Source organism: Carassius auratus, unplaced genomic scaffold, assembly GCF_003368295.1.
Source record: "Carassius auratus strain Wakin unplaced genomic scaffold, ASM336829v1 scaf_tig00038904, whole genome shotgun sequence".
NCBI lineage: Eukaryota > Metazoa > Chordata > Actinopteri > Cypriniformes > Cyprinidae > Carassius > Carassius auratus.
In genome coordinates, this window is record NW_020526474.1 from 1 (window position 1) to 72,089 (window position 72,089).

General features: G+C 37.2%; 3 protein-coding genes across 8 annotated transcripts; all 3 read right to left on the bottom strand.

Annotated features, from left to right (window-relative positions):
* Window positions 1-5: 5 nt before the first annotated feature.
* Window positions 6-2,760, bottom strand: LOC113083573 (transcription factor RFX3-like; the record flags this gene model as incomplete). The annotated part of the gene is made up of 6 exons (XM_026254622.1): window positions 2,586-2,760; window positions 1,834-1,931; window positions 1,577-1,726; window positions 427-749; window positions 115-268; window positions 6-17 (listed from the first exon to the last, which is right to left on the bottom strand). Coding segments are annotated over exons 1-6 (912 nt in total), but the record flags the coding sequence as incomplete, so codon positions are not given.
* Window positions 2,761-2,765: 5 nt separating this feature from the next.
* LOC113083574 (transcription factor RFX3-like) lies at window positions 2,766-13,621 on the bottom strand. Of its 4 annotated transcripts, none has more exons than XM_026254625.1 (10): window positions 13,443-13,621; window positions 9,276-9,507; window positions 7,088-7,179; window positions 6,310-6,559; window positions 4,774-4,848; window positions 3,721-3,902; window positions 3,517-3,636; window positions 3,216-3,340; window positions 3,026-3,138; window positions 2,766-2,937 (listed from the first exon to the last, which is right to left on the bottom strand). In XM_026254625.1, the coding sequence occupies exons 2-10, from the start codon at window positions 9,384-9,386 to the stop codon at window positions 2,767-2,769; spliced, it is 1,239 nt and encodes a 412-aa protein (XP_026110410.1). In that variant the 5' UTR covers window positions 9,387-9,507; window positions 13,443-13,621; the 3' UTR covers window position 2,766. The 4 variants fall into 4 exon arrangements, with proteins under 4 accessions (XP_026110410.1, XP_026110409.1, XP_026110408.1 ...); XM_026254624.1 differs by having other exon boundaries at window positions 9,276-9,391; window positions 13,443-13,620; XM_026254623.1 differs by lacking the exon at window positions 13,443-13,621 and adding an exon at window positions 12,230-13,421 and having other exon boundaries at window positions 9,276-9,391.
* Window positions 13,622-16,106: 2,485 nt separating this feature from the next.
* On the bottom strand, window positions 16,107-38,020 carry LOC113083576 (zinc finger protein GLIS3-like). 3 transcript variants are annotated; one of them, XM_026254629.1, is made up of 11 exons: window positions 37,804-38,020; window positions 36,542-36,852; window positions 34,122-34,290; window positions 32,268-33,189; window positions 25,381-25,542; window positions 25,192-25,302; window positions 23,039-23,171; window positions 22,733-22,832; window positions 18,795-18,925; window positions 16,727-16,900; window positions 16,107-16,642 (listed from the first exon to the last, which is right to left on the bottom strand). In XM_026254629.1, the coding sequence occupies exons 2-11, from the start codon at window positions 36,813-36,815 to the stop codon at window positions 16,506-16,508; spliced, it is 2,313 nt and encodes a 770-aa protein (XP_026110414.1). In that variant the 5' UTR covers window positions 36,816-36,852; window positions 37,804-38,020; the 3' UTR covers window positions 16,107-16,505. The 3 variants fall into 3 exon arrangements, with proteins under 3 accessions (XP_026110414.1, XP_026110413.1, XP_026110412.1); XM_026254628.1 differs by having other exon boundaries at window positions 16,107-16,639; window positions 36,533-36,852; window positions 37,804-38,018; XM_026254627.1 differs by having other exon boundaries at window positions 36,533-36,852; window positions 37,804-38,018.
* Between the last annotated feature and the right edge of the window lie 34,069 nt (window positions 38,021-72,089).

Below are 72,089 nucleotides of genomic sequence, written 5' to 3' on the forward strand. Positions count from 1 at the left end.
TTATTCAGGTCCTGAAACTGCGATAGACGGAGCAGCACAAAGAAATGGTGATTAGAGAGAAAGACTGACTTCATGGCTCTTTACGGCTCACGCTGAGCTACACACAGTCTTTACCTCTCCCATAACGCCGATGGGCGTCTCTCCTGTGGCCTGTGCGACGCGGTGCTCCACCAGATAGAACATGTACTCGTCGTACAGCAGCCGGATCAAGTGGAACGAGCCGAAACTCGCCGCGCTGCGGAGGGTCAGGTCTCTGATGACCATAGAGCTGTGAGAGCACAGTAAAACATGCAAAAGTACAGTTAACACTTTGATTGTAAGGGTGTATGAGACATTCTTGCTTCATTTGGTTGGTCTACAAGGATTTGGGGAGATCCCAGTATGGTTTCAATCTACACAATCTGAACCAAGTGTGAAATGTCTTGCCTGTAGAAGGACCACTTGAGCAGGAACTGGCGTGCAGCTTTGGGGAGGGATGGTTTATCCTCGTACGGCTTGAGTATTTGAGTGACCACGTTGTCCAGCCAAGCTGCCCACTGTTCCAAAGAGCTCTGCTGCTGGAGGGTGGCCTTGAAGTCCTGCTCGAGGCGTTGAACTACGCCCTCTTCACACTGGCACACCCACGAGGCCTGCTCCTGTACGCCATCAACAACCATCACAACATCACTGTGATGGACCTTCTCATGGACATTGTGAGGCTGGAATAGTCTACAAAACTTCTGCTCAGATTTTTGCCCCTGATCTGCAGTCTGGACAAGTTGCCAAAAAAAAGAGCCAGTCTGGAGATTTTTATCTCTGTTATAAACTGATCAAACGGCGCTGATGTAGAAAACCAGTAGTAGTAAAGATAACTATAACCGTGGTGTTGTGGCAGAAATAGTCAAATGTTACTACTTTATTCATCCTTTTGAGAGAGAAATTGAATGACTTTCAAGCATTTCACACAACTATTTCCAGCCCTGTAAATCTCAATTCAAATGTTATTTCTAATTGAATGACCAAATTAAGACATTATGATAAATAAACACTTCAGGTTAAAATTCAAAAAAGACCTCAAGATTAACCAAAAAAAAAATCCAGTAGATGGCATTATTTTCCAATATTTTTTTTGCTTTAAATTACAAAATCATAAATATCGACAAGAAATCAAATTTTGTCAAGAGTTTTTTGCTTTTTTTTTTTTTTTTTTTTTGTGTGGTGAAGAAAAGTTCACAGAGTTGCCTTGAAAAAACAAATACGCCATAAAAAGCAAATAAAAAGCGACTGCTTTTGTTAATCCACTAAAGTGCCGGTCAGTTCAGGGATAATTATTATTCAGGTTCAGTAGAAAATATAAATTTCCTTTAAAACAATTACTGTTAACAGTAAATTTTGGCATGCCTCCCAACTCCAAGGCTCAGTGCTTTACTGTATTACCAAGAAGATAAATGTGTAATATTATTAGTTGCTTCACTTATTAATGCAAAACAATAGTAATTAATTTTATGATTCAATTCTTTATTTTTAAAACCCGCCCCTAGATGGCAAGCCTTTTCTGTTAAGAATGGATGCACAAAGAGCACAACAAACCCTGAACATTGGCCAAAAGTCGCGACCCGGTGTTGAGATCGCTGAGCATCTGGTTGATCTGGGAGGTGTTCTGCAGCACTGCACGGGCCGCCTGCGCCAGATGATTCAGAGACGTGTATCTGCGGAGCGTCTGAGCGAAGGCACTAACAGCGGAAACCTGCCAAACAAAGGATCAACTCTTTTGGGATTTCTATGGTGGACAAAGGCTTTCATTTTGGACTGTGGGAAGGCAGTAAAACAGCTGGTAACCCTCTGCACTCTTACCTTGGTCTGGATCATCCTCTGAGGGATGCTGCTCATGGCGTTGGTGAGCCAGCCCTCAAGGCTTTTGGCAAAATTACGGATGGCTTGAGTCAAGGCACCTGTCGAACGCAAATGAAGATTCACAAAAATAAGGATTTTATATTATCGAGAAACGATTCCACACGAGGGACCAATCTCAGAGCCCAGATTATAGTCTATCAACAAAGTCTGGTGAGAACCAGCCAATTATTAAAAGGTGTTATCAGACTAGTGTTTACCATTAGTATTTGTAATTTGGTGCAAGAATAGGCCTAGTGTTTAATAAAGCAAGAAGCTTGTGGTTTAAAGTGAATTTATAACAGCTAAATTGTGTTATTCACTGTAAACCACGGCTTTCACAGTGCTTATTGCTTTTTTAAAACTGTTATTCCATATAGATAGTAAGGGTTTCACAGAGCAAATAAAGTGTAATGATATTAATAACAACCGTATTCTTCCACCAAACAATATAGCTCCTCAGAATCAGTTGTTGGTTACTACAAAGTGGTTGCCGAGCAACACACAAACGTAAACAAAGGTGTATGTTACTTTGTAGCGTAATTTACTCGGCTTTGAACGCAGCTCAACCAATCAGAATCAAGGAGTGGAACTCTGTTTTTTTTTTTAAAGAAGGTTTATAGTATCTCAACCGTACAAACAGTGAAGATAAGAGTGTTGTGATGATCCATAATGATCTGTGGCTTCTGAGGCTGTGACTATAAAGAGAGACTCACTAGGAATGGGTCTGAGAACATCAGGGATGAGGATCTCCACGAGGGCCTGGTACATCAGGTGATCACAGGTGTTCATCCACTTGAGCACTGCCTCGTTTCTGCAGAGAAGAATCAGTGTGCTCCGCGGCAGGCGGCCCTCGATCTCGCTCAAAACCACTGCATACAAAATAACCATACTTGTTCAATCTAATATAAACTTGTAGAAGCACCAAAGAGGAACGTAACGAGTGACACACCTGTTTTCAGTGATGGTGACGCCCTCCACGGAGCTGGAGGGAGAATAGCGCCAGAAAGTCTGCCACAGGTTCTCGATGAGATTGAACTGAAGGTTCACCACTACGTCCAAAATGGCCTACGTGTGAAAACCAGTGACACCACATTTAACCTTTGAACTCAAGGAGCTGAGAATTGAACTGTAACTGATGTCCTGTACGACTGACCTCGCAGTGCTCTCTGTACAGCGTCTGAAGGGCTTTGACGTCTTCGGGTCCGACGCCTTCCACAGGCTCTCCGAGGTCAAGTTCGACGAACTCTGGCAGAGCTCTGGACCCATCTAAATGGGGTATACGAGGAGAATTAGAAAAGCTCTTCTGAAACATGAATGTGAGCTAACGGTCTCTAGTGTTTTACCCAGGAACTGCTGATGGTGCTGGCTTTGAGCGATGAACGTCTGCTCCGCAGCGTTAGGTGTGTGCTGCCCCCCCGGTGGAGAAGTTCTCCCCGAAACGCCATCCAACTTCTGTACTGGCTTGAATCTAGAGATTTAATTTCCCTTTATGCATTTGGCAGATGCTTTTATCCAAAGTGACTTGCATTGCATTTACGGTATACATTTGATCAGTTCATGCATTTCTTTGGGAATTGAACCTTGACATTTGTTTTGTTGGGAACCGTACACTACAGATCTCTTTCGTGACAGAGTCTACAGTACCTCTGCTTCTGCTGGACGGGCTGCTGTCTCAATGCCATGTACTGCATGTCCTCCTGCAACCGGTTCAGAGGAGAATCCGGCTTCACACGAATCCCATAATAGTGATATTTAGAGTTCCCTCTGAGAAAACAAGTCTGCTGTGAATGAATGCAGCTTTGGAGAGTACAGAACAGAGCTGAGCATGTGTTAATGAGAGGATTTTACCGGGTGCCCAAGCGGCGTGTGCGCAGCCCCATGAAGATGGAGCGGATGAGCTTCCCGAAAGACGCAGCGTTGACCGGATCCAGCTTCTGCTCCTGACAGTGGCGCAGGTAGTGATTGTAGAGAGTGGAGCGTGGCAGACTCACGCCCTCCGCTGTCTCGTAATTATCCAGGAGCCATTGCAGCTGTGGAGAACAGCTAAACTTGTCAGCTAGATTCTCAAAGTTCACATTTCTTTAACCCTCTGGGCCTTTTTGTTTGGGAGTCACACATGGCTCCTTCGCCGTCAATAGGGACCGGAGCCTCAAAAGGTTTTTTTTCCCCCTTATGAAAATAAATGTAATACATTTTTGTTCTATAATATTTTTTTATTCTTATTTATAATTTTGAGGAAATTTTATAATAATATGCAATATTTATACAATTTTAATGAGCTATTTTTTTCATTAGAATTAGTGTTTTTTGTTGTTGTTTTTTTTACCTTTTTAACTTATCTGAATCTTGTTCATGATTTTTTGTGTGTGTGTGTGTGTTCACATATCTAATGCTACAAAAGTCACTAAGTGTCATCTCATTTCAACGAAGCGACGATTCTCAAAACATACAATATTTTTCCATTCAAAAATTACTGAAAAGGACCAGAGGGTTAAAAAAAAAAAAAATTGCATCTTGTGTTCTATGGAAGAAAGAAAGTCACAGGTTTGGAATGGCAATGGTCCTATAACCTCAGCAAATCATTAAACATCTCGTCCAATACAAAAGTTTACAAATATTACAAATGCTAAAAGTTAATTCATGGAAAAACAATAAAAACAAACTTAACAAAATAAGATGCATAACCTAAAAAAGACAGTGCCATTTAGAAAGTCCACACTGGAAATCTGAAATTAAACTCATTTTCAGAACTTTTTTCAAATGTAACAAATAAAGAAAAAGTTCCGAATTGATCATGTGACTCTATTGAATGGCACAGTACAGGAAAGAGAGAAAGCGAGTGAGAGAGAAACCGAAGCAGATCGTGCAAAGAAAGCAAAGCTGTGCATGTTCACAACTTACATGGCTGTTGAGCAGCGAACTTCTCTGACTGGACAAACCTTCAGACTTTTGGAGCGTCTCAATCGCCATTTCAATCTGATAGACCAAAGAGCAAAAGAATAAAGGAAAACAAAAACAAAAAAGGGGGGAAATAAATCAAATGAAGGCTGTAGCGACAGAGAGCTAAGCAGAAACAGACCCGACTGAAGCATCCCAGCCACCAAACACACACTTGCACCGCAGATATAATCATGATCATCCAGCTTCTGTTAACTTTCATTCAGAACAGAGCAAAGCAAACGCTGACACTGAGACCAATTAGTCAGAAATTAAAGGTAATTCACTGCTGACAAGAAAAACTTGGCTTCTACGTGAGAAAAATTTCCTTTTGCCAAAATGGTAGGAGAACCACATTACCCATAATGCACTAGACTTGATCCAACTATCTCTGAATGGAGAAAGTATGATCTGTAGTTTTCACAAAATGATACATTTTGTCTTTTTTATATATAGTTCTGAAAGTGTAACAATAAAAAGCTGGAAGAAAATCTAAAATGACCCTTTAATGATGAAACTACTCTTTATGTAACATCTCATTTTAAAGTAAATCTTTACTTTGCAACAACTTCATCTTCTGGATAGTACATTTTAATCCTCTAAAAATCCTTTTCCACTAAGACCTTTTGTGCATTGGAAAGATTCTTTGTGGAACAATCAATGCCAATAAAGAATATTACAAGAGTGTTCCATTGCATAAATTTTTTTATTTTTTAAACGTACTTCACTTTGGGGAATCAGAAATGGCATCACTGCGAAAGCCCAAAATTGAAAAACCAATTTTAGAAGCTGTATTTTTAAGAACAGACCCATTATCACAAAATATGTTGATTTATTTTAATAGGTAAGCGCTTAAATGTGACTCTGGAGCACAAAAGCAGTCTTAAGTTTCGGGGTATATGTGTAGCAATAGACAACGATACATGGTATGGGTCAAAATTACACTTTTTCTTTTATGCCAAAAATCATTAGGATATTAAGTAAAGATCATGTTCCATCAAGATAATTTGTAAGTTTACTACCGTAAATATATAAAAACTTAATGTTTGATTAGTAATATGCAATGCTAAGAATTCATTTGAACAACTTTAAAGATGATTTTCTCAATATTTAGATTTGTTTGCTCCCTCAGATTCCAGATTTACAAATAGTTGTATCTCAGACAAATATTATCCTCCTCACAAACCACACATCACTGGAGAGATGATTTATTCAGATGATGTACAAATCTTAAGACTGGAGTTGTGCTCCAGGGTCACATATAATTATACAAAATGACATTTCATTTTAATTAACAAATAAGATTGCAATATTTTATTCTGAAGTGTTTTTTTAGGCTCTCACAGAGGTCTCTCATTAAAAATGACCCAGAGGAAAATTATTAGCCTTTAATTAAAAAAATATATATATTTTTGGCTTTAACCACCCAAAGCATTTCCAGAGCAAGTTCAGCATGTTTTTGAACATTCAGTCGTGTGATTGTCTGTGATTGGAGCTCACCGTGGCGGGGGAGGCTCTAGTGGTCTGAGCCGTGCTGTGAGGGGCGGAGCCATCCATGGAGTTTCCTCCAATCAGATAGGCTCCTGAGCTGCTGATGATCTGTCCTCCTGACAGCCCCATGGCCAGAGCACCGTTCCCGTTGTTGGTCAAACTGTGAGAGCTCACCTGAGCCGAGCTGCCCTGCGTGTCGAAGTAGTTCCCGCCGCTGTTCTGGTTGTACAGCTGTGGTTCTGAGTATGAATACGTCCGTCTGCCGATGAAACAAGAGTTCTTCAGACACGACGGCCAGCTGTTTTTTTCACTCAAATGATTTCTGACATTATATTAGCGCACACGGTTTCTTTAATTGACTCGAGAAACATAAGTCATGTCTTGATGCATTCGCATCCTTTCAGCTTCAGGTGAGAGTGCTGTTTCCATGGAGGCACAAATCACCAAAGCATTACTATTTGATAGAGAACATTGCTTCTGATTGCCTTTCTGATATGTGCTCTCTCCTCGTCTGATGACATTTTATTTATAATAGCCAATTTAAAAGATCTTAGCCTCTTGCTGAGTGAATTTCTAAATATGAGCGATCCGAATGTTGCAGAGAGAGAGAGAGAGCAGACAGAAGAGTTTCAGGTGACCTGAGTGCTCTCGTCCCTGTTACGCTGGACACTCGTGGTCATTTCCAGGTGACCGCATGAGTCGATCTCGATCAGAGGCAGCATGTTTCAGTGACAGGACAGAGCTGGAGTGCACTAAATCACATTCACAATCTCATAAAAACACTCACATGGTCCCGTTGGTGTAAACGGCGTTGTTTTCCTCCTGAACGTACTGCACCTGTGTTTGATACACATGCTGGACCTGTTGAACAGTCTGCGCCTGAAATAACAACACATTACACTGGAAATATGGACATAAAACTCTATCACAAGATTTTCTGGTATTTCTTGCGCTAATATCAAAGACGATATAGATATGTTCAGAGATGAGGACTGTTTGAAACGTCGTCTCCGTTTAATACATGAACAGCAAATGATGCGATCGCAAAACAATCAGGAAAAAAGGGATTGCATGCACATTTTTAAGTTATAACATGTGAATATAGGCCTTGTCACCAGTGGCGACCTCAGCTAAAATTTCACTCGCAATTTAATATTTTTGGTCGCAGTTTGGAGCCCTGCTATAACTATAAATCATCAAGGTTTTAATATAAAACATTAAATTATGATGAAAATCTGTGACCGTAATTTCTTAATTCAGGAAATCTCATGCATCCACTGAGCCACAAAAAACAAAACATGGATTTACATTTATTTACTTAAAATTTCTTTAGAAGGAAGTATTTTTTTTCCTATTTTTAATGAAAACAGGGTGTTGTGAGCCTTATTGAGTATACACACGTCATGTAATGTGTGTTTCATTCATAGAAAAGTAACAGAACTCATGACACTCCAGGAAATCCCTTATATGGACAAAAGTGTCCAGCTATCGCTGTTACTGAATTAAAAGAAGACTCTTGAACTGATTAATTATTATTTCCTCTTTCTGGTATTGCCTCATTCTGTCATAGGAAACCACATCAGATCACAAAAAGAAGTCATTATAAACAATGTGAAGTGAATTTGGAGTAAAAACTAGCATGGGATGTAAAGACAGCAGCTGTTTACAAGAAAGGGCTTCAATGATAGTCCTTCATGCTTAAGCTTCGACAGTTTGGTGTGGATACATGTATGTTGGCTCTATTCTATCGTACATTTGTGGGGAGTATTTCAGTATTTTTAGCTCTGTTGCATGGTATTTCTCACTGTCTGTAGGAAATAAGAACAAACTAAATAAAATTGTTAATATGGATAGTAAGATTGCAGGTAAACAACAGCATAGTCTGTTATACTCCTAAAACTGTGAGTTTCGAGCTGTGAGAAAAAGCCATACAGTTCTTCAGGATGCATCACAAACTATTTGTGGTGAATACGAGATATTACCATCTGTTCAAAGGTAAAGGGTACAATTATTATTGACTACTCGTGCATAAAGATCTTTTATATCATCCAGTATAGCTCCGTTAAATAAATCGTTCCTCTCAATAACAAAACAACACATCAAACACTGACATCGGTGAGAAAGCAGCAGTTAAGAAAGCATCAGACTACAGCGATGTAGATGTTTGCGGTTTTTTCTTCTCCTTTTTAATTGCCAAATAAAATGTTATTCATCAAAAAGCATGTGTAATTACTTAAAATCATGAAACTTAAACAATTTCATAAAAAATTTATTAAAAGTTTAACAAATTACATGTTTAGGGCCCTATGAAATGTTTATTATTTACCAACCTTATGTTTTATTGCTACCAAATTCTGTTTTAGCATTTATTCTTAAAATAGCCTTAGGATTTTATCCTCAGAAACTCTACTGTTAATTAAAAGTAATTTCATATATCTTTTAAATAAAAAAATATTTTTTTAGAAAATGAAGGGGATTTAATTTTACAATTAAAACCTTGAAGAAATATTGAATGTTGATTCATTTAAAATAAGGTTTTAATAATTTTAGTAGAAGTAGTAGCTTATTACGAACATTCTACTGAACAATAGTAATATTTCTGCAGCGATATCTTCAGGTTAAAACAAACCTTTTTTTTTATTGTGTTTGTATATGATAGCAGTATAGTTTTACTCCAATGAAATGGTAAAATGCTCATGAAGTGACTCTCAGAGCAGATCTGGAGATGTTGTTCATGTATTTATGTCTTAATTAGTGAGACGGCATACAGTTATATCAATAGAAGCGTCACACGTGTTTTACAAAACTGCACGTCTGCACCATTTATTAGACATTCGACATAAGGCTATTTATCTTGTTTAATAAAAGAACAAGGTATAGACCCTATAGAGAAAATTACATTTAAGTAGCCTAAAGGGGCCACCCATGTAATGTAATGGAAGCGGTGTGATGTTTTTAGACACACATGGGCTCACCTGTTGCTGGACGGGCACCTGAGACGCCCCCTGCTGGGCACTGACCGCAGGCACGCTGGTCTGGAGCGGCACGCTGGACGTGGAGTCCGCGCCTGCCTCTGGGGTCTGCATGGCGCCTTGGAGACACAAACCACCATCAATTGGCCGCAGGGTGTGATTGTGTTGGTATAGACACACAGTGCTGATGTAGATGGGATCTTTGTGTTCTGAGCAGGCCAATGTGTGGAGATCGCTGCTTGTACCCAAAGCAATAAATGAAGTTAATATTTAATCGCCTTCTCTCAGCTCACACTTTAAACAGACAGAGATCTCAACAGCAACCGCTCGCTGCTAACGTTCCTCCGTCCTCAATCCAGTATTGCTGAAAACATGTACGTCAGAATGGTTTGCATTGGTTTTTCTTGCTCTTGCTGCATGCGAGCCGTAATGCGGCATGTAAACAAGCCGTGTTTGAGCAGCGGCGCTCGACCGTACAAGCAGCCGAAGGCTCCTTAGCTGTAAAAGTTTCCATGATCAGGTCTCTGCAGGTTAATTACCCTCGTGCTCCTGTCAGCCGAGCATCTCTCCCCAGAGACTCTCTGCCGCCTCCTCTTCCTCTGCTCCTCATTTACCTGAAGGGTACAGGTGCTGTTGTGTTCACTTCACCTCCCCCTCAGCCCTAAACGTCTGATTACCCAGCATTCCTGACTCACACATAATCACGCCATTTCCAATGCACACGCTAACGAGTCAACACCCTTCATCTAGAACACGCTTAAACTAGTCAGAGATAACATACTAGCATTTAACGCCAGACAGTGTGGATCGACATCAACTTTGTCGCTCTTAAAACATCTTATGGCTCCGAACTAGATGACTTTTAGTCTTTTACCAGAATCCTACATTAAACAGACTTTTTACAATTTAAACTCTTCTTGGTAAACGCTACAAATATGTCCTCCGAACAGATGAGTCTTTGTAATAAAAACACACATAAAACCCTCATCCTGTTTATAAAGATGCTAACAAATCAGAAACACACCGAATGCATTGTGACCAATTACACTAACGATGAGTTGCTAGTTTTTTACTTTCTGGTGTCCCTTAATCTCCATAATATCAGATTCAAGGAAAGAAAAACATGGTAAATGCAAATGATCCAATCCATTTGTGCACTTTATGCTATTTCAGCCACACATTAATCTGTTTCTCGGACATTTGACAAATTAGACCGATGCAGAAACGGACGTTTATGGCCTATGAAATGCGGATGGGTTGTGTGACACACCTTCATCCTAACAAAAATATCACAAACAAAAGCACAATGTTAATAATTTCGTTTTACCGTATACACAGCTCACTGAAAAAATACATTCCATCGTTTATTTTTGGTAAATAACCAATTGATATATAATTGTGGCACTTGCTCTATGTTGTCTTAAGTAACCCCACCTGCTCCCGGCACCTGTCTGAACACCCGCCCCCCCCCCCCCACCGCCCCCCGCTGACTTCACCTCCTCTCATTCATCCGCTCCCCCGTGGGCCACTTAAACCCAGAGCTCCACTGAGAAACTGCAGCCTCAAAAGCCGAAGGGTAACAAAGGCTCAAGAGGAGGGCAACACTTGCTGTCTCTTCCCCCACGGCCCGGAATCTGCCCCGGCACGGAGCGAGGGGTCAAATGTGCTTTTGGGACGCCATACCAATAAAATTGGCCATCAAAGTTAGAGTCTAATTTGGAATCACGTAATTGTACATGCACAAACACTCTTAAAACCAAAGGTTACTACAGGGTTTTTTGCAACAGTGCCACAGAAAGAACCATTTTTTTGCTTCCCCAAAGAACCATCCAGTGGTCAGCTCTAAACTCTAAAGAACCTTTTGTGAAAGTAGAAAGGGTCCATGCACCTTCAGTCTTTATATTCAAGAGTGCACTGCTATCTTAAGACACTGGAATCAACCATAAAAAAAAAAAAAAACTCTTACATTTATTTTTTTTGGCATTGACCGTTCAATGAAGAACCTTTATCATCCATTAATCAAATAGTTATGTGTAGCTTTGTAGATCCTTTAGATTAAGAAAGGATTATAAAAATGGTCTTTTAAGAACTGTTCACTGAAAAGGGAACCAAAAATGATTAAAAACAACCCTATTTTAGAACCTTTATTGTTAAGAGCATGGTCAAAAAAACGAATCCACCGCGCCAATTGAGCTTAAAGTGAAATGACCAGAATACAGTAAGAATCAATAAACCAGAAACATCAGAAGTGATTTCAGTAGCTGATGTATATTTAGCATTGCCAGGGGTGGTTTAGATTAAAAACACTAAAATAAAGAGACTTGATTAATGTTAATTAAAAAAAAAAAAAAAACTATTGTAGATGCTCTGAAACATTTTTTCCGAGCAGCATCCGCCACACGCTCGTGAGCGATGAAGCTCAAAGGGTTTAGCTTGAAATGAAATGGATATGAATTATTTACTCAATCAGTATCTCTTAAAGAGATTGGAAAGGGAACAGGATACTGTGGACAGGTGGCACGGCCCCGTTTTTAACTCTACACCTGGCTGTGGTAACGTGAGCGGATGCCTAGCGGTCTCTGACATCCTGTCCTCTTGGTTTGACCACTAACAGACTGAAAATAAACCTAAGACACAGGACCAGAGAGAAACTCCAGGAATCAGCTTGCTTTCCAAGAAAAAACAGCTACTCTCGAAAATTAGTCGAAGCACCAGATAGTTCACTATTAATTTCAACAATATCAAAAGTTGCATTGAAACTGACACACACTTTTAGTGTTTACAGACCTGTCTAGTTCTCCAGCGGGAGTTTAGTTAGTGTGTCTTAAGACTGTGTCAGGGGCAGTCTATACGTTTGTTTATATCGTCAAAAAAGATTTGGGAAGCTCATTCATAGATCGTCAAGCTTTGAAGAGTCACACAAAGCTCTTTGAAGCTGCATTGAAACTGATTTGTACCTTCAACCCGCTGGTTCCCATTGAAGTCCATTATATGGAGAAAAATCCTGGAATGTTTTCCTCAAACACAGACTGAAAACGAAAAAGACATGAACATCTTGGACGAGTAAATAAATCATCAGGACATTTGTATTCTGAAAAATAATTAATGATGCTAAAATAAAAAAGAGTGGAGCGACTGAACAGCATTAATCAGGAATATGATTTGGGATGCACCTTTAATCCCGTGAGCTTCCCTGCATTTCCTCATTTATCCAATGTAAGAAGCATAAAGCCAAACAACTAGATAACTACAAATCATAATATCAAAAGATGTTTTGGTCCAACCAGTGACATAGACACGAATAAGTCAATGAATGTGCAAATAACCAGATCTAGACAGAGACAGCTGCTCAAAAAATGAGGTTTAAGATAGCCAGCCCACTTGTTTTTGTCCAAGGATGCCTCTGGAGCACCATGTAGGGAGCACTATGTAGGGAGCACACTGGGTTTTGAGACGCGGCCCCAGAGGGCTGAGGGCCAATAGCTTAGCAGCTTTATAACAATAGAAGACAGACAGATAATCTACATGTGCGACATTATATTACACAGAAGCACACTTTAAATCCTCCAGCAGCATTTATCAGAAGAAAACAAATACACAAACACTTCGGTGAGGAGAAAATCCGTTCGCTTTCATTACAAACGAGCGTCAGAGGTTAAAGATAATGCAGCACCCAGCTACTGAAATTACTTGGATATGCATGTTAAACACAACTAAAGCGCGTTTAACGACTAAAAACATGAAAAAGCATCCAGAACGATGTGATTTTGAAGGCGAAGTAGTAAACAATCGCTCCATTCGTTCTCACGATGCTAACGCTAGCCGCTTAGCAACACCTGCTTCGAGAGAAAATGACGCGGCGCTTCGATTAAACACCGTTTTCATCGCGTTTCCCGCTGTTTGGTCTCACAGACGATGTTCGTGAACGCTATTCAGACCCAGACAGATGTCGTTTAGTAAGGTTTAGGGTGAATGAGTGAAAGCAGATGGGAGGAGAAACATCTGGATTGAAGCAGAATGAAGCAGCAGCAGCAGATCGACACCCAATTAAAGCTCCACAACACACACACAGCAGCTTCATATTCACTCATCCGCACACAGACACTGAAACACACGAGCATTATACAATGAGCGTGTTTATAAGCGAGCGGTTAATGTGGAGATATTCACCTGGACTGGTGTGAGGATGAGGATGAGGAGGAGGAAGGTGGCGGTTAGGATGAGAGGAGGAGGTTGTTGTTGTTATTGTTGGTGGGTTACAGTCGCCAGGACTACGGTGACTACGGCGCTGCAGCTCGGGGCAACGGTTGCTATAAAGCTCGCCGCGCAGACGAACTTGACGCTGCGGAGGGAGGCGGAGCCTACGGCGGGAGACTATAAAGCTCGGCGCAACCAAACTTGACGCTGGTTGTAAAGGGCGGGGCCGCTGACGGCTAGAACTCCGTTCGTTTTCTGAAAGAGGGCGGAGTCTGGATTACGTAATAAGATTCCAAAAATGAAGTACTTGTAAATTAAATTAAATTACATAAATCTTAGTCTGACTACGGTTTAATATTTTTTTTTATTGATTACATGATTGCGTATTATTCACACAATGGCAATAAATTACCCATAATTAACTGATTCTCCCTAATTCCTCCGCATTCATAAGGTCTTACAATTTTGTGGACCCTCACACAAAGACAAAAAAAAAAATGTAATTAAAAAAACAAACAAAAAAAGAGGGTGTCAGGTGGATATCATTACACATAACATTGAGAGAACACAGCATCCTGACCACTTGACTTACAAAACGTGTTTTCTTAGCATTTCAACATCACATCAACTACTAATGAACCGTTTTTATTTTAATTATCACTCAGAATATAATTTAACCATGTGTTAGTATGTCTTTGGAAGGCTTTTTTTTTTTTTTTTAAACCTATTACCATGCACAAGTTCACCTTATTTCTCATTTACATTTAATGCAGGGATTCCCAAACTACTTTTTTTTTTTTTTTTCAAGATTTATCCGAATCGTTCACAGAATATATTTATTTGAATCCTCCCCTGAGATTTTAAACTAATACGTTAATAATTTGCACGTTCACGGCCCTGTGGTGTTAATTAATGATCACACGACATGCAGGTAAACAAATATAATCTATTTAAATGTTGTTATATTAAAATGTATTTATTTTAATTTCACATTTTTATGATTTAATTAATTATTAGCTTTTCATAAAACACACCATGACCCCCCTGGAATTCTGTCACAAACTCCGGTTTAGGAAACCTTTATGTAATATAATGTTTAATGCACTATATTATGTTATTAACAACAAATGTAATGCATTTTCTTTTTCTCTGCATATTTATATTAATATGGCACGATTATCCTATTTAAATCAATATGAGAAACAAGTTAGGTCAAAAGTAATCTAAAAGTAATCTGATTATATTATCTAAAATGTGTATTGTAATGGATCACGTTACTAACTACAATTTTTGTCATGTAATGAGGAATCGTAATGGATTACAATTTTCAAGTAATCTACCCAGCTGTGCGTATTAATTATATGTTTTTCCTAATAAAGTACGATTATTAACATTTCTTGTGTTATCATAAAATGTAATTCTACGAATCTATCGTAAAAAGTAATATTGCGGGCTTTTCACACACCGTATGTAATGCACCAATAGGAGACGCCCGTCACTTTGTGGGCGGGGCATTCCAAAGCAGCTCTGGTTGAGATGGAAGAGAAAGGCGGGACTTATGAATTCTGACCACATCTGCTGAATAAAGAGAAACCAGATTAGTATATTAAAAAACTTCAATTGGCACTCTTAATTACTTTTTAAAATATATATATTTTTTAACATGTATATTTTCCAAAAATGTTAGATAGATTGCTCTAGATTAGATCATAACAACAGAGTATTAAAGAAAAAGCAATACATTTTATTATTAACCTGAATTTATTTATTTATTTTTTAAGTCGACTACTGGTCTGTTATAAAGGAATTTATGCAAAATTAAAATACACAACTACTGCATTCAGTGATCAGCAATTAAAAGGTGTTCACACACAAACTGGACGAGGATATGTAAACCTCAATAGGCAATTCATGCTCATAGATGATTTTAGTCAGTAAAACATAACAAACATATCCTTTATATGTATAAATATTTACATCAAAATGGCTATAATCTGTGATAAGTGCATTCTTTTGCTTATTCAATAATTATTTACATACTGTAGTGGCACCCCAAAATATTTGTATACCTAAAATATCAAAGCATGTCATTTATTGTAAAGAAAGATACACAAACACTCTTTTTAAAGGAATAGTTCATCCAAAAATCTGCCATGTCTTATAAAATCAGATCTTCATCAGGTTTGTAGAAATGTAGCATTGCATCAGTGTGTCATCAACGGATGCTCTGCAGTGAATGGGTGCCGTCAGAATGAGAGTCTGATAAAAACATCACAATAATCCACAGCACTCCAGTCCATCAGTGAACATCTGGAGAAGACAAAACCTGAAACACATCCAGGATTAAGATGATTTTAACTCAAACACATAGAGTCTATAATCTATAATAACACTTCCTCCAGTGAAAAAGTGTTCTGTCTGAATCAGGAGAGAAATCTGCACAGATCAAGCAGCGTTTAAACAGATCTAAACTAATCTGTGAGAGACAACAGCAGATGCACTTTTTCACTGGAGGAAGTGTTATTATGGATTATAGACTCTATGTGTTTGATGTTTTTATCAGCTGTTTTGAGACTCATTCTGACGGCACCCATTCACTGCAGAGCATCCATCGATGAGACACTGATGCAATGCTACTTTTCTCCAAACCTGACGAAGAAACAAACTCATCCTGATCTTGGATGGCCGGAGGTTGAGCTTTTTTTCAACACGATTCCTTTAAGACAAACATTTGGCAAAATTAAGTTTGTCTAGTTTGGAGTTAAGTTTTGTGGTGTGAAAAAAAAACAACAACAAAAAAAGATCCGTCAGCATTTGAGTTGCACAGATACAAGACACTTGCTTCAATATTTTATCCGGTGAAGGCTTAACGTGGCTTAAAAGTCCAAATACTTCAGGCATCTGTGCTTATACAGTCTATACAAAATCCATTAGGAGTCCATGAGGAAGTTCCTTCCAAAAAACTCATACATTCAACCCAGGTGAGTTGACAAAAACGTCTCAGGTGGATGAGATCCCCTGAAGGGGAGCGTGTGTTCACCCTTCAGTAAAGACGCATGAGATCCGGCTCGGGCTTCTCTCCACGCTACAGATGTGAAGGTAATTGTCCTCCTGCACCGAAGGCCCCTGCTCTCCCAAAAACTCTTCAGGTCCAGTTTGGCAGTCGAACACTGCTGTCACAAACACACAGAACCATTAGCATGCTAGTTTCTGCAACACACACCAGGCTGATTTATAGTATCTGTCAGTGTTTTTACCAGCGATGCCTGACAGAGTCGTGTGCAGCAGGTCCAGCTCTGACTGAGACGCGTCTGAGGAGCCCAGATTGTCCTCAAACATGGGCATCTGCATCATGGAACAAGGAGTAATGTGTTTGGCAGCCTGCGGTGTGTTACCGTATGAGAACACGGTTTGTGCATCAGCAGAGAAACCTGATGGATGTTCATGCACAAAAAAAAATACCATTATGCCTTTTGATTATACACAACATTACAAATCTAACCGCTGCAATCCGACTTCTGCGTTCTTCATTTAAGAATCCAGGCTTGAGAATGAGGTTATCGTATCTGTCAGGGAGAACTTTATACAATTTGTATGATGAGATTAAGACGTGGATCTATTTTTGACTTCGCCCGACAGACTGCCATCTGTTGCTGTAAGAGTGGAACGAGCAGATTGTGAATCATTCAGCGCTGACCGGTTCGTTCTCCGCTTACAGTCACGTCTTAAATATGCATTTTGCATCTGTTTACTGCATATGTGGCGTGTATGTAAATGTCCTTGTGTTTAGTGTTGCTAGGGTGGTGTTATCTGGTTGCTAGGACGGCTGCTAGGTTAACTTTTGCTGCACTAGTAATCTAAATAAAAATTAAAATAACAGCATGGCTTTGTGTGATTATCACACAACAATTTATATCGTTATTTGACATTTGTTATCTATAATTAAATCGGTCAGGAAAAGTTTACTTTCTGTCTTTTCTCTATAATATTTTATTTTATCGAAAAGAAAAGCAACGATATAAATCTAAATATATAGAATTGAGTTTTTTTCCAGGAAAATAAAATTGTATGTTGCTGGTTGTAAACCAGGTTGCTTTAAAAAGTTTGCAAAAATGCACTTAATTCAGAGATCAGTCAACAAAAGTTTGATGGTTTAACATTTGAAAATAAAGCAATTAAGGCATACATGAAAATGTGTATTGTTATTTTACAAATGTAATGTAAAATTAAGTTTAGTATTAATAATAATAATAATAATAAATTACAGTAAAAATTACAATAGTATTTTCCACTGTATTATTGTAGTTGTACATAGTAATATTTCATGTTCAGTTTCTTAAAATGTATTTTATTTTTAATAATTATAATACTACTATTACTGCTCAAAATTATTAATTATTAATATTTTTATATGACCATATTGATATACAATCACAAAATTCTGGCCTGTATATTTTCCCCCTTAAAAAATTATATGGTAATTTTACAATTGTGATGTAAAATTAATTTTAGTATTTTTAATAATAATATTTTGTTTTTTAATTTTTACAGTAAAATATAATTGCATTTTTCACTGTATTAATGTACTGGTACAATAGTTATAATGGTAACACTTTAGAATAAGGTTCCATTAGTTAATGTTAGTTAACTACTTTCGTTAACATGAACTAAGCAAGAACAATCCTTCTACAGCATTTATAAGTCTTAGTTCATGTTAATTTTAACATTTTACTAATGCATTATTTAAATCAAAAGTTGTGCTTGTTAACACTAGTTAATGCACTGTGAATTACCATGAACTAACAATGAATAACTGTATTTTCATTAACTAACATTAACGAAGATGAATAAATACAGTAATAAATGTATTATTCATTGTTTGTTCATGTTAATTAATACATTAACTAGCATTAACTAATGGAACCTTATTCTAAAGTGTTACCGTTATATTTCATATTTAGTTTCTAAATATTTGCTGTTTTTTTATTTAACAATTATAATACTACTATTACTGCAAAAAATATTATTTATTATTAACCATTTTTTATCACCATATTGATATACAATCACAAAATTCTGGTCTGTTTCTTTTTTTTATTTTTTTATCTGCGTCGTTTTAATTTAGTTTTATCAGAAAAAAATCCAAAAAATATTCTTACCAAATCATGGAGCAAAATCAATTTCTCTATAGATCATTTGTATTTTTAAAATATTTTAATATTTAAGTACAATTAAATGTGGAAACGTAATTTGAGGGATTCCATGACATCATCACACTTTTGCATGAAATAGATCAGATGAAGACATAAAAAAGCAGGTCCGTACTGTCAGGGAGGGATGTCCTGAGATGACTGGGGTATCTGGAGAGTTTGTGAGTGTTGTGGTCCAGCGTGTGATGAGATGACAGGAGCGCTGAAGGGCCCGGGGACACCTGATGTGACACAGGAACCCTAAGCCTGAGAAATAAGACGCTTTTACAATAATAAATCATTAATATTAAATCTAGACAGCGGTTCAATGCTTTTTAAAGAAGTACAGTAGTTCAGTCAACATTTACTCATCCTTAAATGTTGTTCCAGACTTTCTCCTATAATGAAAGTGTTTCATGTTACTGTGTTCAGAAGACAAAAGTGTCATTATTCAGTTCAAGTTTGTTCACATCTGATCAGTGCAGATATTAATATTGAATATTAAGTCTTTGAGAACCCCAACTAAGCAAGCCATAGGTGACAGCAGCAAGGAGCCCAAACAATTAAAAAATTAAAAACGTTGTGATTTATGATATTAGACTACATCTCAAGTCAGATTTGTGAAATTATACTAGCTCAGAAATAACAGCATGAATGTATGGGTTAACAATGAGTAATTTAACCCTTAAAGTTCATGAAATCCATTTAATATTTTTTATTTTATAATGTTTCCTGAGGTGCAGTTATAATCTCTGTATATATTTTATATATATACTTGTCATAATTTAGATATAAATGGTAATTTACTATGCTGAATTTAGTCTCTGATTTGAAGGCTCTGTTGAAATGCCCACTGCTGCGATTGGGTAACATCTTTGCACATGAAATGAGCTTTTAAATGGGGAACTCTCTGGAAATTTTGACTGGTTTTACTACAACAGCCACCAAGATGAACTATTGATTCATTTGGAGCTTGAGCTTGTGATGTAGTGATTCGTTTGGAGCCCAATTCTGCCCAGTAGTGATTCATTTGGAGCCAGAGTCTGCCCAGTAGTGATTCATTTGGAGCCAGAGTCTGCAGTGAGTGAAGTGATTCATTTGGAGCCCAATTCTGCCCAGTAGTGATTCATTTGGAGTCCGAGTCTGTGTAGTAATGATTCATTTGGAGCTTGAGTCTGCAGTGAAGTGATTCATTTGGAGCTAGAGTCAGTGATTTAGTGATTCATTTGGATCTAGAGTCTATCATTTAGTGATTCATTTGGAGCCAGAGGCTGCAGTGATTCATTTGGAGCCCAATTCTGTCCAGTAGTGATTCATTTGGAGCTTGAGTCTGTGATTGTAGTGATTCATTTGGAGCTTGAGTCTGTGATTTATAGTGATTTAAAAAAAAAATGTTTGTGTCCAGCTTCCCATGAAACAACAGAATGAACGAACTCATAACTATGAGTTTAACATGAGTAACTTTGCCTGAATTGTATCTTTCAAGTTCAAGCATACTGGTTCACCATTTTCAGATGTTTGATTTAGTTTCCAGCGACATCAATGACACTCTTTCATTGCTCCAAAGCAGCATTGTGTTTATTCCTGGATGTAAAAGTGCATCAGAACAGTGGCACAGCAACAGACGAACTGATTTTAACAGAGACTCTGGAGACTAAGGTACATTTCACAACTGATTAAGCACAAAGTGAGGTAATTACGCCGATCCCATTGCCTGGGTATTTCTCGCACTTTATGATTCTCTTATTGAATTCCTGCTGCTCTCTGGTCGGTGACTATAGCATCGGGACCAATGAGGCAGAGCAGGTCTCGATCTCACGAGCCGATTGTCTTCCTTGGATCCCGTGGCGTATGGCGTGCCCACCGCCGGTGCGGGGACAATCACGAGCAGCGAGAAGCCATGCGCATCTGGTTCCAGAAAAGCAGAAAAGGTTCTTCTCTGTGCCTTTGAAGTGGAGGAATGTGCCTCCAAAAACATCAACCTCTTCCCAAACGCTCTTGCCACAGCAGACGAGTAAAACACACAAAAGCGCAGTGGAGCCTTTCACCAGAGAAAAGCCTGCTTTATTTGAATCAGATTATTGCAGCCATAAAGCCATGACAACCAGGAACGCATTTGTCGCAGATCAGAGAGAAAGAAAAGATGCTTTTGAATCGGTCACAGCGATTCAAACTCCAAATGAATGTCAACTAGACAATGATTCAGTTTGTGGCAACTTGCTCGATTGAGGTCCGACCAAAAACATAGTAATAGGGAAAAAAAAAAAACCATACTGCATTGAGCGGCCCAGCACGGATTATTAGACTCGATTCATCAAGCTTGAAAGACACTGCTGCATAGAAGTGATGCCAGCTTGGTGTCGAGGCGCTCTGATCTTTGAGTGAATACAAATGTACCTTCATTTTCTCCGGTCATAGATGCATGAACGACCGTCTTTTCTCCTTTTTCACGTCTTTCAGACTTCGACTGAACTAGCTCACAGTTTTGAGCCCAGCAGGACGTTACAGAGGAAAGATTCTGTGATTCTCAGGGCGACGAAACTCTCACACACACTCATTTGTCAGCGAGGGAATCGGATATCGTTATCGTTTCCTTCAATGTGAGCAGACCGTTAATCAATCAGGGAAATCCAGATCTCTGATATGTTTTAGTGAACATGTCACTTGACAAAGATGGCATGACCAGAGCTATTAAAGGGGTCATATGATGTGATTTCAAGTTTAATTTCTCTTTGGAGTGTTAAAAGCTGTTAGTCAATAGATAAGATCCCTAAAGTTTCAAAGACTGAAGTCTCAAACCCAAAGAGATATTCTTTATACATGTGAAAAAAGTCATTATAATCAGTAATTATGTCCCTACTGGATGCAAAAAATGCCTCGTTTGTAATGGGTTTTATTGGTTTTGTCTCATCGCGCTGGGACACACATCACAGTACAGTGAGGGGCGTAACATTTCTGTAACACTCTTGAGGCATTCAGCCAATCACAACACACTGGACAGCTGGCCAATCAGAGCACACCTCGCTTTGAAAAAATCAACATGTTTCAGAAGGCGGGGCTTAGAGGAGAAACAATAATGTACAGTATGTGGAAAATTATGTGTTTTCTGAACCTTTAAACCATGTAAACACATTTCATTACACCAAATACACTAAATAATGTTCTTTTTAGAAACGTTCCTAATGTTCCTGATTAGGGGTGCTCCGATGCGTGATTTCACACAGAGCAGCTGTTACTACACAGAGCCGTTGTTAACTGAGAAGATGCGGCTCTGTGTAGTAACAGCTGCTCTATGTGAAATCACGCACCTGATGGAAATTAACCGCTGATTAGAGAACCGGCTTTACTGACGAGATGCGCATTAATGATCGGATCGGAGCATTAATCATTAATGATCGGAGCACCCCTATTCCTGATTGTGACTGATTCATCAGAAAAAGCCATACAAAAATTTGTTACTTAAAATAAATTGTAACTAAAATTGAATATATATATATATATATATATATTCAATTTTAGTTACAATTTATAAATAAATATATATATTTCTTATAAAAAAAAACTAAAATTAGATTATCTAATAGCATATAGACAAAAAGCACTCATAAAAATAACAAAAACACAGAAAAAATAGTGAATCTTTTAAGTGGAAACGGAAAATCTTAAAATAAAATCTAATTCAATATATATTTGAAAAAAAAAATTTATATTAAAAATACAAATTAAAAATTATCCTAAAATAACACTGGTTTCATTCAAAAATGTAATACATTTAATGTAAGTCCGCATAGGAAAATTAATCAAGTCGGAAGTAGTGACAAAACATTTCTTTATCCATATTTTCATGTACATCCATATAAAAAAAATAAAAAAAATGTTGGGTGGGATCTCGTTCTATGAATTGACTTTTGATTGGATGTTGAGATATGGGCGTGGTTCTCAGAGCTTGCGGGCGGAGCTTAAGATAAACTAAATGATTGGTCATACGTCAGCGGAAAGATGAGAACATTCTGATTTAATATTACGAGCTCTAAACATTTTTGCCATTCATTGAAACTGATCAAGTTTTACTACCTCGGCAGCTGCATGGGGGTCTGGAGGGTGTGTGGAGCGCCTGGGATCTGCATCACGTTCTGCAGGGTGTTTGTGTGGCTGGGCTGGTTTAGGGTCATCCCTACAATAGAAAAATAAATGAAATAACCAAAATATACTGAAAGTTTACACAGAAGGCATTTTTTGCATTACACTGCACTGCTTTTGCAGTGTTTTTCTGTGTAAATATGCACTAGACGGATAAATATTTGCATCTTTTGCATACATTTCCAGAAGAGATTACACTGTTGTTCTGACTCACATATAAGCAACAATAATGTTTCGTACCAGTGTAGAGATCATCAATGGGTGACTGGCACTTGGTCTCAATCAGGTCCAGTGGTGCGAGGCTGTGCTGCAGCGGCTGAACGGTCAAACACTCGCTGAGTCCGTCTTGACTCAGATCTGTGCTGCGTCTCAACTACATCACATCAAACACATCCAGTCAACATCACACGCTTTCACCACTTAAAGCCTTTATATATAATGCATTATAGAAGTAGCTTTAATGCATTAATTATACCTTTATAATGCATTGTATGACCTCATGAATAATTCTAAGCACAGTTATAATATAATATTGTCTATTGTTCATTACACCGTTTAGTGCAATGCATTAAAATGCATGAAAAAAACGTCAAATATTATAATGCATTTTATGTTTGGTTACAATTATTTTTGAATGCATTATTATTAAGCAATGTACATAAATGCTTTAAGTGTTACCAGTTTGGACTGTATAAAGTACATTGCAAAAATGAAATTATTAGAATAAGAAAATATTTTTTTTACTGTTTCTACCTAAAAATCCCATATTTAATTGTTACTTGCTCTTTCCATATAATTATTTGTGAAATTTAAAACCGTAACTTCTGAGTGAAAATTTTTCTATTTTATTTACTGTAGAAGTTACTGAATTCTATGCTAAAACTAAGTGCAAATGCCTATTTTGCAGCTTAAATGCTGAAAAAAAAAACATGCACCAATAAACTATTCACAATAACTCTGAAAAAGAAAAAGCTGTCCAATATGATTTCATGTTGATTAAAGACTGCATTTACTTTCCTAACGAGTTTAAAGCAAGATAATGGCACGGATAATCGGCTCTTAATCTTTTGCTTAATTGAGTGGAATATACTGTAATTAATCATGAGCATATGGTTTGATACCACAGCTTAAAATATCTCCGCGTTTGGAGCTCTCGACCTGCGTGATTATATTTAGCGTGTCTAATAATACAGTATATTCTGAGTAATTCACAATAATCATAGATGAGAATGATTGGACAGATGGTGTATAAGCGCAGGGTATTTTTTCTCTACCTGAGGAATCTGTATCTATGGTGACGTGACCTTTATTTGGTTCCTCCGTGATAATGAACGGCTCCGACACAAGTTACAAGTGTAGAGACTTGGTTATCAACACCCCTCTTTTACACATTCAGTGTCACAAACACACAACTCTGTGTTCGTTCTTTGAGAGAGAATGCTTGTGATGTGCAATCCTGTTCTGAGTGGATAGATTTTCAAACCTTTATGCTTTTATGTATTTATTTTTTATCTGTGGAACACAAAATAATCTTTTTTTTTTTTTAAAGTACAAAGAAGTCTGTTCTTCTCACTAATGCTGCTTTTATTTGATTGATTTATTACAGTAAAAATAGTGAAATATTATTCTAATGTAAAACATCTGTTTTCTGTGTGAATCTGTGTTAAAGTGTAATTTATTTCTGTGATGCTCCGCTGTATTTTCAGCATCATTCCTCCAGTCTTCAGTGTCACATGATCTTCAGAAATCAGAATAATATGATGATTTACTGCTCGAGAAACATTTCTGATTATTATCAGTGTTGAACACAGTTGATATTTTTGTGGAAACTGTGATGCATTTTATTTTTCAGGATTCACAGATTAACAGAAAATTCAAACTGCATTTATTTGAAATAGAAATATTTTATAACATTAAAAATGCCTTTACTGGCACTTTTGATCAATGTAATGCATCCTTGATGAATAAAGTATTATTTTCCCCATATTGTTTTTTTTTTTTTTTTTACTTATCACAACATATGGTTGTGCATTACGGTTTTCAACATTGATAAAAATCTAAAATGTTTCTTGAGCATCATATTATTCTGATTTCTGAAGATCATGTGACACTGAAGACTGGAGGAATGATGCTGAAAATACAGCGGAGCATCACAGAAATAAATTACACTTTAATATGCATTCACATAGAAATCAGCTGTTTTACACTAGAATAATATTTCACAATTTTTACTGTATTTCTGATCAAATAAAAGCAGCCCTGGTGAGCGGAAGAAAAATAATCTTAGATATTCCAAACAATTGGCCGGGCGAATTATTTCTGTGGTGCATGAAAAAATAGATCATCATCAGAGTTTGTAATAAGAACTATACGTGTTTGGGTGATTCTCGTACCTTCTTCCGGGCTTGTTGCTCCTTTAAGGAGTGTGACTTGACGTGTTTGCGCAGCGAGCTGGGGTCTGTGTAGCGTTTGGCGCAGCCCTGGATCTGACAGGCGTAGGGTTTCTGCAGAGACACAGTCTGTTAGTGACACGTCTCTGTGCGGACACACTCCGCTTCATGAGGTTCTCCGGCTCCACTCACCGTGTCGACGTGTGTTCGCTGGTGTTTGGCTCGATCGCTGGAGTTGCTGAAGGCCTTCTGACACCCGGGGTGTTGACACACGTAGGGTTTCTCGCCCGTGTGGCTCCTCAGATGGATTTTCAGGTTCTCCAAGCGGGAAAACGCCTTCGGACAGCCCTCAAACTTGAGTTAAAGTCAAGAATACAAGGAAAAACAGCTTAGATGTGTCACATTCTGGACAACATGACACAGATCGACCAGGAGGGGTCAGTGTTTTTCTGCACAACTGACCAGTTTACGTCTCATTCACAAGCTCTCATTACTGTGCGCTGATTGGAAATGAACTGAGCCAATGCAGAACTCACTCAAATTTGGCTTCCAGTCGTGTGCCATTTCACGCTCCCTCGGCTTATTCTGTGCAGTCTTCATTAGAGTAAACCAACACTATTCTCTGTGCAACTATTGTTATTAAATAAGATAATGTAGGCGACATGTTTTCATCCGTTCTCCTGGATGATGAGGATCTCAGACACGATTAACGAGGCTTCACACTTACTCAGTTTTCAGGAATGTGTCTAAAGGTGTATAATATTTAAATCCATTAATAATTAAAACCATCATCACAGGGGAGAAGATATTAGGAAACCATAAGCTGTTGCACTGTATGGCCAATTTAATGACAATATATATATATCATCAAATGATCAGATAAATCATAAATACATGTAATTTTGATGTGATGTTACAGTTTTGTTGTGCAATAAGCATATTTTGCCATTATGCATTATGTAAATATTGCAACATCAAAGGCTCGACTGTTCTCCTTAATTAAATGACATCACAAGGATTACAGTGGCCTCATCTTGGAAGAATGTGAGATTCCTGATCTTTGTCCTCTCTAATGTCCTGACAGGAATGCCAGTGATCATGGTCACGGATACCAGAACCCACTGAGCTGTGAACAAACATCCTGACCTCATTTATGATCCAGAAATATGCTTTGGGAATAAATGATTACCAACTGAAATCATCTGAAAGCAACTTCAGCAATAGCAGGGATTCCTGTGCTCTGAGCTCATCTTACAGAAGAGGAAGCTGCTGAAGTCGAAGGGTGTTTCTGTCAGCATGTCTTGTTACTTTATAATCAAAGGGTTATTTTAGTAGATATTAACAGCAGTACTGTATGAAGAAGGTGTTATTGGAGTCACAACGCTTGTGTTGAGATTCAATCTAAAGGCTAAGCTGAAGAGGGTTTGTTTTGTGAGAACGGGGAGATCTGTATTTTTTGGTTCTGCTGGTCCGTCTTTAATAGACAGGGATTGTGTTCTCCTGCTCTTTTCTTTGCGTTGGCAGAGGTGATGTCTGCTTGTAAATCTCAGCCGAGGTATTCTGCTTCACTCGGGCGTCTGGATGTGTTTAGTACTCGAGGTTTGTGCCTCGTTACGTGCTGTTTGTTTAGCTGTTCGTTAGTGTCTGGGATCGGGATTAATCAGGATTGTTTCTAAAAGCAGCGGGAGAAAGACACCATTATGCAGTTTGTTCACATCGCAGATCGTCATCTTAACAAATCCTGCCGGTTCCCAACTTATGAATATTGATCACAAACAGACATGAGTGATAGCAGCTGCTAACAATTAATAATTAGTGGAGTGTTAATCAGGTTATATTGAACAACTTGGAAACAGACTTCAGTGTCCTGCAGTGTTTGTGATAGATAGATGGATGGATGAATGGATGGATAGGCAGATAGATAGATGGATGGATGGACGGACGGATAGATAGATGTATTGACAGATGAATGGATAGATGGAAGGATAGACAGATAGATGGATGGATGGATGAATGGATGGATGGATGGATAGGCGGATGGATGGATGGATAGACAGATAGATGAATGGATAGACGGATAGATAGATAAATGGATGATAGAAGGATGGACAGATAGATAGATGGATGGATGGATGGATAGGCAGATGGATAGATGGATGGACGGACGGATAGATAGATGGATTGACAGATGAATGGATAGATGGAAGGATAGACAAATAGATGGATGGATGGATGGATAGATGGATGAATGGATAGATGGATAGATAGATGGATGGAATGACTGACGGATGGATGGATGGACAAACAAATGGATTGAAAGACGGATGGATGGATGAATGGATGGATGGATGGATAAATAGATGAATGGATAGACGGAGAGATAGATAAATGGATGAATGGATAGATGGAAGGATAGACAAATAGATGGATGGATGGATGGATAGATTGATGAATGGATAGATGGATAGATAGATGGATGGAATGACTGACGGATGGATGGATGGACAAACAAATGGATTGAAAGACGGATGGATGGATGAATGGATGGATGGATGGATAAATAGATGAATGGATAGACGGAGAGATAGATAAATGGATGAATGGATAGACATATAGATGGATGGATGGATGGATAGATGGATAGATGAATGGATAGACGGATAGATAGATAAATGGATGGATGGATAGACAGATAGATGGATGATAGAAGGATAGACAGATAAATGGATGGATGAATGGATAGACGGATAGATAGATAAATGGATGAATGGATAGACATATAGATGGATGGATGGATGGAAGGATAGATGGATGGATGGATAGACAGATAGATAGATAAATGGATGGATAGATGGATAGACGGATGTATGGATGGATGAATAGATGGATGGATGGATGATAGACAGATAGATAAATAAATGGATAGATGGATAGACAGATGGATGGATAGGCGGATAGATGAATGGATAGACGGATAGATAGATAAATGGATGGATGGATAGACAGATAGATGGATGATAGAAGGATAGACAGATAAATGGATGGATGAATGGATAGACGGATAGATAGACAAATAGATGAATGGATAGACATATAGATGGATGGACGGATGGATGGATGGATGGAAGGATAGATGGATGGATGGATAGACAGATAGATAGATAAATGGATGGATAGATGGATAGACGGATGGATGAATAGATGGATGGATGGATGGATAGACAGATAGATAAATAAATGGATAGATGGATAGACAGATGGATGGATAGGCGGATGGATGGATGGATAGGCAGATGGATGAATGGATAGACGGATAGATAGATAAATGGATGATAGAAGGATAGACAGATAGATGGATGGATAGACGGATAGATAGATAAATGGATTTATTTATTTGTATTGATTTATTTAAAGAAACAGGGACAGCGTACAATAAACATTAACCTCAAAGGGAGAGATGCATAGTACCAGGTTTTAGCTCAAGAGCTAATTTTCACCCGTAGTCCCTGGATGGATAGACAGATAGATAGATAGATAGATAGATGGATGGATGGATGGATGGATGGATGAATTCAGAGCTTGTTTCTTCTCTTGTCTGTCTCTTGTTCCTACAGACAGAAGATGACTGATCTGGGAGCGTTCATCTGAAGTCCCTGAGCTCCCTGACTATACTCATCAAAGTCAGAAGTATAACGACAGCTTCTCTAATTACCAGTGAATCATTAAGAAGCTAAACAACACCTAAACCATCCCAGCTGTCCTCACAAACACCAGCCACAGAAAAGAGCCGATCAATAAGCATTCAGATCAGGCCTGCTGGGAAAACAGACGTCCAGCCATGTGCAGCCGTGTCTGTGCACTCCAGGACCTTTCACATGGACTTTATTTAATAAACCTCAGAGTCCTGCCGGCTGCTCAGAGAGACGGAGCCCTGAATAGATGGCAACAGGCTCCAATGTGCCGCTCAAAGTCACAAGCGGCCCCTGACAGGCCGTGGCAGCACGCCATGCACCGTCGCTGAACGAGAGCGAGTGCCAGCAGTCGAGAGAACGTTCCTCCGCATGCCAGAGCTTTACTAGCACCCAGACAACTACAACTCTTCAGTATCATTTATTTACGGTAAGGAAGCGCCAGACATTAATGTGTCTCAACAGGGTTCGTTATATCAATTATTGCGTTTGCTCATACAATAAGGCAGAACGGAAGGCCTTTGTTCTTATAAAGTGAAAGGTCAATCAAAGTCATGAAGTTAACAAAGCAAACTGGAAGTTGCTGTACTTGACGGGTGTTTGAAGCTCTATTGTTTGAGATCCCGTCAGTTAAAGGGTTAAAAGCTCTGATCCCATTTCGCCTGAACAAAGAGTGTTTTCTGAAGAGACGCAGTGGTTTCCCTCCTTACAACTGTTGAAAACCGCCAGTATTCTTGGCAGATCTGATCGGTTTTGGGATCAATACAGCATGCACTAATCAGATTAGCACAAACACTGCCCGAGGCATCAGCCACGGTGTCATTATAATACACTATTCTAGATAGATAGATGGATGGATGTAGTGGCTGAGCATGCTGGGACTGGTCTGTGATTGTTCAGGACATCAGATCTGTGTCATTATGCTGCAGTGACTCACGGATCTGTTTACCCTCGACTCCATTCATCTGGTGCTCACAGACGCTGAAGATCGTGTTTGTGTGTGTGATTCAGTCCACAGACAACAAGCAACTGCGCTTTACGCAGGAAAGCTTCTTTGTCTTTTCTTACGCTCACTGGAAAAACCATCCGACTGCTCCCGGCTCCAAGGCAACAGCAAAGGCTTTGGTAATGAGTAAGTGTGCGGAGCTAAAGTTTGACCACAGGTATGCGTGTGCTATTAATGACTGACGGACTCAACCCCAGACGAGAAGTGTCTCCATGAGAAACACGCTCTGCTAGAGACGCTGTTCATAGATCGTGATCTGATCAGAACCCTAACACTGAAAACAAACCATTCACAATCACTGACTACATTCTGAGCTGAACTATCCCTTTAAATATATCCCCCTTTTTTTACGGTGAATTCAAGTACCACTTTTTTTCCAGGAAATCTGGTTTCTAAATAAAGCCTCCAGGACCGAATGCATCACATCACACGTCTCTGCCAGATCTTAAATGCAAGTCTTTTGTCCCTATTTAATAACAGCACAATCGCACAACTCCCATGTCAACTATAAAGGATAATCACTAATTAGTTGATGAATTTTAGAGTTAAAAGAGAGATAATACAGCCTCTACGCAACAGCACAATAAAGCACACAACTATACTGATTAAATAGCAGGGATTTCGTTTTGTGTTGATGTCTTAATGTGTTATTAGCTAAGCTTAAACCTAAACAGAAAGACATAGAGGGCTATTTCTCCACTAGAGATGCTGTCAATGGTAGACAGAAGAAAACTAGTGATTTGCTGAAGCACTGCTGTGTTGTAATGTATGCAGCCTTCTCTCTGTGATCAGATCCTCTGTGCTAATACAGCGTTTCAGAAAGTGCTTGTTTGTGCAGGTCTCTTAATTACTTTAAATAAAGAAAGCTCCTTAATGGTTCTCTAACGATATTAAAAGTTCAATTTAGAAACATAAAGTAGCTTTTTATTCTAATGTGGTTGTGTTGGAAACAGATGTGAAGAGAGTGTTGGCTGATGTATATCTGTGTCTGCACATTAAGATACTAGAAGAAACTTCATTGCTTACTGGAACGTAAAAAACAAAAGGATTCTCAGATGTTTACACACACACACACACACACACACACACACACAGTCTCACACACACACACACAGTCTCACACTCACACACCCACACACACACACACACCACACACACACAGTCTCACACACACACACACACACACACCACAGTCTCACACACACACACACACACAGTCTCACACTCACACACCCACACACACACACACACACAGTCTCACACTCACACACACACCACAGTCTCACACACATACATGCACACACACACAGACAAACACAATCTCACACACACACACACACACAGTCTCTCACACACACACATACCATACACACACAGACACACACACACTAAACATACACACACACACACACAAACAGTCACACCCACACCAAACACACAGTCACACACACACCACACACACACAAAAACACCGTCTGACACCACACACACACACACACACACACACAGACAAACAGTCTCACACCACACACAAACACACAGTCTCACACACACACACACACACACAAAAACACACAGTCTGACACACACACACACACACACATATTATATATATATATATATATATATATATATAGTCTTTAATTTAATTTAGGTACTATTTCTATTAGTAGTATTAATTGGTTTTAAATTTCTATTAATATTCTGAATATTTTGTTCCATTTTTATTATAAAGTTTTAGTAATTAAACTCCCTTTACTAATTAATATTCTGGGTTTTTTCAGCATCTAAATAGTTTTTATTCATTTTTATTTCCGCTTTAGTTATTTTAGTAGTTCAAATTAAATTTAAATGGGAAATGTTGTATTTGTAGCTAGTTGATATAAAAAAAACTAATTGTATTCCACTTAATGTTAATTTTATTTCCAGTTATGTTTCCAGTCGAATTACCTATACATTACACAAAAAAGGTTTGTGTGTGCATTTATATGTATATATGTGTGTGTGTGTGTGTAGACATAAATATATACCGTAGTTTTCTATCCATATTTTGAATTAGTTTATATGTATCTTCTGTTTTTATTTTAAGTCTTCGTAACTTTGTGTTTTTGTCATTTTCAGTTAGCTTTGTTTTTTACAATCTCAGTTATTTTTTGTTATTATAGTACTTTAATTTAAACTAAAATAACAATATATTTGATTGTATCCCAGATAACGTTTATTTGATTTCCAGTTACGATGTTATATTACTTATAAATGACCGATATTTATTTGTTATTAAAATGTTTGTGTGTGTATATTTTATTATTATAGAATGTATTTATTTTCTAGTCTGTGCTTGCATATTTAAATTCAATCGACTTTAAATCTCAAGCCAATCTCACCGAGCATTTGTTGGGTTTCTCCCCGGAGTGGACCCTCATGTGTATGAGGAGCTTGTAGCGTGCGTTGAAGGGCTTGTGTTTGCGAGGACACCCGGCCCAGAAGCAGGTGAAGTCCTCGCCCTTGCGCTGGTCGACGTGGATCTTCTCGATGTGTTTGACCAGCTCCTCTCGCTGGGTGTAAACCGCGCCGCAGTCCATCCAGCAGCAGCAGTGTCCTCCGCTGACGTCCTCGTCCTCGTCCTCCTCCAGCATCGGGCACAGAGTCGACGGAAGGACCCTGAGGTTGTTTGAAGACGCCGCTGGGATCTGAATGTGGGCGTTGTAGGGCGGAGGAGGACCTCGAGGAGGGCTGGGCGTCCTGATAACGGCAGACAACTCAAACTGAAGCTGTATTGAAGGAGTTTGCATCTCCTGTTGGTGCTCCACTGCTAGATTGGTGAATTGGTCTTCTAGCGGCTGGACAGTTGGGGTCTGAATTGACTTGTTGGGGTTGGGATGAGGGATGCAGCTGCCTCTGATGCCCAGAAGGTGTCCGCAAACATCCGTCTGCAGAGGTGAAGGAGTGGGACGCGAGGCCGGCGACGTTCGGGAGCCGATGATGTACGCCACTAAAGATGTGGGAGAGGTTCTGATGATGGAGTTGAGGTCGAGGCCGATGCCGTCCGAGAGCGGAGACAAGGACAGCGCTCGCTTCTTGCACCGGTTGCTGTCCTCCTTGAAGAGATAATGCGGGAGAGACGTGGGGTTGGAGACGGACTCGGATCCGGGAATGAGATGCGGATCGGCTGCTTCTGAAGACTGAAGCCCGAGCGGAGGAAGAACGCGGTAAGCGTAGGGCCAGTCCAGTTTACTGCTGCGGATCGACTGCGTCTCTGCGAGGCTGAGGGTCGTCGAGGCCAAAGACTCTCTGGACAGCAAAGACCTGCGAGAGATCACACCAGAATTACCAAAAAGTATCCTCAAGTTATGTTCAACACAGACTTGGGGAATCTGAAGCGAGCCCGTCGTTGCATTAGTCGTATGATTTTATCAAAGGATATCCCAGTCACTCTTTTCTTTTACTTTTAAATAGACCTGGAGCCATCACTTTTCAAAATCAAGATACGTAAACAATATTCCCAAGTCTATGTACGATGAAAAACACCCACTTTAGCTCTTATACCATTAAAGGTGTCTTTTAAAACAGAAATATACATCATTTTGTAAAACGTTCAGGTGTCTGTTTCTATGTCGTGTTTATAAAGTTTCTTAATGTTTTCGAAAACATTTCTTACAGCATTCTGCTAACTTTATTTGTACCCAAAATGTTATTTTTTAATATTGTTGAATGTTTTACAAAAACTTTTATAAGTATTAAGTATAATGTTTAACACAAAACCAGTCGTAAGGGTCAATTTCTTCAAATATTGATTTCTACATCATCTGGAAGCTGAATAAATCATCTCTCCAGTGATGTGTGGTTTGTTAGGATCAAACGATATTTGTCTGAGATGCAACTATTTGAAAATCTGGAATCTGAGGGAGCGAAAAAAAATCTAAATATTGAGAAAATCATCTTTAAAGATGTTCAAATGAATTCTTAGCAATGCATATTACTAGTTTTGATATATTTACGGGAGGACATTTGGAAAATATCTTTATGGAACATGATCTTTACTTAATATCCTAATGATTTTTGGCATAAAAGAGAAATCTATACTTTATAAATCTATAATAAAGTGCTTTTGTGCTGCAGGGACACGTGTGGTTCCTTTGGACTTTGACAGCCTGAGGCCAATGCATGCTTTTGTTTTACCCAAAAATGGCATCACTGCTAAAAAGAGCTTTTATTTGTAAGCGTGTGAGGATGTTTACCTGGCGTCGGCGAAGGGAACCGTGAGTGAGTGATGTGGGCCGTTCTGGACCGAAGTCTGTGGAGAAACCGGACCCAGACTCTGGACCAACATTGCGTTGCTCATCACCTGCAGGTTTGAACCGCCACACGGCCCAAACACTCTTCTGTTCGTCCCCAAAGACAAGTAACCTGAGAAAGACACGTTTATATCAGATCGAATAATGATGATTGACTTCCCCTGCATTATATAAAGTCTCCTGTGAGAGCTGCGCTAAATCAAAATTTCAAGTTTGTGAAAAGAACTAAGTTTTGAACTCTTGCACTAATGCCGAAGTTCATACTGCCAGAGAAGCTATCCATTAAAGATTGGCAGTAAAAGACTCAAAACCAGTCTCCAGCAGAGAACTAATAATCAAGCTGTGTTTCCAGTAGATCAGAGACCGTTCTGCCTTGGAGACATACTTATTTTCCTTCCTTGTACGGCATAACAGGACTATGATTGGTCATATCCTGATTTCTCTGCCTTTATTGTTTTCCATAGTGTTGGTAACTTCACGAGAACTTCTTATGTTTGCATTTGACTCATTAAGATTGAACTAAGATATTTTAATTCTGATTATTTGCAAGGCGCAAACAACAATTCAAAGCTTAATAATAATAACAACAGGCTTTTCAAGCATTGCAAATGTTTACAGACTATTAAATATTGTTGTTGTAAATTGTGCCGATTAAGCAAGCTTTACTTCCTATACCTCATGCATGAACTGACTCGCTGGGACAGAAGCTTTACAGCACATGCATGTGTTATACACAAACATATACTTGTAATGCATAAAAAGCTGGCTAAATTGTGACCTTGGAGCACAAAAGCAGTCTGAAGTCTCTGGGGTATATTTGTAGAAATAGTCAACAATACATGGTATGGGTCAAAATTATAGATTTTTTTATAGGATATTAAGTACAGATCATGTTCAGTTCACATTTCCTACCATAAATATATCAACTCTTAATTTCTGATTAGTAATATGCATTGCTAAGAACTACATTTGAACAACTTTAAAGATGATTTTCTCAATATTTAGATTTTTTTACTCCCTCAGATTCCAGATTTTCAAATATCGTCCTCCTAATAAACCATACATCAGCTTTCAGCTTTCAGATGTATACATCTCAATTTAAATAAATGACACTTAAGACTGGTTTTGTGCTCTAGGGTCACATATATAGTTGAGGTTTTGCTAAAATGGCTATAAAGACTTAATCTCAGAAGCATCAATAATACCGGGTTATAAATCACAAATCAATCAGTAATTTCCAGATATTATCTAGTTCCCGTATATTAACATTTAATGAAAACTAAACACATTTTTTCCGCATTTTTGGCTGGACTACCAGAGCTTTTGTCCTCTAATGTCATATTTTTTGGTCTCTATCAAACAGAAACACATGAATGGTCATGGAATTCTTATAACAAACCCGTAAAGCCAAGGAAGTGTTTCTGCTCTGTTAAGTTCTAATGAGTTTCTCTCTCTGCTTTGGTTCCATGGCTCGTTTGGGTACAAGCTTTCTGCTCGGTTAATCATCAGAAATATGAGAGCCAGGGTTTGGGGACAAGACATGGACGGAGCTGCTGGACGTGGGTGCGCGTGCAGTGCAATGTGTTTTTGGTCACAAGACAAGATGATGTCCAGAGAACTGAATGTGTGTCCGGTCAAACAAAACAGAAAACCATGAACAAATTTAAGTTCTAAAGTTGATTTTGAAATGTTTTGATTAGAACGTTATTTAAAGGTTACAAAAATGTTTCTCACAACATTCTACTAACGTTTCCACCACGAATATAACATTTGAATGTTAATTCACGTTAAAAACTCCATGATATTACTTAAATGTTACAAAAACATTTCTTACAACATCCTACTAACTTTTTCACTCAAAATATAACATGTGAACGTTTATTTTTTAATATTCTAAGAACGTTAGAAGTTTAACCCAAAACATGATGCTTCGAAACAATCTGCATAAAATATTTTTTCCTTCAAAATTAATTTTTAGCTATTAATTGAATGGTGATGGTTGAAAATAGGAAAGTCAGGGTAAAGGATTTCATGGGTCTGATTTGACTTGGTTTGTTCATGTAAGGCCTGATTAAGTGCAATGCAAATCCTCGCTTTGTCCTGACAGTCAGAGACGAAATGAACGCTGGAAGTGCTGTTTAAACAGCAGGGGGATGTTCAATAGTCCCTTATCCCATTCAAAAGCATAGTGTCTCGTGATCTGGCTTACTGAGCTGAGCATTATGGGTAGAGAGGAGCTCAGACATGGCTTATTGCTTTTTAATTTTATGAACAGCAGCTGCTCTTTCAAGCAACGGAAAATGGCTTGTAGCAAACTCTGTGCATTTAAATCTGAGATTTTTATTCTTGTTTACCTTTCGTACCATTGTCTGGGCAGCTGGGTCGAGCTGACTGTTTGGAGGAGGATGCTGGGAGTGAAAGGGGCGGAGCTTGATGTTGCGAGGAGTGCGGAAAGCCCAGCTTCTTATTGGTCAGCACCTGTCGGCGGAGGCTCAGCGTGGGGAGAAGGGCCGGGTTTCCGGGTGTGGAGTCGGGATGGAGCGATGGAGAACAGGAGTGACCCGTCTGGACCCTCAGGTGAGGAGCCTGAGCCGGACCGGACGGAGAAACCATCAGCTTGCAGCCTTTTCCGTTCATGTCCGTCACTGGTCGACACAGAACATGTGCGAGCTACCTGATGAACATAAAGAGCAGTCAGATTTCACATTAGATTGGAAAACGTTTTGTCTGAAAATGTGAACTACATCTAAACAATCCACTTTTTTTCTACATTAGGTTACATAAGTAAATCTTAAGGATCAGATGAGGTAGGAATATCTGTAATGCAGTACAACTGTACCACAGAAGGTGTAACGTTTCTAAAAGTGCAATGGTGTTAACCGATAGCATCTCTGTATAACCATAACAATAAAGTTTGTCTCTCGTTCATATTTTTAATGATAGATTTAATGTTAAATGTGGGACAAATATAATATATTACAGCATATTTAAAGATGTCATAATATTATATATGAAATCGCTGCAGCAGTGACGTCACTGGAAAATAATAAACCGCATCAAAAGATATTGTAAAGGTGAGGTTTTCAGATTGATATTTTTAATGTTAGACTTAATGTTAACTGTGGGACATATACAGGATATTACAGTATACTTAAATATGTCGTCGTAATGTTAATAAAACAAACCGCTTTAGACAAAGTCTGCCGTGGTGACGTCACATGGACGTACCTACTTTTTATTATATATTCTCAGAATAATATTTTTAATGTTAATAGTGAGACAAATACAGTAGGCCTATATTATACTATTTAATCTTTATGTTCTTTATGAAACAGGCAAGCGGTTTAAAAAAAATAGTAGTAAAAATTAGATATTTTCAGAATTATATTTGTAAATGTTAGTGGTGAGACAAACAGTATATTTGATGATTTCATAGTGATTCGGTTTGCAGTAAACGTTACGCTTAATAGCGTATTCTTACATTATTGATATTATAAATTAATTGGAGTCTCTTTTCACACGCGCATATATTAAAGTTCATCGATCTCATCTCATGTTTCCGACATTCACTGAAGAATCGCGTCGGTTTAACGTGACTAATGCCGCTCAGTGTCGGTAAACTCACCTGTTAAAGTCATTAGATAAAGCACTTCAGACGAACTTCTGCCGCCGTGACGTCATCGGGGTCGCGTTCTGTGCCTCATCGCGGGTGAGTTTGAGCGGAGTTAGTCGGGTTTAAAGCGTGTTTGTGTTCGTGCTGAGTGAATGTGAGCTGCTGCTGCTGTTGTGTGTGGGTTTGTGATGGTTGTCAGGGGCGGGTAGATCAGCCTCAGTTTGCCCTTTTGCCCGAGAAACCTCCAGCATGTGAATGTTTGGCAGCATTACATCATGACACGCTTTTTAAACACCATATTTGGTTTCATTTGAGATCCACATACGCTTTTTAATATATTTAATAATTAAACCGGTGTTATTGTAACTTGTTTCATAACTTTTGGGAATATTTGCATGGTGGAATTTAATATGCATGCAATGCAGTGTACATAGACTGAAAAAATAGGTGTAGGATTTACTTTCACTTAGAATTGGTTACAAAGAATTAATAATAATTCCAAAGACTTTAAACAGGAAATATTAAAATGGAAGCTAAGACAACATTATTAAATAATATTATGTAAACACTGCAAAAAATGGTGTGTGATTTACTTTGAAACTAGAAACATGGACAATTGTTTGTAAAGAAGCGGCAAGTAACAAACCGAATTAAAAATAGAAATTAAAAAATGACAAAATAATTTAGGATTACATTAAATAAAAACAGAAATTATAAAATAAAACTAAATTACTAAAAAGTCAACTAAAATTAAGATTAAAATAAAAATAGTTAAGTCAAAATATTAATAAATACTATAGTAAACATAAACACATGTAGGATTTACTTTGAAACAACTTTCACTCTGAAATAACTGGTAAATTTCATAAATAATTACAAAGAAACAAGTAACACTGAATTTAATCAAAAGTTGAAATAAAAATAGAAATATAAAAAAATCATAACAAACATTACTAAAACGAACGTGAAAACAGAAAAGAAAAGCTGTCAAGATATTAATAAATGCTATAGATGTAAAAAAAAAAAATGGTGCAGAATTTATTTTAAAACAATTTATTTTGTAAGAAATTGCTTGTAAAAAAACACAAATAATTACAAAAAAACAGCAAGTGACAAAAATATAAAAAAACAAAGGCTAATGAATTTACAAAAGCACAAAATCACTAAAACTAAAATGAACATGAAGACAAAATGTATTAAAATAAAAGCTACAGTCAAAATGTTAATAAATACATAAACACCCAAAACATTTGGTGCAGAATTTGGTCTATCAGATTATACAAATAATAAAAGAATTAGCAAGTAACACAATGAATCGAACAAAAAATTTTGAAAGACTGAAATACTTTATTTTTTATGTAAAACATACTCTAATAATCTCTGTTTACAGTGTAATCATGTGCAAATAATCTGAATTTATGACTGATTTGAAGGATGTTTCGTGATACCAGTTTAGTTTTGTAAGTCTGCACTTTTTGAAATGCTTCATTAATTCCAACAATTTACTGGAATAAGAAAGCACATCAAAATGAAGTAGAAGTTCATGCACAAACAATGATACAGTGGCCTTCCAGTGTGTGTTTTCTCAAGCTTTTATTTCTTGTCAGATCTAGTTTCAGTCCAGACAGTGAGTCCTGCTGCTCGAGGACTGATATTGATATATTACTCCAGGATTGATCTGTGATGCTCGTCTGTGTGTGTATTAAATGCTGTCCTCTAGTGGTAACTGCAGGGCAGAAATCAGAAGCAGTTCCTGTCTGAACAGACCAGAGCTTCTGCTGTAGTGATGCACTGCGTTCATTGTGTTATATACTATAACTAATACTAAAATTACTGGTCTACAGTAAAAAATCAAAAAATCAAAAAATGATTCTGAAAACTATCAATGGCATTTGAAAGCATTGCATTATAATGATGGAGAAATAATGCTATGTTTAGTAATATTTTATTAAATATGCCAGAATATATTCTGATTCTGATTAAATATTTATTTGTGTTTATGTTTATTTATACTGTAGTATTCCTAAAATGTGTTCTGACATGTGAAAGCATGGGATTTGATGGAAATGTTGGTGTTTTTTGTCTCCAGCAGAGGGCAGTAGAAGAACAGACACACACACACTGTCTCAAACAGGTCCTGTAGGTGAAACTACAGTGTGATGATTACTTCATTCTGGCCAGAGAAACAGCAGCGTGGGGTTATTGTTCAGCTCTTAAACCAAACTGAGGTTTGTCAGAATCAATTTCCATGCTTTGCTTAGAAAAGTCGAATCAGCTTGTCAATCTGTGAGAAAGAGGTTTGTTATTTAACTGTGCATGTTATGATTACTGCCAAATCCACTATAGAGACAGCCTCTGACATTACTTACAGTAATGCATTTATTCAAACACAGCAGCCATTTCTATAACACCAGAACAAAACCTGAAAAATGATCCCGAACCTTTAAGCAGAGACAGAAACTTTTCCATTAAGCGGTGAAATTAAAATCTATTTCCAGGGGCATATTAACCATTATAGAGCCAACTATTCTAACCTTTTGGAAATGTATGTTTCCCTTTCATTTACCACTAAAATAAGATGGAGACGTGTCACTGTCTTCATGATTGATTGATTCAACCATTCAAACGATTCATTCAAAACAGCTGATTCATTCAGGAATGAAGCAAGTCTTCACGAACGAGTCATTGAATCATTGATTCTTTTAAAAAGCACTGAATCAATCAAAAACTAAGCAATTCTTTTGAGCAAAACAAATCTCAATGTTGACAATATCCCAGCTAAGAAAAATATCTTCTGGCTAACGTTCCCATTAAGTTATGATAATAGTTTATAAGTGAACATTTTATTTGATCATTTTGCAAACGCTAGGAAAATGTTAATTATGAACATTTAGTTTTTTAAATGTTTAACTTTTGTGATGTGTGTATTTTTTGCAAACATATGTTCCGTTCTATCATGGGAATGTTACATTTGAATGTTCCCGAACATTCTGAAACAAGAAGTAACATTTAAAAAACGTTGTGTCTGAGCTGCATTTTTATAGTCTTCCTATGTGTCCTATTAAGATGTAAATGTATTACTTTTTTTAACCTGGCAACCCAATTTGATCCTTGAGTACTTTCTTTCCATTTTTTTTTAATTACTGTACTACTGTACATTTGTACTGTTTAACAAAAGAAGACAGAAAAGATTCATAATATGTGCTCCAAAGTCCCAATCTGAATAACCATTCACAAACCATTATTCATATCTGAATCAAAAGATTCACAGACCCTAGAATCGATAAAAAAAGATATATAATTGAAGTTATTGTTTTATTTATAATTTTTTTTATTTATGATATAACCCTAAAATAGCAGAAAACACACAATATTTTAGTTGATGCTCATCCAGTTATATTTTACGCTGTATTTGATCTATAATTTGATAATGTGTGTAATACAAACACATTTTCTTGTGAAGAGAAAACTTTGTATAGTCATGAACACATAGAGTACATTCTGCACATTTTCATCCTCAAACGTGTCACGAACACAGCTGGACCTGCTATTGTGAGTTATTCATGGTTATTTGATTTGGAGGAGCACGGCGATTGATCAAAGTATGATTTGATTATGTTTTGTTTGCTTTTTATTGTGGCGGCGCGAGCGGAGAATCGACCCTCAGAAAACTGTGTTTGTGAGCGCCGAGATTCACATTAAACATCCTGTGAAATTCACCGTGTCAACATAGTTCTTCAAAATCCAATAAAATATGTCAGCACGGTTTTCATGCACCTAATAAAATATAATTTTGAGGCGAGGAGATGTGTGTGTGTTCTTTCAGGTCCTCTGTTGCTCTCTTTCCTCCAGGGATATTACTCTCATGATTTCTTAATTAAAAACATGGAAAGCAACACTGTTAACGACTGACCACTTCACCATTTTCTGCATCATCATCATTCCTCCGGTCTTCAGTGTCACATGATCTTCAGAAATCAGAATAATATGATGGTTTACTGCTCGAGAAACATTTCTGATTATTATCAGTGTTGAAAACCATGATACACTAGGCTACCATTCAAAAGTAGGGTAAGAAAAAAAAAATAGTACTTTTATATATCAAGGATGCATTAAACTGATGAAAAGTGCCAGTAAAGATATTTATAATGTTACAAAAGATGTCGGTTTCAGATAAATGCTGTTCTTCTGAACTTTCTATTCATCTGTGAATACTGAAAAATAAAATGCATCACAGTTTCCACAAAAATATTGTGCAGCACAACTGTATTCAACATTGATAATAATCCCAAACGGACTCGAATGATTCGCGAACCCGCTCCGAACTCTTTTAGTTACTTTTTTAAAGAACTTTCTTTAATGTTCCCATTAATGCGCTTTTATGCGTTGTGGTCTATACAAACACAAAGTAAAACAGAAAGTAATTTTTAAACACTATTTTGATTACGTCAGACCAGCACAAAATTAATATTGTATATCACAAGGATTTCTGAAATAAATAAGAAAACACCTGAATAATATATTCAGAATCAAAAACTAAAGTGGCTTCTGCTTCATAAAAGCTGTTGTGTTGAGCCCTTAAAAATGTTCCTTTCACAGCTTAAGCATGAAAACTATCAACAATGGACAACATAACACAAAACATTTTGAAATAAATAAATGAAAGCAATCTGAATTATTCAGAATCAATTTCGAGAAACATATATATATATATATATATATATGTGTGTTGTTTAAAAATGAAATCTATGTTATCATATTATGGATCTGACTGAAAGCCGGTGACTCCACAGTAGAGACAGGCTGCATGTTTTCAACAATGTTTCACCTGTATGAGAAAAACATACAGAGAATCTGTTACTGCCCAACACTGGACAAACTGACTCAAATGATTCGCGAACCCGCTTCGAACTCTCGAACTGATTCAAATGATTCGCGATCCCGCTTCGAACTCTCGAACTGATTCAAATGATTCGCGATCCCGCTTCGAACTCTCGAACTGATTCAAATGATTCGCGATCCCGCTTCGAACTCTCGAACTGATTCAAATGATTCGCGAACCCGCTTCGAACTCTCGAACTGATTCAAATGATTCGCGATCCCGCTTCGAACTCTCGAACTGACTCAAATGATTCGCGAACCCCTTATGAACCCCTTACGAACTCCAGAACTGTTTCAAATGATTCACAATCCCGCTTCGAACTCTCGAACTGACTCAAATGATTCGCGAACCCCCTACGCACTCCCGAAAATCGCGATCCAGCTTCGAACTCTCGAAATGACTCAAATGAGTCGCGAACCCGCTTCGAACTCTCGAAATGACTCAAATGATTCGCGAACCCGCTTTGAACTCTCGAACTGACTCAAATGACTCGCGGACCCGCTACGAACTCCCGAAATTCGCCATCCCGCTTCGAACTCTCGAAATGACTCAAATGATTCGCGAACCCGCTTTGAACTCCCGAACTGACTCAAATGATTCGCGAACCCGTTACGAACTCCCGAACTGATTCAAATGATTCGAGATCCTGCTTCGAACTCTCCAACTGATTCAAATGATTCGCGATTCCATTCCTATTCGAGAAACAATATATATAAATTATGTTTAAAAATGAAATTGTAGGATTGAATTGTAGGATTGGTGGATGCCAACCGCTGTAAACACGAAGACGCACTGTGGGCGTGTTTCCGTTTATTCAATTTATTCAAGTATTTGCGGCAGTCATGGCGAGTCAAGGCGAGAGCAACACGAGTTTCTCAAAGTGGAAATATGCTCATTATTTAACTTTACTTGAGCATAAAGACAAAAACCTTTTAGTCAAATGTAAGTTGTTTCTTTCTGGTTCAAATGTCCTATCCTAGCCAACGAATTTACAATCCATGCGCTCAGTTTTTGTAAACCATACCCTCAGTTTTTGAAACTGTACCCACGAATTCATCATCTGCGCGCACATTTTTGCAATCCGTTCCCGTGGATTTGTAAACTGTAGCCTACTCACGGATTCATGCAGCAAGCTCCTACGTGTTAACATACAGTTTTAATGAATATTATTATGTGGAATGGGTCTACAGCAAAGTGTCTTAAGTGATTCTCTGTATGTTTTTCTCATACAGGTGAAACATTGTTGAAAACATGCAGCCTGTCTCTACTGTGGAGTCGCCGGCTTTCAGTCAGATCCTTAGCATGATAACATATGCGACAAAATTGCGACAAGACATCATCCTTCATAAAATAGCCTGTAGTTCCTTATATGGTGTAATATCTAATTTGTATTCCCTTCCACTAGATGGCAGACATTTAGTGCTTTGATTCTAGACCAACAATATGCATTGTTTCTGTTATATGCAAAATGTTCGAGAAAATAGCAGAGCAAGTGAGCTCTCATGTCATTGATGCAGAAGCAATTAATTTCATAGCATGAGTGTAAATGGTGAGATTTATGAGAGAAAATCGCCAGATGGCTAATACAAAGTTGTACCGCGAGGATGTGTTGCAAATGTTGTTCGCAGATTCTGACTCTGAATGGTAATATTCGCCATCTAATGATCGCGCGTCTCGCGGTACATCTTTGCAGCGCAATGGTGCCGCCGTGCAAAGCGAGAGTGTTCACGAAGCACAAGCGATCACTTTGACCCTTTGCTCAACAGGGATGCGGGTGGCAGAAGTGAACGTGGTCATAGTGTCCATAGGAGAGCTCTCTAATGCGCGGCCGGCAGACAGTAGCTACAGGTGCAGTCTGTGTGGAGAAGGTGCGCTCTGCGCTGGGTCCAGGCTGGGTACAAAATAGGCACATGTATTTTACTATGGCACAGTAATAAAGTAATAATGTACTACTTTTCTCATTTTTTCCCCTGATCATTTGGAATGAGAATAAAAAAAAACATCCATTCAATATCTATTATTTCCTGAATATTACTGATGAACTGATCAAAAAGTAGGCTACTGTTCACATGTGTTTTACTACTATATAGTGTAGTAATATAGTAATAATTTAGTACTTTCTCCTGTTTTATTGTTGGCTTCCTCATTTCTGATGATTTGGAATGAGGATAAAAAGACACATACACACAGAAACATGCAAATATGTTCAAACATCAATTCGATATCTAATATTTCCTTAATATTATGAAACTCGAGATAGCCGCCCCATGGTGACGTCATAATATGCAAATTAGATTAGTATATTTACACACCACATCAACTTTCGATCATGCCAAACATTTTTCTAATTGACAGTAGATCTCTATCTTTAAGCCCATTCAAGCCACAAGCTTTTGAAATCTTGATGTCAGTGTTGTCAAAATACAGTTTTTTTCCCCCCAAAAAAACCCTGGCGCCTTAAGGGTAATCAAAATAGTGTTTAAAAATAACTTTTGTTTTACTTTGTGTTTATATAGACCATAACGCATAAAAGCGCATTAATGGGAACATTAAAGAAAGTAACTAAAAGAGTTCGGAGAGGGTTCGTGAATCATTTGAGTCAGTTTGGGAGTTCGGAGCGTGAATCATTTGAGTCAATTCGGGAGTTCGGAGCGTGAATCGTTTTAATCAGTTCGGGAGTTCGGAGTGGGATCGCGAATCATTTGAGTCAGTTTGGGGTTCGCGAATCATTTGAGTCAGTTTGTGGATCGCAGATCATCTGAATCAGCTCGGGAGTTCGTAGTGGGTTCGCGAATCATTTGAGTCAGTTCGGGAGTTCGGAGCGGGTTAGCGAATCATTTGAATCAGTTCGGCAGTTCGGAGCGGGTTAGCGAATCATTTGAGTCAGTTTGGGGTTCGCGAATCATTTGAGTCAGTTTGGGGATCGCGGATCATCTGAATCAGCTCGGGAGTTCGTAGTGGGTTCGCGAATCATTTGAGTCAGTTAGGGAGTTCAGAGCGGGATCGCAAATCATTTGAGTCAGTTCGGGAGTTCGGAGCGGGTTATCGAATCATTTGAATCAGTTCGGGAGTTCGGAGCGGGTTATCGAATCATTTGAATCAGTTTGGGAGTTCGTAGCGGGTTCGCGAATCATTTAAGTCGGTTCGGGAGTTCGGAGCGGGATTGTGAATAATTTGAGTCGGTTCGGGAGTTCAAAGCGGGTACGCGAATCATTTGAGTCAGTTTGTCCAATGTTGGGCAGTAACAGGTTATTAGTAACGCATTACAGTAACACAGTTACTTTTGACAGTAACTAATACTGCAACGCATTCATTTTTAAATAAATTATCTGTTTTACCATTACCATATGGTGCATTGTCCATTACTTTTTAAAAAATTAATTAATGTTGACTGAAGTGCAGCCTAACCTGTTTGCAGCAGCAACGCATTGTAGGATTGGTGGATGCCAACCACTGTAAATACGAAGACGCACTGTGGACGTGTTTCCGTTTATTCAAGTATGTGCTGCAGTCATGGCGAGTCAAGGCGAGAGCAACATGAGTTTCTCAAAGTGGAAATATGCTCATTATTTCACTTTAGTTGAGCATAAAGACAAAAAACTTTTAGTCAAATGTAAGCTGTCTTTCTGGTTCGAATGTCCTATCTTAGCCAACGAATTTCTAATCAGTACGCTCAGATTTGGTAAACCGTACTCTCGGTTCTTGAATCTGTACCCACGAATTCATAATCTGCGCGCACACTTTCGCAATCCGTTCGCATGGATTAGGCTACAAATGAAGCAGGAGACCATTTAAAGTATCATGTTGAGAAACACTTCAGATATTAGATTAGATTTTATAAGCGCTCTCATTTGTGATTGTAATCTCCTGCATGAGCAAGTACATTATTATCAGTGCAGTGTCATATATAAATCATGTTTATTGCATGTAATCATTTGCATAAGGGTCAGTGTGGGCGGGGCTTTAGACCCACACCCAATCAGAATGCAGTCCTCAGTCAGCACTCCAAACATATTCGTTTTATTTTTAATTTAAGAGATTAGTCATTGCTAGGTCAATCATATATCAAAACTGAAGATTAAGATTTATTTAATTTTTTTTACATGTATTATTAAATACATTTTATTGCATTTCCACTGTAGAATCTGATGGTATTTCAAGTCATCTGATGCACAGTGATGGATGAATCAGAATATCTAGAGCTTTATGAAGGCAGCCATGCATTTTATTCTTGTAGTTTTTTCTTTTTGTAATGTTTTTTGATGTGTGATATGCTAATATTTTTTAATAAAACATGATAATGTAGATATTCTCACCATATCAGACCACATAAGCCATAACAGCCTGATTATCACTCAACAAAAAACACATGCAAACTTTTAATGAAGAAGTCTTGATGAATAAAGTGTACAGGAATGCATTCAGTGTCTGAAGATGAGACTGTGATTATTGTCACTCGTCACAATAACAGCTGCACCTCTGTGAGAGCTGTATGTAATTTTATCTTTGTAAAGCCTTCGAGAGGAAGTCGGTATCAGTTCTCCATCTTCATCATCTCCTCTGACAGTCTGCATTAGATGGAGTGAGTGTGAGGGTCTGACGGAGCATCATGAGCTCATTGGCAGCTTGTTAAGGCTCTGAGAGGCTCTTGGCCTGATGTGTGTCCTCGTGTCTAATGACACATCTCACTTCTCAGGCTGGCGTTGAGTGGACTGGACAGATCGAGTCAGAGTTCATGGGGACAGATGATTTCCCTGCAGGGACAAATCTGGCAGTAATTGTAAGGTCACGACCTCATAGTGTGAGTTTAACAATGAAGCGACAAACATCAGCTATGACTTTACACCAAGGGGCAAGGAACTCGACCGGAAGTTGAAGTCGGGTGGGGGCTGCCATCTTTTAGCAGAACTTCACTTGCGTTAGCATTCCCATTGACTCCCATTCATTTTGGCGTCACTTTGACAGCGAATAACTTTACATCTGAGGCGTTTAAAGACTCTGTTTGTCCATTATTTATTTCTAAAGATACACGACAATGTATAAAGGGCTCCATTACCTTCTATGTTACATTATGGCCCCGTATAAACAGTTTTTGTAAAAAATAGGCTAACGATTGCGTCATAACCACTCGGCTCTCTGTCGCATTACCGTACAGACAGGAGGAGAAGCTCGCAGGCAATTAACTTAATATGGCGTACTGGCGTTACATTTTAAAATACTATACAAAATAATCAATCAGAATACTTACTCCTGCTCACTCACGCCAAAGAACTCCCCGCTCAAGCTCGCCGTCTCTGCAAGATTAACGATGGCAGTTTGCACGCACAGCTACTAGAAGATTTACATCTGTCAGACAGGTTGCTGACGTCGTCAAGCTTCGTTTGAGTCTGCGCGTCAGAAACGGAAGTGCTAAAAAACGCTAAAACTGGGCTTCATTTGTCTCAATTGAGTTCCAATGGGGTCGCTGTGTCCATTTCTTTTACTGTCTATGCTTTACACCAATTAAATGTAACTTGCTGTGCAAGATTCACCTCGTATTATTTCCTTTTCATGACAGAAGATGATCTGAAATAGAAAAGACTGTAGTAGCATGTTTACTGTAATACTGAGAATGCAACATGAGTTGCATTGCTATTGAAATTGAATTCTGAAATTGCACGCAGTTCATGAAATCAATTAATGTTTTTTCTTGTTTTACAGTACATTGACAAAGTAAAGTTTTAATGAATGTTTTGAATCAGTTTTAAATCCGTTTTTTTTTTAGTCGTGTTTTAGTAATTATGTTGTGCTTTTGACATTTTGACATTTTATGTCTATATACAGTAGTTTTTATTCATTTTTATTTCAATTGAAGTTATTTTACACATCAAATTGAACGAAATTGAAATAAAAAATTTTGCCATAGAAACTAGCTAAAATAATAAAAAAAGATATATATTTATAGTTTTTATTTTGTATTATTTATTACATTTCAGTTGCATTTATTTTATTTAAAGTAACGAAACACTTAAAGGGGTCATGAACAGAGAAATCTAAATTCCCTTGATCTTTTGACAGACAAAAGGTCATTAAATCTCAAAACAGCTTATATTGAAGCCAATCTGCCAAAATGACAGTTTGAGGAATGTGCCCCGCCTCCATGGAAGATCAACGCTTGCTTCTACAGCACTGCCTGTTTAGCCCCGCCCCTCTGATTCTGCACCACTGCCTGTTTAGCCCCGCCCCTCTGATTCTACACCACTGCCTGTTTAGCCCCACCCACTGTTTCTACACCACTGCATGTTTAGCCCCGCCCACTGATTCTACACCACTGCCTGTTTAGCCCCGCCCACTGATTCTACATTTCTTTCAGTTTTATCCTTACCAATTATACACCACTGCCCATTTAGCCCCACCCACCGATTCTACATTACCGTCTGTTTAGCCACGCCCACCGATTATACAGCACTACCTGTTTAGCTCCACCCACCGATTCTACATCACCGTTTGTTTAGCCCCACCCACCGATTCTACATTACCGTCTGTTTAGCCACGCCCACCGATTCTACAGCACTACCTGTTTAGCTCCACCCACCGATTCTACATCACCGTTTGTTTAGCCCCACCCACCGATTCTACATTATCGTCTGTTTAGCCACGCCCACCGATTCTACAGCACTACCTGTTTAGCTCCACCCACCGATTCTACATCACCGTTTGTTTAGCTCCACCCACCGATTCTACATCACCGTCTGTTAAGCTCCACCCACCGATTCTACATCGCCCTCTGTTTAGCCCCTCCCACTGATTCTACAGGACTACCTGTTTAGCTCCACCCACCCATTCTACAGCATCGTCTGTTTAGCCCCGCCCACCGATTCTACATCACTAACTGAGCCCCACATTTTTCCACAAGAACTTTACTTCTGAGTCTACGATCCACCACGCCTATTCAAACAGATCATTCTGACGAGGGGGTCAATACAGGACAATAGATAGCCTTTTACTTTTCAGTTATGATGTTTTTTGATGTAAAAACATTGGAAGTGGACCTCAGAGACAAAAAAAAAAAAAAAAAAACATGAACCCCTCAATATCTTCAGTCATTTTACTTGTCTCTTCATTTATTTGTACTGGCAAACAAGACAAAATAATGAGGAAGAACATCATGTATGTTTCAGATCTAACACTCAGCTGTCACTCTAATGGTAGATTTAATTTAATTGTTTAAATTAATGTGAATGAAAACCAGGCTGTGAATGATAGACATGCAGTGTTTAAGTGAGTTTTTATCCGATATATTTTTTGCTAGAAAGACATATAATCAGCATTTTGTTTGCCTTAATGATCAACATCAGTGTGTATTACAGTAAAGTGCACCATAGCTCTGCTCACATCCATCTGCCCTGACACAATGTTTTTGACAGAACTCAGCACATTAAGCAGAAATGCCTGCCATGACAAGGTAAAATAAACAGCTTTTTATTTAAATCATTTGACGTCTCCTGAATTATAATATATCAAGCTACCCGTTGCAATTCAAAACTGTCATTAAATTATGTTTGAGTACTTCCTGTCACTCATCCTGGAGCTCCGCCCCTTTCCCCGCCCCCAATCCAAAAACATGCAGCTATTCTAATGCTTTCCGGGTGACTTTCTGTCCCGAAGCAAGAATACAAGCATTCCTGTGAAACTCCAAAGGCAATCAGATGTTCTGTGTGGGTAAGCAGAGGCGTGTAGCTCAGGGTCGTCCTCCTCCACAGGCCTTTTACATCAACCCCGAGGCTTACCTGTGTAATTAACTTTTTTCCCTTATCTATCCGCAGTGAATCGTTTCCTTTTATCCGAACGAGCGCTCAATTCCCCAGAGGAGCCCAGTGTACTGGAATGACTTCTGTTCTTTTCCCATATACATATAAACCAGTCAAAAGCTGAAAGAAATTAATACTTTTATTCATCAAGGATCCATTCAATTGATCAAAAGTGACAGTAAAGATAAAGTAATAAAGTTTGCAAAATTATAAAATGGAATATTCCTTTAATGTTTTCTCTCGCATTTGCCTTAACAAACGTTAGAAAACATTTAGTTCGCAATGAGAAAAACATTTGTTAAACATTAGTGTATTCTACTGTTTTCTCCAACCTCTGCAGTAACAAAGACAAAAGTTGAGATATGTAACATTACCATAAAGTTTGTGATAATATGGACGTTTTTGAACATTCAGAGAACGTTCAGTAGCGGCGTTCCTATAACTTTTACAAAATAATCAAGCAGTTGGTGGTTGCCTTTGACTTCCATAGTAAAAAAATTAATTAAAATACAATGGAAATTAATGGCAACCACCAACTGCATACTGTAACTGTAAAAATATACATTCTTAAATCAAGATTTACTGGAGAAGCAAAATTAATGAAGGTATGAAGTCTTGTTTACTGAGAAATTTATCAAAATGAAGTTATGCTTAAAACAAGAACATAGATCTTTAATTTATTTTTCTGACCTCACAGACCGATATTCTTTTCTTGTTTCAAGCACAAACTCACTTCATATAAATATATATTTTTTATACGTTAACATTTTTGCTTCTCAAGTAAATCTATATTGGTTTAAAAAATTTTATAAAAGGTTTTATAATGGAAAACAATACAAAAATGGCAAGTAAAAACATGAATAAAACTACTGAACTTAACTACTTAACCAAAACACTCATACATACACACACACATATATAATATATATATGTACAGTGGGGCTCGAAAGTTTGTGCACCCCTTGCAGAATCTGTGGAAATGCGAGTAATTTTCAGAAAATAAGAGAGATCACACTCAATGCATGCTATTTTCTTATTTAGTACTGTCCTGAGTAAGATATTGTACATAAAAGATATTAACATTTAGTCCATAAGATAAAAAAATTGCTGAAATTATTAAAATAACCCCACTCAAAAGTTTGGGAACCCTTGGTTCTTAGTACCGTGTTCTGTTACCTGATGATCCTCGACTGTCTTTCTGTTTTGTGATGGTTGTGCATGAGTCCCTTGTTTGTTCTGAACAGTTAAACTGAGCAGCGTTCTTCAGAAACATCTTTAAGCTCCTGCAGATTCTTCAGTTTTCCAGCATCTTTACATATTTGAACCCTTTCCAGCAGTGACTTTATGATTTTGAGATGCATCTTTTCACACTGAGGACATTTGAGGGACTCAAACACAACTATTTAAAAAGATTCAAACATTCACTGATGCTCCAGAAGGAAACAAGATGCATTAAGAGAATTTGAAGATCAAGGTAAATTGTACTTAATTTGTGTACCAGGAAACATACAAGTATCTTCTGTTGCTTACGAAGGGCAGAACTAAATGGAAAAAAATTATATTTCAACAAAATAAGACAAATTTGGCCATCTTCATCATGTTCAAAAGTTTTCACCCCCATCTTATTGCTAAATATTAACTATATTATATAGCTCAAATGAGCAAGCCAAAGCTTACAGTGGCCTTGTTTATACAACAGAAGCACTTTGCATGAATGTTAAGATTTCGATGGTGTAGAAGAGTGTGTTCTTTCTCCTGAAGTGTGTCTGAGCTCAAGGCTGATTCACAGCCTCAGGATGAACTCAGACGCCGTCTGTGCTTCTGATGTGGGCCACGTTCTTCTGTCCTTGGCTGAAGTTCTGGATGTCTTTGTGGAGCGTCTCAGACTGAAGGCGTGTGATTGGTCAGTTGCAGGTGATGGGAGGAGCCATCGACCTGATGACTGGATCCTGAGCTCTGGCATGGTGCTTTGTTACTGGCGTGTTTTAGCTGCAGGTTAATTAGCTGAGTGCCACCTCCTTCTCAGACGAGAACATAAATGGATTCGGAGGCACTTTAAACCGAGTCTCTCTTCATGCTGCTCTGCTACACTCCATTACACACGGCTCTGTTTGTTGTTAATAAGAAAATACGTTTTAAAAGTTATATTTTTGGGCTGGTCTAACAGTGCTCATCAATGTCGAAATGCTTGAGATGGCCAATCAAATCGAAGAAGGCGGGGCTTTACTTTAACCAGGCGAGAGTGTGAGGATAGATAGAGGTAGTTAAACAGTTAATATTTATACAACAGTTGATTAAAAATGTTAAACGACCAACATCTAGTGAAGCAAACTTTCTGGCACATTAGACATATGTAAACACACACACACACACACTAATAGTTAATATCATTATTGACTTTACAACACCAAAAAAGGAAAGAAAATAATACATTAATTAATAAAATCTAGCAAACAATACTATAGAAGAATCATTGGGAAACATGTTTTCTTAGTTAAGTTTCTAAGAAAATCCTAATCTGATCCCAGTTTAGAACCTTCATTTTTAAGAGCATTTTTCTTTTCACTCTTAAAAATAAAGTTTTTTTTTGTGCCAACTAATGGTTCTCTGAAGAACCTTTAACATCCATAGAAACTCTCCATTGCACAATGGTTCTTCTTCCGCAAAAACCCCCTTTTGGTACCTTTATTATTTTGAAAAGACGTCATGCAAACCAGCAGCAGGTCTTTCAAAGTTATCGCAATCATAACCACCTTTTCCATAAATGCATGAGAACGGTGCTGCATGCATGCAAATGCATGTAAAACTTTATGAACTCCTTTGACATGGTTTCTCAGAGCTCCAAATCAATCACGCCGGACGAGTTCAGGACGGTCAGAGCTGTTGATAAGTCATGTTTGGATGGAGCTAATGAATCTGTTTCGTTTCCATCAACGTCTCTCAAGGCGTCCGTCTACAATGCGCCATTGTTTCTCAGACCCTTTTAACCTAATTGGACATTAAACTGCTGTCGTTACGCAGGTTATTTATGGTGCATGTGAGCTTGCCTTTACCTTTTTATCACAGCAAACATTTCTACATCAGCATACTAATTAAATAGAATGTATCAAACGAGAGGGCTGATGCACGGCCAAACGTGTCATTCAATAAATCTCCCTCATGATGCTTCCACACGACGCATCATTTATGATGTTTATAGGCCTCAGGAAAAGGTGGCTGTGATGGATGCTGGAGGAGGTTCGTCACATTCGTTGGCACAGGTTGGCGCCGTTCACTCGGGTTTTATTCAAGCGTGTCATTTTACATTTCTAATGACTCAAAATGAAATATGGCGAGTGTGTCGTTGGTCTTGTCTGATCTTGGTATAATCCTTCACGCCGCATGCTAATGCAATTATGCTTTTCATTATTTATTTATTTTGTGGCATTAAAGCTCTTTTCAGGGTAGATGCCATGTTAAATTTGATGCAAATAAAAATGAGGCTGTGCAACTCATTCTGATTTAACCCTGTGAAGCCTGACATACGTATTAATAATAATAATGAGAAAATGTGATTTTATGTTTTTTTTTTTTGTGAAAAATCAGGCTTTTATGGCTTATATAGTCTGATATAGTGATAATATGGAGGAAAAACTGCCCACAATGAGCAGGATTTTGGTGCAGCTGCTGATATTTCTGTGTTGAAAGTCTGATGCTTGTAATGTAAATCAATGAGACCTTTATTACAGCAGATACTGACATAAAATGCTAGAAATATCAGTCGTGGCTCTATATCTCCAGTAATAGACTCAGATTGAAATGATCCAAACATATACAGTATATATCGATTGTCGATCTATATCTCCCATTGATGTCTCAGTAAATGTTTTGCCTTAGTTTTGATCATGTTTGTTATCCCAGTAATTTGATTATCAAATATGATACACCAAGCTTTATAGGGTTAAGGTGTTTTTGCATGCAATTTAGCATTATTTGGTAGGCCCTGGAAGTTTGTTGGTCATTTACCTTACCTAAGGCCTGTTAAAGTTTAATATTGAGAATTTTACTTTGGGAGAAAAATGCAATTTGAGCATTGCAATATTCAATTACCAGTTGCAAAAACTAAACAGGTGGGAATTTAATTATGTATGTTCAAATAGGAATTTCTGACACTATAAATGGTGCAGTATGGATTGAAGCAATGACTCACCTCAGTTCAACGCTGCAGGGAGATAATGTATGTAATATACCATTCCTATCTTGAGGTTAACAAATGATATATTTGTGTGCATATGTGTGGGATGGTGTCAGTTCTCCTCAGACTCTGTGACCAGCTTCTATCTTTAGGGAGAGATGCAGCATTAGCAGGCATTGTCTACAGGTTCTGTGGGAAAAAAGGGGAAGGTGGTGATTTTCTTCTGGCTGGTGGCTCTTGAGAAACTCCCTCTTCATGCCTTTATGCACGGAGCACCCGCGTGTCCCCTTTTCATGGGTGTTTAAGCAAGTACTTTAAATGGAAATGCACTTGACATTTAGGAGGAGATGCAATCATCAAACATTAGAATGCAGCTGACAACACTCGGAATGAGCCGAATTCTTCCTCCCGTGCTCTCGTCTGCTCTTCCAGCTCACTGGGAAGCCAACTGAAGATAACACTCGCGAGCTTATAGAACACAGATGCTGCATTTTCTCAAAATAGGGCATATTGTATTAAGTGTGTGTGTGTGTGTGTGTGTGTGAGTGAGTGAGTGAGTGAGTGAGAGAACGAGGAGTCTGTGTTCCAAATCAAATCTGTGCTTATTGCTGCTGCAGAAAATAACTTTTATTTCTCTTTATTTAAGAGTCAAACAGAATGTGATGATGCTCAGCCATCTGCAGTCAAAACACATGAAGCCTGCAGGTACATACAGTACAGTACAGGCGCTAAATAATGAAACATGAACTTTCCACTGCATTAGGATAATAGTATGGTGACATTTACAGTGGATTTAGATTTATCCTGGTGTCTTAAAAATCAAACTCTTAAATTCATTTACTTATAATTCTGTAGGTTACATTATTACAGCAGTAGGTGGCGACCAATGCGTATGTTTTGCAAAAAATATTAATTAAAAAACAATACAAACTACACATTTTGTCTGTCATTCTGTCTCTCTATCTTTCTGTCACACTATCTATCTGTCACTCTATCTATCTGTCACTCTATCTTTCTGTCACTATCTATCTGTCACGCTATCTTTCTGTCACTCTATTTTTCTGTCACTCTATCTGTCACACTATCTTTCTGTCTCTCTATCTTTCTGTCTCTCTATCTATCTGTCACTCTATCTTTCTGTCACTCTATCTATTTGTGACACTATCTTTCTGTCACTCTATCTTTCTATCACACTATTTATCTGTCACACTATCTTTCTGTCACTCTATCTTTCTCTCACTCCATCTGTCACGCTATCTGTGTGTTACGCTATCTTTCTGTCACTTTATCTTTCTGTCACTCTATCTTTCTGTCACGCTATCTTTCTGTCACTTTATCTTTCTGTCACTCTATCTTTCTGTCACGCTATCTTTCTGTCTCTCTATCTTTCTGTCACACTATCTTTCTGTCTCTCTATCTTTCTGTCACTCTATCTATTTGTGACACTATTTTTCTGTCACTCTATCTGTCACACTATCTTTCTGTCTCTCTATCTATCTGTCACTCTATCTTTCTGTCACTCTATCTATTTGTGACACTATCTTTCTGTCACTATCTTTCTATCACACTATTTATCTTTCACACTATCTTTCTGTCACTCTATCTTTCTGTCACTCCATCTGTCACGCTATCTGTCTGTCATGCTATCTTTCTGTCACCTTATCTTTCTGTCACTCTATCTTTCTGTCACTATCTTTCTGTCACTTTATCTTTCTGTCACTCTATCTTTCTGTCACTTTATCTTTCTGTCACTTTATCTTTCTGTCACTCTATCTTTCTGTCACTCTATCTTTCTGTCACTCTATCTTTCTGTCACTTTATCTTTCTGTCACTCTATCTTTCTGTCAAGCTAACTACCTGTCACACTGTCTATCTGTCACTCTATCTTCTATCTTTCTGTCACTCTATCTGTCACTCTCTGTCACTCTATCTTTTTATCTTTTTGTCACTCTTTCTGTCACTCTATCTGTCACCATCTCTCTGTCACTGTATCTTTCTGTTGCTCTGTCTGTCACTCTGTCTGTCTGTTGTTCTATAATTCTGGCGCTCTACCATTCTATTGCTTTATCGATCATTTTGTTGCTCTATCAATCGTTCTTTCTCTCTTCTGTTACATTGCGCTATCGATCATTTTGTTGCTCTATCCCTTTCTCTGTGGCTTTTTTTGCTCTATCTGTTGCTCTATCATTGTGTCAATCTATCTATCACTGTCACTCTACCATTCTGCTGCTCTATTTTGTCACTCTATCTGTCATTCTGTCCGTCTATCTTTTGCTCTGGCTACTACTCTCTCTATCTGTTGTCCTTTCTATGATTCTTTCTATGATTATTTCCACTTGTTTTCTACAAGTTTGAAAAATATATGTTTCATGAGATTAGTGAGTGTGAAAAAACATTTAGTTTAAATAACCTTTTGTCCAATGGAAAGTGTTAAAGGTTCTTCATACCGCCATAGATTCCAATAAAGGACATTTTTTAAGAGTGTATGACAAAATCATTATAAAGAATACATAAAATGAAAGACGCATACAGTTTGTGATACTAAAAACCATCTTGGGCCCCTCACAGCAGATGCACAGAATGAGTTTAGTGTCTGTCTTTCTCTGGCTGTTTTTCCGCCTGGTTGCATGTGACTTGTTTTTGCAAGCCTCCTCGAGGGAAGCAGCCCCTTATTACAGCAATTACGATCTGTACACATTTCATTAAACTAATATGTGTGTGTGTCTGTGCTGCTGAGCATATGTGAACACATCTCCCAGCTGGAACCCATCCTCTGCCCACAGCTTAACCGCCCCGACGTGTCAGACGAGCCATCAGCGCTAAATAACAGGTGGTGAGAGCGAGGCTTCACCCTCCCGTCGCAATCAGAATCACCCGATGCAATCACATACACACCAATTCACTCCTCCGTTCCTTCGTTTCTTTGTTTTTCGAATTTCATTGCATTGTGGGAATCATCCATTAGCTCTCCATTGACTGAAGAAATCCTCTCTCGTTTATTAGCTACGCTCGACGGCTGTTTTGGCTTTATTTATGCCGCTTCTTTTATTTGGGGTTTGCAGCCTGCTGTGTGTTTAATGAGATGCGTCCCAAATATCCAAGAAAAAGGATTGTAAATGATCAAAGTGAACATTACTGCAATAAAATATAATCACCTTTGAGATTAAACAATGAAAATGTTGGGTCTCAAAGCCCACAGGAAAGGAAAGTCGACTTCAGAATATCGTTTGTTTCTGCCAGACAAATGAAATGAAGAGCAAACGGAGCAGTTTTCTGCATCATAGATGTTTTTCCTGGGAAAAAGACTCCTGTAGTCTCACATGTGTCATTTTCAAAGAGACTAAAGTTTGCAATTTCAGCTCTTAAATGATCTAAGATCTGAGTGGGCCCATTCACACTAATAAAATGAAAACTATAATAATAAATACATTGGTTTCCTCATAAACAAATAATGTAATTCTGTTCATTAGAATTGTGTGCCACAGATTTGTTGTCTGTCGCTTTAAATACTCAAGCTCTTAAAAATCAGTGGATTCTGAATGGCTTTTTGTGTGTGTGTGTGTGTGTGTGTTTTTTTATCGTTCATTAGCTGGAAAAAAATCGACCTAAATTGTGATTTCAATGCTTTTGTTTCTCTGCATGGTTTGTTGTAGTGTGCTATTATTTTAAATCTAGAATGTTTTTTAAAACATGATGTGAAATATTGAAACTTGTTTCTGTCACAGGATTAAAAAAAAGTAACTGCAACTTTATATCTCACAATTCAAACTTTTTATCCTGATATAAATTCAGAATTGTGAAAAACTTGGTAAAACATTGAGAGTTATGAGACAAATAACTTGGAATTTTGAAGTAGACTTTTTTTCTACATGAAAATTGTGAGATAGTAACTTGCAATTATCTATTTTATTTTCTATTTTGTGATGGGAAACATTTTGAGATGTAATACAGAACTGCACCATCAGAACAGAATGTAAACTCAGAATTACGTGAAAGAAAGTTAAAATGCTGAGTTTATATCTCACAATTCTGAGAAATAAGTCTGAATTTTAATTTTTAAAATAAATTGCAATTACCCTGTTTTTGTTAATTGTCTGGTGTTAACTAGCTTCCATAGTCAACTCATTTTAGTTTTTATTTTCCCTGTGAGTGAAACATCAGGGGGAAGTTGTGGAACAATTCTCCATTGAATTCAAATTAAATTTGAAAGAGTTTATGTGGAAGCTCACCTGCATCTTTATACTTTAAATCACAGACTAGACCGTGAAACCTTCATGTCACAAACAGAAGAACCTCCTCAGAGTCTGTCTGAACTCGTTCCCTGGGAAATTAATTCTGTTCAACAAGTTTCACCTCAGAGATTTCAATTAATATGTCCAGCATGAAGAGGAAATAAAACGTCTGAGTGGATCTGGTCTGGAATGGCAGCTTTAGAATGTTTATATTTAATATTTTAATATTCTACGAAAGTGTTCCTTACAACATTCTACCTTTTTTTTTTTTACCCAAAATATAACGGTAGTCCTACCTGAACGTTAACTTGTAACATTCCGAGAACATTAAAATGTTGTTTCCTTGTCGTGATTAGAATGTTATTTAAAGGTTCTAAAAATGTTTCATGTACAAATAACTTCATAAAGACGTCGCAAGAATGTTAATCTCAGAATGTTGTCTCTCAACATTATGAAAACATATATATCAAATATCATTAAAGTTGCATTTACATTTATGTAACGTTTAAAAAAAGTTGTGAGAACGTTCCCTCTTTTAAACCCCAACTGATGAAGTCAAAATACATCACTTCTATTGATCTTCTGTTCACATCTGACCCTCATTTATGTCTGATTTTCCGCAGCACATGACATCAGCGATGACATTTATATCCGTCATTCCTTCTTAAATCTAAAGCACACACTCCGAGCCGTGTTATTTCTTCAGAGAGGACGGACTCGCTCTCACCTCAGCGATGTTGAGTGCTGTAATCAGCCCAAATCCAAATGCTCCTCGGTGACCCATCTTTCCCAAGTCTCCGTGTTGTTTGGCACGATGCGTTGTCATAGCAACAGGGAGACAAAAGAATCCCTGGAAAAAGTGCTTTCTACACTCGCAGAGATTTTTCTAAATAATGGAGCTAGTGTAATAAGCAGAAGGTAAAAGCATTCTTGTGTTTTAATGGCAGCTTTTGGCTCGGAGAGAAAATAGCACTTCACTTTAATAACTGCAGCGTGTCAAATCCTGCTAATTGTGACACGTCACAGGTCGACTCGAGGAAGAGGTGAAGTCGAACGTATTGCATTATGTTTTAATTATGCTAGATTATGATCCTTGAAGGATTATTCATCAGTCTTCAGGGCAAGCTGTCGCTGTTCCGGTTTCCAGGCGACCATCCAGTTCTGGAAAATTTGGGCCAACCTCTTTATTTAAAGCATGAGGCTATGGTTTGTTTTGAAATCATTGCACAATAGATGAGGATCCAGTCCGAATACACCAAATTTCTACTGTGTTTGTATGCGGTAGCTGGGTGGTTTCTGTCCAGCCAACAGAACTTCTAGCTAAGGTTATGAACAAGCATTCTTTTATTAATGTTAATAGAATAATGTTTGATCATTTATCTGGTCTTTAATCACATTCTTAAAATAGTTGAACAGAAACATCCAAAAAACGTTGATAGAATGTTTTTCTGAAATGTTTTAGTCAGGCATTCTTCCCGTTTAAGTTTTTATTTTACAGAATTGTGATATAAAAAGCAATAATCTTTATTTTATTTTGTGGCGAAAAATAAATAAATTACAAGATGCAATTAAAAGAAAAGAAAGAGTTCTGAGATTATCTTGCAATTCTGACTTCATATAGAAAATGATAATATAATCTCTGAATTATTATGAGTTTATATCTTGTGATCCTGATTTTTTTTCTCTGAATTACATCTTGCAATTCAGTTTTTTTGTTCCTGCCACTTAAGAAAAATAAACAATAAACAACTTTTTATCTCTACTGATTTTTTTCAATTTCCTTTTTAGTTTTATCACATTGTGAGAAAATTGTTTTACTATCTTTATTTTATTCTGTGGCGGAAAAAACAACAACGAAAAAAACAGAATTGCAAGATGTAATTAAAAGTAAAGAAAGTCAGAATTGTGTATAAATTCACATTTTGAAATAATTGCACAATAGTTATTACAGATATCATAACACCAAAAATGAGGATCCAAATAGTTACATAAAATGTGACCCAGATTTTTACTGTGTTGCAATGCAATGCAGTTCAAAAATTTCTTAAAACGTTCTCTGAAAGTTATAAACAAATGCTCTTCTAGTAACATTGATAGAATTTTTGTTCAGATATCTGTTCTGTAATCAGTCCCTCCGGAAAAAACGATTATGCGATCGCCTGATTTTATTTATGCTGGGTCACATTTTTTTGAAAGCAAAATATGTGGGGCTAGCATGATTTCATAATCCCTGTATTTTCGTTGAAAAAAACTCGCAACTTTTTTCAACTTTCTGCTAATATTTATGTGTTTACTTCACACAAGTAAAGTGCCATTTTCCCCCTATTGCCATGGGAACCTTATGAAGTGACGTAATTACGTGACGTGAACATCATCTGCAAACCCGTGGTGAAACTTGAAGCGCGCATATCAATCTTATTTGCCAACAAAAATAAGCGCAAAAGAACGCGCGAAGCAGTTTCCCGATTTGTTACATGACAGTGGAGCCAAATTATATTGCGAAAACTTGCGAAAACTGTGGTTTGATGAAATAGAGAAAAAAAGGTGATTCCCCCAACACCCCATTTTACAACTTTACAGTTGTAAAATTGCACTTTTTTGTTACAGAACAGTACCAAAAACGTACAGATGTAATTATATTAGTAGTGATTTAGTATGCTCGCTTATCATAGGAAGTAATAAGAAATTATTCTTTACATTAAGGCAGTAGCCTAGTGAGAAAAGGGTGTTGGGGGAATCACCTTTTTTCTCTTTTTCATCAAACCACAGTTTTTTGCACAGTTTTTCATCGCATAAACAATCACAAAAATAAAATCCACGTTTTTCTGGAGGGACTGTGTAATAAACGTTCTTAGTCTATATTTGTGTTAGCAGGCTTTGCTGATGTTGAGCAGCATTAACAGCGACGCCTGACTCCGCAAACAGCACTAATAAAGACAAATATTACAAAATATGGATCCAGATGGAGAATAATTTAGAAAAGTGCTCTTTGACCTTACCCAAGCACATAACACAGAACTCATAAATGATACGTGCTTGTGCTGATCACTATTTCTAATTAAACTCATTCCCAAAAAAACGCTTAGCATATATTGCCCTGTTTAAATTTGATCAATATCTTATTAAATCTTTGTACTTTATCATGTACAAAAGATGTAAAGGAAAGCATAAAATCCGACCGGTCAGCATCCAAACACACAGGTTACCTTCCCGTCCACAGGGAAACTGAATAAAATATTCAGGATCATTTGAGTTCGTCCCACAGAGAATAAAACTCACCTTTGTTATCTTTCCGCATTTTCCATCGCTCTAATATTTAGCAGACTTTCAGTTCATATTAAAAACGTCCCCTGCCGACACAGAGTCACGAGTTTTGATAGGAAAAAGGTCAAAGCAATTTATATTTGACACGTGCGGTTTGATCGCCTCGGGCCCCGCACGGATCCAAACACACGTGTTTCCTTGCATTCATTCACTCGACAGGAGCCAACATGTGTGCACGGCTCCAGAGACGTCCTCAGATAGATGTCTTTCCGGTAAAGTGACCTGCGAGTCATCAGTTCTTGCATGCGTCGAAATGAAATGTTCTGACACGCTGGTGCACTCACGAGGGCAGGCGTGAATGGAGACACACGCCGGAGGAGCTCGTAATGAGAAGAAGCCCATGAGTGTTTATCGATGAAGCGTCGTGGCCTGCGTTACGAGAGTGTGTAGACGCCAACAGTGGCGCTCGATTGCCTTCCAGAATAACCATCATGGCAATTTCACAGTGATTTACGATAAAGCGCTCACAAGCACGGACGTATAACCTTGATACTGCTGTATTATCATGAAGGAGATGTCTGAGGATGTCCGTGTGGGTCTGTCTCTATTGGAGTGGAAGTGGCACACATTGACAGTAATGGATGAGCTTCTGCTCATAAGAGACACGGGAAAATAGCCTTGCTTTCTGCTCGATATGATTTATAATCAACACTTCTGTTCAAACGTGGACATCTGAAATACGGGGGCACTGATAAATCACGGCTCGCTACAAATATATTGACCTGAATCAAAAGAAATGGAACCATTGGCGTTATATTTACAAAATGCAACGCCGGTGACAACATGTCATGAGTTATATAAATAGTGCAAACTGAGATGTCATTAGCTATTACATAAAGAGTTGAAAAGCAATAGATGGTCAATCAAGGCTTCTTTTTATTGAGCTGGACAGACACGACTGGGATAAACAGGATCGAATGCTGGTTAAAGTGCAGTTTATTGATGAAGCATGAGAGTCTTAAATGAAATCTACAGAGGATCAATGTTTGCAAGCGGGCTAATACACAGGATCTTTGTTTTATCGTCACAAATAACACACATGTGACCCTGGAGCACAGAACCTTTAGTGTCTTAAGTGTCAGTTTTTTTAAATTAAGGTTTACACGTCACCTGAAAGCTGAATAAATCATCTCTCCATTGATGTGTGGTTTGTGAGAAGCACAATATATGTCTGAGATGCAACTATGTGAAAATCTGGAATCTGAAGGTGCGAAAAAATCTAAATACTGAGAAAATCATCTTTAAAGTTGTTCAGATGAATTCTTAGCAATGCATATTACTACATATTACAATGCATATTACATCTTCACGACATATTTTTTACGTCTGCGTTTCCTATCAGATGTCAAATAGACGTTTAGAAGATGTTTTTAAGATGTTTCTGATTCAGAATGAATGTTTGTGTGTGCTTTCTCAGAAGTAAGCTCAAGGATGGCTGTTAGTTTATACTCCATTTACTGTGTAGAGAAGAGCTGTAGGTTTCCAATGCCACATTTAGCTTGATAAAGAAAACTTTTTTCTCTCTCTCTGTCCTCCGTCTGTGTGAACGAGGTCATTTCCTGCTGCTGACAGCAACTCGTTCACGAGAAATAAAATAAAACATCAGCCAGACATATTAGAGCTCAAGAGACGCCGGATGTCAAGTGCTTCTGCTGAATCACAATGTTGTAAACTTTGATGTGAAGCAAAAAGTATTTGGAAAACAGAAAGTGAATTAAATGGATTTAAAGAAATAGAAAAGTAAACTTTTTTTAAATTTCTAAAATCTTTAAATATATATTTTTTACTTTTTTAAAGATTTTATGCGTGTCCAAGATTTTATTATTTCCCATTACTTTTTTGTATTACTTTCTATAATTATTTTAAGCATTTTATTCATTTCCATTATTTTTTTTAGATTATATTATTTTCCATAACATTTTAAGATTGTATTAATATCTATTACTTTTGGAGATTGTATACATTTCTATAATTTTTTATTTATTGGTCCTTGAATAAAAATGACATTTTATCAGGAAATGAATACATTAAACAATGATAATAATAATTATTATTTTTTTATAGCTGTTTTAGCTTTTCTGCAAAATATTATGTTTGCATTTTATATTTTCAAAGTTAATAGCATGCACTGCTTTATATCCATGCAGCATGATTCTTTTTAGTAAATCGATTAATTTATTCATTTCATATAAATGAATAGATGATAAATAGATGAAGCGCCATTACATTGTATTACTAGATACATTGTATTCGAAAAATATCGAAAAATTTTATGAATGTAAAAAAGAAAATAAACATGATAATTACAGTTAAAAAATGTATCTCTTTAATAAAATCAATGTATTTAGCTACACTCTGTTAACAGCTTGTAGTCATGTTTAATAAGTTTTATTTAATTTTATTTATTTTTGGTTAATTTAAATAATGCTATTTAAAAAAATATATATAATAATTTTCAAAATACTGCCATGATTGTAAAAATAGTATAATAAAAAGTATATTTAATGGAAAAAAAATGTAATAGTAAATTATGTTAAATTATATAAATTATTTATTAATTGGCTTATTTAAATAATACTGTTAATAATACTATATATGTGTATATATATATATATGTGTGTGTGTGTGTTTAAATATCTTTAACTGTTTTTGCTAATTTAAAATATAATTTAAATAAAAATATTCAAATGATATACCATAAAATACTAAATACAAATTAAAAATACAATTAATACAATAAAAAAAAACGATAAAGGGAGTTAACTACAGTTTGTCAATAGGCTCGTCTGACTGTAGTTTAACTACTTTACGTCATGTGGTCTGTCGATTTGGACGTTTCCCAGCTCTGATATCTGTTGTTCTAATGATGTAGTGATAACTGAACACTCAGTGTGAGGTTACGTGTTTCTAAAGCACATCTGGCTCCAATTAGGGCTGGTTCCTCACAGCAGCTCGACTCTGACCCATCTGGTCTATATTTGGTCACACTGACTAAAGTCTGGTCTGATAGTGTCGTGGAGTCCTGTAAACGGCTGCCAGAGGTCAGAGGTCGTCGAGGGCGTAGGTGTGTGTGTGTGTGTGCGAGCTCCTGGCGCATTACTAACTCTGGCAGTATTTCAGTCTACTTTCTCCGACACCTTCAGGATTTTTAATCTTTATAATGACCCCGGGCTGCTGTTACAGTCGCCGTGTCTCATTTGTCTGGTTTTTACAGTCTGTGCCGCTCACCTCGACCCGTGGATCACCACACCAATTAAAGCAGAACATTTATCTGAGATTTATTGCTAATAAGCATCAGCTTTTGGGGCTTTTCTTGACACCGAGTCTTCAGCAGATGTCCTGTTTCTCATCCACTAGTGTTTAGTAATATGAATAGAGCTTTTCAGAATGATTTAATTACAAAGAACAGGGTTTTAATTACAGATAAGATGAATGATTAGTGCTTGATAGTGGATGGAAAACAATAGCTTGAGCGTCTGGAGTCAGTGGAGATGATGGATTCACTGCTAATTTCTCATGTTTCCTCGCTCGTGTGAGTTCACATGTACTGGAACAAACAATAACTGTTCTTACATCATACATCTGAGTTTTTACTGAGAGTCATGGAGTCTAATTCAAACATGCAATTTGAGCGCAATTTAATTAAAACATAAATATAGTGTTCAGATGGCATGAAAAATTAATTCAGTACCTTAACATCGGTTGAAATAAAATATAAAAAGACAATAAAACTTCAGCTAGTTTCTTACTAAATTAAAAATAAAAACTATAGACATTAAAAAAAAATAAAAAAAATGATGAAAAGTCTAAGAAATTTTTTACAATTTAATTCAAATATTAAATATATAAATCAAATATATTATTTAATTTAATATGTAATAATGTAATAAAAAAGGTTTTTAATAAAGCATTTTTGTATGTAAAAATCTGTCTATATTAAATTATTCATTGTAATAATTGTGAGGTGTGTATAGATTCAAAGCAGGTTAGCGAATCATTTGAATCAGTTCGGAAGTTCGTAGCAGGTTAGCGAATCATTTGAGTCAGTCCGGGAGTTCGTAGCAGGTCAGCGAATCATTTGAGGCAGTTCGGGAGTTCGTAGCAGGTTAGCGAATCATTTGAGGCAGTTCGGGAGTTCGTAGCAGGTTAGCGAATCATTTGAGTCAATTCGGGAGTTCGTAGCAGGTTAGCGAATCATTTGAGTCAGTTCGGGAGTTCGTAGCAGGTTAGCGAATCATTTGAGGCAGTTCGGGAGTTCGTAGCAGGTTAGCGAATCATTTGAGTCAATTCGGGAGTTCGTAGCAGGTTAGCGAATCATTTGAGTCAGTTCGGGAGTTCGTAGCAGGTTAGCGAATCATTTGAGGCAGTTCGGGAGTTCGTAACAGGTCAGCGAATCATTTGAGGCAGTTCGGGAGTTCGTAGCAGGTTAGCGAATCATTTGAGTCAGTTCGGGAGTTCGTAGCAGGTTAGCGAATCATTTGAGGCAGTTCGGGAGTTCGTAGCAGGTTAGCGAATCATTTGAGTCAATTCGGGAGTTCGTAGCAGGTTAGCGAATCATTTGAGTCAGTTCGGGAGTTCGTAGCAGGTTAGCGAATCATTTGAGGCAGTTCGGGAGTTCGTCAATTCGGGAGTTCGTAGCGGGATCGCGAATCATTTGAGTCAGTTTGTCCAGTGTTGGGCAGTAACATGTTATTAGTAACGCATTACTGTAACACAGTTTCTTTTGACAGTAACTAATACTGTAACGCATTACTTTTTAAATAAACGAACTCCATTACCGTTACCATATGGTGCATTGTCCGTTACTTATTAAAAAATTAATTAATTTTCATAGTAATGAAAATAAAGAAAACTCTTTGAATGAGAAGGTGTGTCCAAACTTGTGGTCTGTACTGTGTGTGTGTATATATATATATATATATATATATATATATATATATATATATATATATATATATATATACATATATATATATATATATATATATATATATATATATATATATATATATATATATATATATATATATAAATGTGTGTGTGTGTGTGTATGTATGTTTCTCGAAGTTGATTCTGAATAATTCAGATTGTTTTCATTTATTTATTTCAAAATGTTTTGTGTTATGTTGTCCATTGTTGATAGTTTTCATACTTAAGCTGTGAAAGGAATATTTTTAAGGGCTCAACACAACAGCTTTTATGAAGCAGAAGCCACTTTAGTTTTTGATTCTGAATATATTATTCAGGTGTTTTGTTATTTATTTCAGAAATCCTTGTGATATACAATATTCAGTTTGTGCTGGTCTGACTTAATCAAAATAGTGTTTAAAAATTACTTTCTGTTTTACTTTGTGTTTGTATAGACCACAACGCATAAAAGCGCATTAATGGGAACATTAAAGAAAGTTCTTTAAAACAGTAACTAAAAAGTTTCTTTTAACAGTAATGCATTACTTTTTGGTGTAAGTGATCAACAAAGTAATTACACACACACACATACACACACACACACACACACATACACACACACACACATACACACACACACACACACATACACACACACACACAGACACACACATATATATATACCTGAACAATTAGTTATTCACCTAATGTAAATAATAAAAAAATTAAAAATAGTTTTAAAATCAAATTCACTTGTATACTTGTTTTTCAAATTTCAATGCAAAAAAGAGAGAAAACTATTGTAGTATTTTTAGTTTTTCCTATTTCTCCATTTTTCCTACTTGATTAATGAATGCGGCACTGTGTATGTAGTAAATGGTATGGTTTGTGTTCATAGAAACAGAGCTTTGTGAATCAGAAACCTGCTAGGATTGATTCAGATGAAAACGAGTTGAGATGCATGTGTTGAGTTGATGTGAAGCTGATTGAGTTGTCTGCTATCTTTCAGACGGCAGATATAAGACGGGTCAAAACAGCGCTCCTCTGGTGATGATATGAGCTGGATTGTGTATTAAACACAGTAATTATCCCTCAGCAGCTCATTAAGCGTAAACTCTGTTCTCTAGGGATCACAAACACAGACTTTAGTTAAAGAAACACTGACAAACGAACATTCGTCTGGCTCTTCTCAACAAGCCTCAGACTGTGCTCCGTATTCATTATGCATGATTATATTAATGGAGTGCAATGGTCCGAGTCATTCGTCCCCGTGGCTCCTGTCAGTCTGTGGTGGGCGGAGCCTCGTTTCATTAATAACAGTCAACATTTACTTGATCTCTTCAGATCTCATGCATTTAAATGAGACTCCAGACACAAATCATCTGTCACTTTCATCTGCTGAAGTCAGATTGTGTTTGGACTATATGAATATATCAATCAATAAATACACATTTGATGATTTTTATTTTAATAACTTGATATGCATGTCCAGACAAAACAGTGTCAGTGATGTCTAGATGGTTAGATAAATGCATGGCTGAACATGTAAAATAGTGAAAATGTAATTTTAACATTTAATTTTCCAATTTAAATTTTAGTTTCTTAACTATAAAGTTGAAAAAAGACTTGAAATAATCTATGAAGTGAAGTCTGAACTGTTTTATTCAGAAAATTCACATGGACATATTTAAAAACAATAATGGGAAACATTAATTTTATTTTATTTAATTATTATTGTCTTTATTATTTTTCATTGAAAATATTGCTAATTGTGTAATTTTCATTTTAGTTTATTGTTATTATTAGGAGTATTCTATTATATTGATATTCCTTAATATAATATTAATTAATTCATATTAATATGTCTTCTATATGGCTATAATAATAATACAAGTTTTTATTTTTTATATTTCACATTGACTTTTCTAAAAAGATTAATAGTCATTTTTTATTTAATTTTATATTTAATTTTATTTATATCTAATTTTTTGTAATGTATAATTTACTTAATACTTAACTTAATGTTTTGTTGTTGTTATAAGTATTTTATACTTAGTTTGCCGTGAAAATATAATTTGCTGCTGATATGCAATAAACAAATAAAGTCTGTATGTCAAACACTTTCAGCTCAGTGAAATGAAGAAATTCATTACTTCAGAACAAATGTTCAGAATGTCTGAGGAATATAAATACAGAGCTGCCACACAAACACTGAAGTCATGCATTTTTATTTCCTTCGGTTTGGCATTGCATTGCTTTTGCTTTCTAGCAGCATCATGAATCTGTGTGAAGCCCCAGCTGTGTTATCTCAGATCAGAGTTTGTGAGATGATTTGAGATCTGATGTGTGCGAGGTCAGATGTGTTCGGAGCATCAGTTATATCAAACGCAGCATAAACACAGAATCTGGAGTGTGTTTGCGCGTCTGATGGCTTTAGGGACTACATTAACAGAAGAGCCCCATCTGGGCGGCCCGTTCCACTCAGTGGGCCCGTTTCATTATCTCTTCGTGTTCCTCATGACCTGCAGAAAAATGACAACTGATTTACCTCAAGATCAATTTGTATGTAAATCAGAGAAGGACGGGAGTGTGGCAGTGGATTAACGCAGCTCTGCGACTGTCATTTTGTGTCCGTCTGCGCACCGGTCCGTACCACAGAGGCTAATAGAGCTGATTTATATAATGTGACCTTCTAAAAGGACTGGCCCATTCTGACCCGCTCCTCCACATCACGCCGAATAAAGCCCACACTGTGTGGCTTCTGCTGCACATGTGGAAAACTACATAACACTGCATGCATTTGAGGAAATCTGCATGCATTTGAGAAAAATACTACTTGTGTGTGTTTGTAGGACTGCACAAATTGGCGCAAAAAGTTAAATAAATAAAAATTGTGATTATAAAATATTATGTAATATATAATATAATATTTTATAATTTGGCCAAAATAATAATAATAATTAGTAGTTGAAGTAGTAAACATAGTAGTAGTACTAAATTTAATAAAATAAATATTACTGAAAAATATAAAATAATTTATTTAAGGTAGGGCTGTCATCATTAACGCGTTAACACGTGCAATTAATTTTACAATCCGTAACGCGTTAAAACAATTTTATGCAGTTAACGCAATATTACTGAAGTACTATTTCTGTTCTAACCCTTTAAACGAATTTTGCTTGTCTGCTTGTGATCAGAACATTTTAAGTCCCATGAATGCATTCAAACAATATGTCCAAAATAGCGCTAATATAAAAAAAACATATATCACACATTTTATTTATGCACAGACGTTTCCGTACATTCACGTTGTTTCCACACACATTCAAGATATAGTAGATATATGCAGTCAGCAGGTGGTTGGTTTAGGTTTAATATTTTTTGTTTTTCTCTGTATAGCAACTTGTCTTCTCTAAAATGTAAAAAGGCCCTTTGCTGTTGCACTGTACACATACTATGTTCCATATGTGCTTATATAGGCTCTTCGGTGTCCTTTTGGAGTTTGAACGTGTGCTTTTTTGGAAAGACGTCTATATTTATCTTGTAAAAAGCTAGCAGAAAAAATACAGATATTTGAATCACACTTTAATCTTTTGGTTTACTTTGCTGGATATAGCAAAAGGTGACAAAATAAACATGTAAATAGTCTCTGCTTAATTTCATGAAGTGTGCGATTAATCGCAATTAATCACAGAAAAAGGGTGTGATTAATCTGAATAAAAATTTTAATTGATTAACAGGCCTAATTTAAAATAATATTAATTATAAATAATAGTAATTAAATCTAAATACAATGAAAATAAAAATAGTAAATAAAGATAAATAAGATAATTATTAATAAGTTAAAATAATTGTTTTACATTGCAACTGTGGAATTACAATAGTATTATTTTATATATCAAACATTAAAGTTAAAATTATGCTTTGTAGGGCCAATTTAGTGCTAACAACATGTGCTAATCATCCTAATAAAATGCTAGCAACATGCTAATCATGGTAACCACACGTTAATCATGTTAGAAACATGTTAGCAGAAACATGCTAATCATATGAAAAAACATGTTAAAACATGTTAACAATGTGCTAATCATCCTAACAAAATGCTAATAATGTTAGAAAAATGCTAATCATGGTAACCACACGTTAATCATGTTAGAAACATGTTAACAATATGTTACTCATGTCAGAAACATGCTAATCATATTATAAAACATGTTAAAACATGTTAACAATGTGCTAAATGTGCAAAATGCTAATAATGTTAGAAAAATGCTAATCATGCTAACCACACATTAATGTTAGAAACTTGTTAACAAGATGTTGCTTATGTTAGAAACATGTTAAAACATGTTAGCAATGTGCTTATCATCCTAACAAAATGCTATCAACATGCGAATCATGCTAACCACAGGTTAATCTTGTTAGAAATATGCTAGCAGGAAGCCACTAATGTGTAAAATGTGCTAACAACATGCTAATCATGTTAGAAACATGTTAAAACGTTATCAGTGTCCTGATCATCCTAGCAAAATGCTGGCAACATGTTAATCATTTTAGAAAGAAACTAATCAAGGCAAACCTGAAATTAATCATGTTAGAAACATTCTAGAAATATGTCACTCATGTCAGAAACATGCTAACTACATGCTAATCATGCTAAAAAAATGTTAAAACATGTAAATAATGTGCTAACAACATAATAATCATGTTAGAAACATGCTAGCAATATGTTACTCATGTTAGAAACACATTAGCAATACGCTAATCATTCTAACAACATGTTAATCATGTTTAAACATGCTAAATTATTCTAGCAATGTGCTAAATCATGTTAGCAATGTGCTATCAATCTTTCAGGTGAGGCTGTTTTTCAGTTGATCGTGCATCCCCACTCTTTCTGGTTTTGATTCACCTGCACTAATGTCTGATGTTTATTTTCCATGAATCATGACAGTTGTAATAAATATTGAGGTGGAGGCGCTATCATG

Bases quoted from the DNA above. Each gene is read 5' to 3' on its own strand.
- LOC113083574 (XM_026254623.1), bottom strand. From the start codon at position 12,260: ATGGACTTCAATGGGAACCAGCGGGTTGAAG. The intron at 4,849-6,309 runs GTGAGCTCCAAT...TTGGTCTATCAG, and splicing joins CTAGAGCCTCCCCCGCCACG to ATTGAAATGGCGATTGAGAC. The intron at 3,637-3,720 runs GTAAAATCCTCT...TTGTTTTCTCAG, and splicing joins ACACGCCGCTTGGGCACCCG to AGGGAACTCTAAATATCACT.
- LOC113083576 (XM_026254627.1), bottom strand. From the start codon at position 36,815: ATGAACGGAAAAGGCTGCAAGCTGATGGTTTCTCCGTCCGGTCCGGCT. The intron at 25,543-32,267 runs GTGAGATTGGCT...CTTTAACTCAAG, and splicing joins AGAAACCCAACAAATGCTCG to TTTGAGGGCTGTCCGAAGGC. The intron at 16,901-18,794 runs GTACGGACCTGC...AACATCCATCAG, and splicing joins CAGGACATCCCTCCCTGACA to GTTTCTCTGCTGATGCACAA.